This window comes from Nyctereutes procyonoides, unplaced genomic scaffold (genome assembly GCF_905146905.1).
Source record: "Nyctereutes procyonoides isolate TBG_1078 unplaced genomic scaffold, NYPRO_anot_genome, whole genome shotgun sequence".
NCBI lineage: Eukaryota > Metazoa > Chordata > Mammalia > Carnivora > Canidae > Nyctereutes > Nyctereutes procyonoides.
This window is the reverse complement of record NW_026575131.1, coordinates 42,134,791-42,195,903: the sequence shown is the minus strand read 5'-3', so window position 1 is coordinate 42,195,903 and position 61,113 is coordinate 42,134,791. Positions and strand designations below refer to the sequence as shown.

General features: G+C 48.9%; 4 protein-coding genes across 6 annotated transcripts; 1 reads left to right on the top strand and 3 right to left on the bottom strand.

Annotated features, from left to right (window-relative positions):
• Window positions 1-3,479: 3,479 nt before the first annotated feature.
• TMIE (transmembrane inner ear) lies at window positions 3,480-12,250 on the top strand. Its single transcript, XM_055343968.1, has 4 exons — window positions 3,480-3,721; window positions 7,008-7,125; window positions 10,497-10,646; window positions 10,975-12,250. Exons 1-4 carry the CDS (start codon window positions 3,626-3,628, stop codon window positions 11,073-11,075), a joined length of 465 nt encoding a protein of 154 aa, XP_055199943.1. The 5' UTR covers window positions 3,480-3,625; the 3' UTR covers window positions 11,076-12,250.
• Window positions 12,251-13,506: 1,256 nt separating this feature from the next.
• Window positions 13,507-18,553, bottom strand: PRSS50 (serine protease 50). Its single transcript, XM_055344294.1, has 6 exons — window positions 18,430-18,553; window positions 17,931-18,335; window positions 16,638-16,800; window positions 15,364-15,647; window positions 14,085-14,251; window positions 13,507-13,737 (listed from the first exon to the last, which is right to left on the bottom strand). Exons 1-6 carry the CDS (start codon window positions 18,551-18,553, stop codon window positions 13,507-13,509), a joined length of 1,374 nt encoding a protein of 457 aa, XP_055200269.1.
• Window positions 18,554-19,617: 1,064 nt separating this feature from the next.
• LOC129521295 (serine protease 46-like) lies at window positions 19,618-31,551 on the bottom strand. The gene is made up of 2 exons (XM_055342596.1): window positions 31,260-31,551; window positions 19,618-20,030 (listed from the first exon to the last, which is right to left on the bottom strand). The coding sequence occupies exons 1-2, from the start codon at window positions 31,335-31,337 to the stop codon at window positions 19,776-19,778; spliced, it is 333 nt and encodes a 110-aa protein (XP_055198571.1). The 5' UTR covers window positions 31,338-31,551; the 3' UTR covers window positions 19,618-19,775.
• A 6,065-nt stretch (window positions 31,552-37,616) lies between these two features.
• LOC129521293 (serine protease 45-like) lies at window positions 37,617-57,929 on the bottom strand. 3 transcript variants are annotated; one of them, XM_055342595.1, is made up of 6 exons: window positions 57,793-57,929; window positions 55,824-55,850; window positions 52,216-52,363; window positions 51,455-51,729; window positions 50,425-50,588; window positions 49,598-50,114 (listed from the first exon to the last, which is right to left on the bottom strand). In XM_055342595.1, exons 1-6 carry the CDS (start codon window positions 57,890-57,892, stop codon window positions 49,881-49,883), a joined length of 948 nt encoding a protein of 315 aa, XP_055198570.1. In that variant the 5' UTR covers window positions 57,893-57,929; the 3' UTR covers window positions 49,598-49,880. The 3 variants fall into 3 exon arrangements, 2 of the variants coding, with proteins under 2 accessions (XP_055198570.1, XP_055198569.1); XR_008666793.1 differs by lacking the exons at window positions 49,598-50,114; window positions 55,824-55,850; window positions 57,793-57,929 and adding exons at window positions 37,617-38,258; window positions 39,225-39,844 and having other exon boundaries at window positions 52,216-53,237; XM_055342594.1 differs by lacking the exons at window positions 55,824-55,850; window positions 57,793-57,929 and having other exon boundaries at window positions 52,216-53,235.
• Window positions 57,930-61,113: the final 3,184 nt, after the last annotated feature.

Sequence of the window (61,113 nt, the reverse complement as noted above, 5' to 3'; positions counted from 1 at the left end):
ACACATACACGATTCCACAGCCACAAGAATGTGTGGTGTGTAGACTTCCATGTGCCACACAGACCTATCTACGATGGAACACAGGGGTGGGTCTCCCATGTAGCACATTTCAGGAGGCAGCCTTGTGCACACCCACACGGACACAGACTTACGTACTGCACCACAGAACACACACTAAGATTCACACTCAGACACACAGAGAGGCAAGTGCAGAGTGCACACACACTCCTGTCTCCTGTGTATATCAGTGCTCTGGGACACAAGCACATGCTTATGTACATGCAGGTCTCACCAGGCCCGGCCCAGCCCCAGAGCTATTCTGGGCCAGGCCTGGGGCCAACAAGGTCAGAGATGACCAGCTCCCAGCAGGCCCCAGGCACTGTGTCCCAGGCCTAAGGCAGCCCAGCACCCCCCCCTTTCAGCCCAAGCTAAGTCCAAGATGTCCCGGATCCGGCCTACCTGGGACTGGAAGGATACTCACTCCCCACGCTCTGCCACCCCAGAGCTGTGCCTTGAGCCCTGGGATTTCTGGCTCCAGGAGTGAACTGTCCACAGGTGTCCCTGGCCACTATCAATCGACTCTGCCCAGGGCTTCCAACCCAGAGGCCCAGGAAACTGGACTAGGTCCCTACAGGAAACCCACAAGAGCTAACAATAGCACACAAAGGAAAGGACAAATAGGGTTTCACTGGCTAGCATTCAGGCCACCATGCATGGAGGGGACACTGTCTTCCAGGGGAGTCTGGTCCGAGGGTCTAGAGCTCTGCCCCCCCTCCAAATTTGATGGGCTCTACTGGTAGTAATGTGCAGGGGGATCTGGCACTTCATAAGAAATAGAGATATTACTGGACAGGGGGCAGAACCCTGGCTTGGGGGCCACACGCTGAGTCTGAGGGTCACTCCGTTCCTGTGTGATCTTACACAAGGCACAAGCCCTTTCTGGTCCTCAGTTCCCCATAAGTGCACAGAGGGGAGGAAGAAGAGCCTTCAAAGATGGAGAAGGCATCAGCTTTCAGGGTGTTTCTCTCCCCATGGTGTCTCACACTTTGGAGAATTTGGAAAATGTAAATGTTTGAACAATAAGGCATTGAATGAAGTGCTACTGGTTTTTAATACAGCATAATATCACACTGCGTCTCCCCACAATGGCCACAACAGTCATAACAACTAGCATTTTCTGAAGGCTTGTGATGCGCAGGTGCCATGATACTGTAGTTATAACCACTTTCCAGATGAGGAATTGAAGCCCACCGAGGTCTCACAGATGTCAGTATGTTCATGCCCCAGAAGACTTTGTTTTAAGCTTTAATAACTTCAGAAACTACAGAGTATAAAGGCCACAAATCTATAAGAAACATAATACAAAAGTTTCATACTTAAAGTTTCTTCATGCTCACTTAGTTTTGTGAATTTTGGATAATAACCTCAATCTTGCCAGGCAACTTTTGCCAGCTTTACAAAAGGCAAAAAAGGAAATTTAAGTAAGCTCCCAAATTGCATTTCTTGCAAATCTGTAGCTTTATACTTCTGAGGTTATAAGTGCTTGAAACTGTCCTGTTTCAGGACAGCCTGTTCTTTTACTTTTAAGTCAGTTTGACTTCAAAGCCTGTCTAACAGTATTTGACAGGGCATTTGGGGCACGTGGGGATCTGGGATTCTGGTGCTGGGTAAAAGCTCTGGGTGAAAAAGTATAGGATGGGGGCACTTGGGTAGCTTAGTGGTTGAGTGTCTGCCTTTGGCTCAGGTCGTGATCCTAGGGTCCTGGGATCGAGTCTTGCATCGGGTTCCCCATGGGGAGCCTGTTTTTCCCTCTGCCTATGTCTCTGCCTCTCTCTCTCTCTGTGTCTCTCGTGAATAAATACAATCTTTAAAAAAAAAAAAAGGTATAGGATAAATAGCATGCAGCAAGATCTCAACTATGTCCAAGAGCCTGCAGAGAAGCGCAAGGAGGCTGGCCACTGCATGATTTCCCTCTCAGGGAAAGTCAGCATGTGCTCAGCATTCCCATAAACCTTAGTTTAATATCACCCTCCCAACCCCCCTTGATGAGAGTCTTGCTCTCTCCATTCCATAGATGAGGAATTCAAAGCAGACAGGTGTAATGGCTTGCCCAAGGCCACGGTCAGGCCCGCTAACCTCAGCCCGGTCCAGCCAAGGCCTCTCTGACCCTGTGTCCCAAGGGTGCTCTCCCTGGCTGGTCAGTGAGGCTTTCCTTAGCCTGGCCTACAACAGATGGCATGAGGAAGTGGGAACTTCAGCCAAGTGACTTGAGCTCTAGTAGAATTCCTGTTTGCCTGGCTAGGACAGGCCTGGGGAGGATGGGATGACCGTGTTCACCCAGCCCCCAGACTTTACCACCCACTGTTGAGGATCCCTTGGCCCAGCTGTCCTTCACCAGTGGCTCTCCTGTTTTTCTGCCTGCCTTGTGATCGCCCAGCCCTGTCACCTGTGGGTGTCCACAGCTGGCCCTCTGCTCTCTGCTGTGGCTCACCCTGGTCCTTGCCCATCCCCTCCAGCCCCAGGCTCTGAATCTACAGGATCCCTGGTTCTGAGGGTGGGCCCAATGCCCAAAGCCCCTCGGTCTGCTCCACTGGTGTCCCTAGTGATGAAGAATGCAGGGCTCCAACACCTGGGCTGCTTGCTTCTCCAGCACTCAGCAGGCAGGAGATAAATAACAATGGAAGGAAGGAAGGGAGGGAGGAAAAGGGAGGAGGAAGGATGGACCAGAGGAGTCTCCCCACCCCAGATCTCCCTCCTCCTCCTCCTCTTCCTCCTCCAAAGCCCTCCTAGTCTCCACAGCTCCTCAGGTACACCCTCCCTCCATCCCTGGGTTATCAACGCTCCTCCTGGAGTGAGGATCAGAGTACATGTGGGCCAGGCTCTGTATGAGGTCAAACTCAGACTGGAGTAAAAATTGGGGCTCAGACTAGGGCAGAGGCTCAGAGCCAGAGTCAGAAAATGGTCCTCCCGCCCTTCCAGGTGGAGACTTCCCGGTCCCACGGGGCAGCAGATGCTGGCTTTTTCAGGAACCTTCCATAGCACCCGCAATTAGAGACTGGCCATACCAACCCCTGGTCCCCATCCCCCCCTCTAGCTCTGGTGTCCAGAGTGACCAGAGCCGTTTCTGGGCAGGAAGCCAGCCCAGAAAGCCCAGGACATCCCTGAGCGCCTGTCACTATGACGACCTGCCTGCCAACCCCCCTCCCCCCACCTCCACCCCTCCTCCACCACCACCAGCCCGGGTCCAGTAGGGTTTTTCAAATTCAGAACGTCAGACTGGGAAGGGCCTCCTAGATCAGCAGATCCTAGCCCCTCCCCTTGCCCCAGATGGAGAAACTGAGGCCCGAGTGGGGCCCGGGAAGGTGGGAACCGGCTGTTCGGGGACCTGCCCCCTGCGGGTCCTCCCTCCTCCCCGCCCCGGCTCCCACCCCTCGGCCCCACCCCCCACCCCCGGGTCGCGTTAGGGAGGGCGATCGGACTCCCCGGGAGGTGGGGGCGGCCGGGAACCAGACACCGACGATGAATAAGTGATGCCCCTGGCGGCCTGCGCGGCTCTCCGGGCAGTCACCCCGGCAGCCGGCAGCCGCGCCCGGCGCTCGGCGGGCCCCCACCTGCGGCCGCGAAGATGGCTGGGCTGCGGCGGGGCGCGGGGCCCCCCTGGGCGCTGGGCGGCGCGGCGCTGGGGCTCTGCCTCGCGGGGGTCGCCGCGCAGCTGGTGGAGGTGAGGCGGGCGGGGCGGGGCGGGCGGGGCGGGGCGGGGGGGCCGGGGCTTGGGGGGCGCCCTTCGACCCGGGGCTGGCGGTTGAGCGCTCCCGGCTGTGCGGACCCCAATCTCAGGGTCCCTGGTCTGACCGGAGGGCACTGCCCCTGATTTCAGGGACATGGATTCTGGGAGACTCACCCTGACCCCAAGGATTCCCAGTCCGACTGGGGGTACAGCTTTGCCGTCTTGCCTTAGGTCTAATGGGGGGAGCGAGGGAGGGGGCGGGAAGGCATAGTCCTTGGTGTCAGTGACCTCTAGTCTGATGGGGGACATCTAGTCCCTGGTATCAGGGTCCGCTGGAGGAAAAAGCTTCTGCTGCCAGAGATCCTGCGGGGTCCCCTGCCTAATGGGGGAGACGGAGCCTTGGGAATCTGGAGGGTCGGGGCAGGAAGATGAGACCCTTTATAGAGCAGCCGTGGGTTGAGTTCAACTCCCCGAAGAAGCACTTGGCCCTGGAGGGGAGGTGTGGGCAGGGCAGACCCCGGGGACTTGGGGGTCTTCCTTGGCCTTGGTGATGATGGAGAGCCAGCAAAGGTCTCTGAGCAAGGGGAGAGTTGTGGACGAGTCCTGGGGTGGAAGGAGGAGGATAAATTGGAAGAGGGCACGTAACTGGGGGAGCTGGGGGTGCTGCTCAGATAGCCCATCAAGAGAGGTGAGGAGGGTGGCTGGGGTGGTCGACCAGGGGCTTGGCTAGGGCCAGAAAGGGCTGTGAGGGGAAGAGTGGAGGCCATTGCAGCCTCCCTGGCCCTCCATAACTCATTCCTGCTGAGCCGCAAAGGGGACCCCAAGGGGCGGACCAGATCTGGAGCATGAGGCCAGAGGGAGAAGGCCCAAAAGGCAGGGCCAGGGAGGAGTGGGGGGTGGGGGGTGAGACCTGTGCAGGCAGGAGCAGAGAGAAGAGGGCAGAGAGACAGAAGAACAATAGACAGCTAGGCCCTTGGAGACAGGTGCCAGGGAACAGGTCGGGAGAGGGAGGACAGAGCCTTATCTTGAGGATCTCGGAGGACACAGCCCTGAACCTGAGGGTCCAAGGGACACGAAGACAGAACCCTGAACCCCAATACTAGCCTGTCCCTGCTGCTGACCAGGGGGTGTGATCACAAGGCTGGGCGGGAGTCAGATGTCAGCTCCAGTGGCCCTGTAAGGGGAGCCAGGCTGGCTGGAACCCCATGGAGTGTACCTGGGGTCCATTGGCTGCCCCAAGGCCTCAGGTGTAGAAATTGAGCTGGTCTGGGTGCGAAAGAAGGCTGAGGGTGGGGGTCATGTCAGTTCTGAGCCAAGGACTCTTCTCCTCAGCCCCCAGGAGAACATCTCCTTGCTTATCGAGGGAAATTGCATTTGGAGCCCATCTGCCTGCCATTTGCCTACAGCCTGAGCAAGGGCCTGGCTGAGCCCAGGGGATCCAGGGAAGCACCAGAAAGAGAGGGAAGGGCTGGAGTCCACAGCACCACCCACCGCAGCCGGCATCATTTCTCCATCTGAGAGGCTGGGGCTCCCGAGCTTTGGAGTTCAGACCCCCAGCACTGCTGACCACAGAGATGCCCCACTGTTAACTGTTACCCTCTATCCAAGATCCCTATCAGGGTGAGATTGTAAGATCAGTTCCATTCAGAACAGGGCTAGAACAAGAAGGTGTCAGAAGTGGGCTCTCAGCTGCCCAGGCTCAGAATCTGAGACCTCAGAGTCTTCCAGCCATACAGCCCAGCCGGACCAAACATCCTGAGCCTTAGGATCGGGGGCCCCACCACTGCCCAGACCCTGGTCCTGACTCTGCAGACTTAGGTCTGACCACACACGTACTCCAATCACAAGTGTGCTCTGTACTCACAAATATGTGCCCAGCCCTACAGGTGTCCCAACCCCCCACACATGTGCCCCAAACCCACAGATGTGCCTGACCCCACACACATGTTCCTCGACCCCACATACATGTGTCTGACCCTATCAAGGGGCATGTGTCAGGCCCCTGGGATGATGCTGAGGAGGGGTATCTCCTCAATTTTCCCACTCTGATTGGGTAGAGAGAGCTTCCCAGAAAGCCCTGGCACCACCCCACTCAGGTTACAGATGGAGACACTGAGACCTAGAAGAAAGAAGTCACCCATCCCAGTTTACCCTGGTTAAGAGAAAATACCCGGGGAATCGTGTTCGAATCCCAAGCGCACAGATTACCTGGGACGGGTTGCTGGTCCTCTCTGAGTGTCCCCAACACATGCTGCAGGGCGGTGTCCTTTCGATGAGGAAGCCCCTGACTTGTGGTAGGTGCCCAACCCATGCTCGTGGATCAGGAGAAAGACTGGGTAGGTGGTTGAGCTGTGCCTTGCCTTTCTTTCCCAGAGAGCAGAAGAGACTCCAGGTCTGTCCTTATTCGGTTAATCAGAAGACAGTCAATTCCACGGATGCCCCGGGGTCCTCTCTCCCTCTGAGAGCTAACCTCCCCCACCGCATCCCTCAGCCAAACTTGGTGACAGAGATAGGGTCATGTCCTTCTCAGCCCGTCAGGTTAGGGACGGGTCCTGCGCAGACCCACCAGGCCCATTTACACTAGACTCCCAGGGCTAGGTGGCATCTCCCTGCCGGGGTGGGAGGTGGCAGGCTGTGCGTATAACTTTTGGCCTCTAGGTGCCGCTGTCTCATTGCAGACTAATTACCCAGGCCTGTCCTGGGAGGACTCTGGCCTAGCCTCTGGTCAGAAGAGGTGACTCTGGCAGGATGGGCAACAGTTGAGGTCACCGGGTGCGAGTCCTGGCCAGGCAGCAGAGCCACGGGCCCTGAGTCCGGCTCCACACGCACACCCCACACACACGGAGGATGCTTGGGAGCAAAGTCCCCAGGACAGCACAGGCGTCGCCTTGTCTCTGGCCTTGGTCCTGAGACCCCATCTGCCTGTGGGGCCCAGGACTGGAAGATGAGGAGAGACGAGCAGGCTGCCCAGCAGGGACTTGAACCTGAGTGGGACAAGCCATCTACCTTTGGCCCTCCAGGTCTTGGTGTCCCCAACTATCCCCAGGCACCCTTGTACCCCAGGTCCCTGGCTCCATGTTTCTGGGGCTCTGCTTTCTTCTTGTGGCTCTAAATTGGAACTTGCCAAGGTCCAGGGCGGTGGCCGTGAATGTCTACGACACTTGATTCTAGGAGATTCTGGAACACTTGGGCTGAGTCCTCCCTCAAACCTGGGCCTCTCTCTGCCCAGCCCCAGCTCCTGGCTGCTGCCTGGCTCACTTCCCTCTCTCCCAACCTGCAGCCCAGCACGGCCCCGCCCAAGCCCAAGCCGCCCCCGCTGACCAAGGAGACGGTGGTGTTCTGGGACATGCGCCTCTGGCACGTGGTGGGCATCTTCTCGCTCTTCGTGCTGTCCATCAGTGAGTAGCTGCTCCCTTCCCTCCCCCGACACCCGGCAGGAGCACAGCAACACCCTGCACCACCCCCTTACCCCCCCAAACTACCCCCAGGGGCTCAGAACAGCAATTCCGGGCATTGCAAGCAGGCCAGTCGCCCGCAGGAGGCCCGCTGTGGTTTCTGGCACCTCCTGATCTACACAAAGTCCCTGTGGAGGGCTGACAGGCTGGTGGTGACCTGAAGTATTCAGCCCAACTGGGACACAGCCACATGGCAATTACGGTAATTACAGGGGACTCCACTGAACCAGGATGAGGACGTGTCATTTTTCCCTATCGCTGGCCTCCTGATGCTTTTCCTGCAGCTTGGCCAGCTTAAAGGGCCCACACCCAGAGGCCCCAGCAAGGCCATCCTTGGCCACAGCTCAGCGCAGAGGCTCCCCAGACGCCCGGCAGATGTGGCTCCCAGGCTGCAAACTGTGCCTTGTCAAATCCCGTTCCCCTGGAATGACTCACACCCACCTCGATTAAAAGCAGGAGCCCCCTTCCTCTCCTGGGACTGGGTGTTGCTTGATGCAAACTCACAACAGAAATGGGCCTGGCGTGCTCCCTTCAGCCCTTCCAGAGTAAGGGAGTTGGGGAAAGGGGGCAGAGAGATGCCGGTGGATGGAGGAGGCCGCCAGGGTACAACGTAGAGTCTGGTGAAAGCTCTCACCCACCAAAGGATGGGGGCAGAGGCAGGCAAGGCAGCAAAGAAAACCCACTCCCCTGCACAGACTTCACAGAGGTAAGGGTCCTCTTAGCTGCAGCTTTCGGGAGGTCTTGTGCAGTTTTGCCAGGTAGGCAGCTGGAGAAGCATTCCAGGCAGAGTGGGTGGTGTAGGCAGAGGTGGGAGGAAACGGCTTCCACGCAAGGTCTCCAGGAACCCCTACAGGACTCTCACGGAGTGCATCCCAGGTCAGGGGAGCCAAAATGGCATTTAAGTGCTAGCTGGAGCTGTCCCAGGATGAGGTCCCCTGGAGGGCAGTGCCCCAGCAGAGGGCCCACCCAGATGTAAGGACTCCAAGGGAGACAAGGACATCTGATTTACATGTGCTTCTCCTGGCACCAGAAAGGCCCTTGTTGTGGGAAAATATGCACATCCCACCATCACCGTATCATCATGGCTGGGGTAGGAGCAGGATCTGAGCAAGAGGCTGCATTTCATTCCTAGCCAGGACAAGAACCCATCAGGCTTCTCAGTGGAGGCCCTACAGCCAGCTGGTCGTGCCTGCCGCCCCACTCCAGGTGTCCAGAGAGGAAACCATGCCCCCCCCACCTCCCATCCCGTCACCAAAAGGCAGGGTTCAGGGAAGCATCTGCCTATAAGGAACAGAGTAGGGTGCAGGGCCAGGAAGCCTCTCTGGGGAACTCCAGGGAGCAGGAGTGAGGGCACTGAAGGGCCTCTAAACACAGAATGGCCTCTGCAGGCTCTGCTCAGCCCCGGATGGTGAAGGTGCCCAGGGCCACACAAAGTTAGCTTGGACCCAAAGAGGAGTTTGAACATGAAGAAAAAGACCGGCTCGCACTCCTCAATTCGATTCCCTAGTAAAGACTGAAAGTCCCAAAGCCCTCTGCGCAGCTGGTCACCACTCGCTGCCTTCCGTGCAGAGCCCTAGGGAGTGGGGACATCACAGCCCCACGTGCTGGGGAGGAAGCCTCTTTCCTGCTTCCCAGTGTGCTTGGGCCAAGGTGGTGCCACTGTCAGTGGCGTATCACCCCAAGACCTTGTGTGGAGGGGCTGGGGGTTGGATGGGGGTGCCTCTAGAGGTCCCTCCAGCCTGGGGACTCACATTCTAGCTCCCTGTCCGGGCCCTGGAACTCCATCCAAGACACATCGTTTTTGTTTTTGTTTTTTCTTCCTTCTTTGAAGAGAAGTGACCAGCCAGGCTGGGTGGGGCAGGCCTGGGGTGAGGGGTGGTGTCTGAACCCTGCTCCTAGGTGCCAATAGCTGAGCTCCCTTCGAAGCCCCGCCGGCCTCGGCCTCGCAGTGCCTGGGACCAGCCTTTGTGGAGAGCCTGAGTAAGCACAGCGCGAGGACGTGCCTGGCGGGTGGCTGGGAGAGGTGGCCCAAGCCAGCAGGGTCGGGGCCACAGACGTACACACAGGGGCCTGAGGAGGCCAGAACCTGGCTCTTCGAAGAAGAACAGCTCGTCATTTACCCCTCACAGCAGTGCAGAGTCAGACCTACCGCTGAGGTCTCGTGCAGCCCCCCAGAGGTCCTGGATGCTGTCAGCCACCCCCACCCATCCCTTGGGGAGTCCCGTTCCATCCTCAGGAGCAAAGGCTTTGAGATTGTCTTATGCATTCATGCATTCATACTTTCTTTCTTTTTTTTTTTTTTTTCATTCTGTGAATCTGGGCAAGACTTAGTGGGGCCACAAGATTTGGCTGAAGGGGTTACACAAACTGACCCCAAAGAGTGCTCCAGCCCTGGCTACACTGGCCTGATCCATCTTCCCTAAAATAGGCCTGGCTTGTCCTGTTTGGCCCTCATGCCCCCAGAAGTCTGCCAGGAAGTTATGTCTTGTCATCTGATTTATAATAGGAAGCAGCCCCGTCCCCTCCCCTGAGGCCGGGGCCAAGGTGGTCAGACTGTGGGGCCTTAGAAAAATAAACTCAGTCCAGCCGGGTCCTGGCAGCCCTGTCCTACCCTGCCTGACACTAGACAGGGCAGCTCCGTTCTCTGGCCCAGCTCGCGTGGGCACAGCTGCCCTCAGCCGGAAAACCGCCCTGGAATAACTGTCTGAGGTGAACGCCCCAGGGCAGGGTCTGTGCCCGCTGGTGGGCTCTCGCAGCCAGGAGAAGCCCAGGCTTGTCCTCAGGGAGGATGAGGAGGACACTGGCATGTCCTCCACTGTCTGAGCTCCTCTCAGGAGCTTGGGGAGGAAGAAGGAGGGAGCTCCAGGAGCCCTGGGTGGGAACACAGGACAGCCTTGGGGCAGCTGGAGCTTGAGTCACTGTCACTGCCACCGTCACCATGCAGGCCTCTGCCCTGCCCTCCAGGGGCCTCGGTCTAGCCAGAAAGCCAGACCAATGACATGACCTGGTGGCCTGTGCAAAATGAAAGTGTGAGACCCCTTGGTCAGAAACCGTTAGGAACAGTGACAGCAGAGCATTAAGCCAAGTGCAAGGCCCTTCTGAGAGTGGCCCCTGGTGCGACTGCCTGAGGTTGGCCCGGCTCAGGAGAGAGGGCTCGGAAACCCCAGAGCCCACAGGGGTCTTGAGCCTTCAGCCAGCATCTCCTGGGTGAGGCATCCGTGGGTAGGTGAGGACAGGTCCGAGATCTGGGTCTCATCCCTGGGGTGGGTGTCTGAGCTCCAGCCTTGGCCAAGCCCACCCCAACCCCCCTACAGTTATCACCCTGTGCTGTGTCTTCAACTGCCGCGTGCCACGGACCCGGAAGGAGATTGAAGCCCGGTACCTGCAGCGGAAGGCCGCCAAGATGTACACGGACAAGCTGGAGACGGTGCCACCCCTCAATGAGCTCACAGAGATCCCCGGAGGTGAGTGAACCAGGAGCCCCAGCACCCCTCGCACCCCCTGCCACCACCTGTCTCAGTTGGGCCAGCCAGTTAGCTCCTCAGTTCCACTGACCAAGGGTGGCCCTGCGCCTCCCCTCTGCCTGCATTAGATTCAGGACGGGGAGTCAGCCCTGTCCCTGGAGACCAGAGCCCAGAAATGGGCCCCAGCATGAGGCAGGTAATGCAAGGAGCTCTTCTGCAGGTAGGAGAGGCTTGGAAGGAAGGAGCAAAGGGCTGGAGGCGGGAGGATCTGATCTGGGCCCTAGGACCCTGCCTCACCCCTACTACCCACCTCTCCTTTACCCTACAGAGGATAAAAAGAAGAAAAAGAAGGACAGTGTGGACACAGTGGCCATCAAGGTAGAGGAGGATGAGAAGAATGAGGCCAAGAAGAAGAAAGGGGAGAAATGAGGAGGGCTTCCTAGAGGTGGCAACTGGAGCTGGCTGGCCCTGGTGCTCAAGTCCTGGTAGGGGTCCAGGCATCTTGGACTCCAAGGTCATCCATGGACCACAGAGGTTACAGAACACCCTCTTCTTGGCTCCGAGGAGGCTGCTGCAGCCCCATCCCTATGGCCCATCAGGGGCAGGGACAGGACTGCACCTGGTGTCCTGCCTTCCAGCCTGGACTCCGCTCCTTTCACCTCAGCCACATGGCCGCTCAGCAAAGGTCGTCTTGGGCCACTGCTCCCCCCTGCAGATCCAGAGTGGCTTCACATCCACCCAGACGCACGCCTCTGTCCCTTCTGCCGGGAACAGCAGTGGCTCTACGGGGGTGATGGGAAGTGGGCTCTCTTGGGAGGAGATGGCTGAACTGGATGGGCTAGAGTGTGAGGCCACACCCGGGCTGGCCGCGAGGAAGCTGTGGCTAGGGGAAGCTGTGGCAGCACGAGGCTCTCAGACTTCTCTAGATAGCAGCCCTAGTGGCCAGGGAACCACTCCAGGCCCAGCAGGGGTCCTGGCCGGGGCAGTGAATAGAGCTGCCCGGAGACAGGAGAACTTCAGCCCAGCAGATACCATGTGCCCATGTACCATGGGCAGCTGCACTGCACTGGAGCTGAGGTTGCCTGTAGGCAGAGCGTGAGGCCTGGGGGTTCAGGGCTGGGGCTGTAGGGGGTCAGTCAGGGATGCAGAAGGCTGAGGCCAACGGGCCAAAGGGAGAAGGGAAGAAGGCTGGTAGCTGGGCCCCATCTTGGGGGACCAGGGAATCCTGAAGAAGCCAAGGGAAGCGCTGATCTGTGCCAGAGGTCCCTTTGAGGTGGTGGGGGTTTTCGGGGCCCTAGGAGACCACCTCAGAGGGCAGTCAGGGGCTGAGGCAGCAACCAGCCTTCCACCTGTTGAGCAGAACAGCACACAGCTTCCTCTTCTACTGTCTCAACTACAGCGCCTCAGAGAATCACTACTGACCAGAGGGTACAGGCCCAACCACCACCCAAAGACTGAATCTTCGGGGAGGGGCCATGCAGAGGGATTTCCAGATAGTGCTCAGAATCTGGGCCTGGAAACTAAGGAGACACCAGAGTTTCCTGAGCCCGGGTGGGGGTGGGGGGAGCTGCTGGAAAATCTCACGCTGCCTCTGCCTTGGCAGCCTGCAGAGATTTGTAAATAAAGCTGAGTGCCTTCTCCTACCTGAGTGACCTGAGATAACCCTGCAGGATGCCCTGTCCCCAGATCATACATGTGGAGGGTGACACAGCAGTGAGAGGTGGCACAGGCCAAGCTGCAGCTCCCCCCAATTCTGACTTTTCTCCCAGCCTGAATTAGGATGAGCCAGAGGGAGAGGTGGTGGCCAAGAGGCAGAGGGGCAGCTGCAGCCAGCTTGGGTGTGGAGACTGGGAAGGAAGCCAACCTCTCTCCACTCCTGGCCCCACCACGCCACTTTGCCTTCCATGGTCTGAGCCCACTGCTGAGGACTCAAGAGGAGTCAAATCTGGATCCCGACCTGGAGCTGGATCACTATTCTACAAAGAGAGGGATCCAGGCAGACATTGGCCATGGAGCAGGTGAGGGGCCAGAGAAATTGCAGAAGCCCTGCTGTGGGCTCTGAGTGCTCACACCGCCAGGAAGGAGCCCTGACTCAGCCCTCACAGTCCAGCCTATGGGCTTCTTGTGCAGAAAGTTCAGGTCGTGGCAAAAGTCACACTACCCATACAGGCCGGAGCCCTCCTGTGTGGCTCTGGCAGCAGAAGCCCAGAGGGGCAGAGGCCACTGGAAGTCACACCAAGAAGCAGCTGGTAAAGCCTGGGGGGAGTCTCGGCCTGGGCTGCATCTGCCCTGCCAGCTGCTCACTGGCCTCTGACCTGTGGCCTCTACTAGTCTTTTAGGGACAGGCTCCGCTGCTGATGGATGATGTCTGATCCCAGTGGGCACCTGCCCCAGGCTCTAGGCAGGGGGGAAGGTCAAAGTTCACTACAGTGCTTCGGGGCAATGACAGGGTGGTTCCAGCTCCTGGCCAGGGGACAGACCAACATGGAGGAGAGCCTGATTCCCACTAAAGTATCACAGAAAACACACTCACCTCCCTGGCCTCACTGTCCTAGCAGCTCAGCTTCAGCCTGGATGCTACGTTCTAGACCCCAGGATCATCCCTATACACTCCCTCCAACTGCAGGTGGAAGTGGACTGGAGGCTCTGCACTTTCCAGTAGAGATGATCTGGATTCCCCCCTTCAACCCCCATCTGGCTCACCTCCAGCTCAAGCAGGCCCAGGAAGGAAGCAGCTGGGGAAGAGAAGCTTTTAATGAAGCACTTCACATCTGCCCTGCCCTGTGGGGCCAGGAGCAACACCTGCAGGATCCTGGGCACAGAGGGTGAGGACAGCAACCCCAGGGACACCATGAGGATGTCAGAGGGCCGAGAGCAGGCCAAGGGGCAGTGATAGCACCAGGAGCAGGGCCCTGGATGGGGCGGGAAGGTCCTGCCCACTGACACGTTCCCAGATCCAGCGCTGGTAGGAGGTGACCTGCAGGTAGATGGGCGGGGCCTCACTCTTCGAGCAGCCAGGGCCCCAGCTCACCAGGCCCACCAGGTACCACATGGTGTCCACAGAACAGGTCAAGGGCTCACCACTTATCTCCTGTGGGGAGAGGTGGGGAACAAAGAGGATCGGGGGGCTAGGTGTGGCCAGAGGGAGATACGCCCCAGCTCTAGGACAAACACAGTGACCTCACACCACATCTCTCCCACAGCCCCCACCCCACCCACCCAGGGGGTCACATAGCTGACAGGTGCCCTAGAGGTCCAGACCCAGGAGACCTCCCTCAGAGGGGTTCTCCATCCCACTTCTTCCTCCTCTCCAACCTTCATCTCCCATCTTTCCCTCTGGTCTCCCATCCCTCCCCTTTGAGCCTGGCCACCCTGCACCCCGACACCACTCCTGGCCGGGGCCCCTGGAGGTGAGAGGGCAAGGAGAGAGGTGCTCACGTAGCAAAACTGCTCCCTGTCAAAGTCCTCTGCGCAGACCATCTTAGAGTCCACGATCCGAACCATTTTGGGGACTTTGGAGATCTTGTGGTATACCTTGTCACACGCCTTGCTGTTCAGGATGGTGACCTCCTTCTCCTGAATGGTCTGGAACTGGGGCCATATGCCTGTGGGACAGGCCCTCACAGTTCAGGCTTCGCGCCTATCACTGCCACCCGCTGCTACCTGCCTGGTGGCTGTCCTTTGCCCCGGGCCCACTCCTCCAGCCTCTGATGAGCCGCTCCTAGAGATTTTGAAGCAGGATGCCCAGCCTGACCTCACCCCTACAGAAACCCATCCACAGGGTCTGTTCCTACTTTAGAGGCTTGCCTTCTGTCTCCATCTCAAAGGCCTGCCCAGCCCCTCACAGGTCCAAATCCCTCCTTTACTCAAGTCTTCCCCAAAGGCCTCTTCCACCCTAGCTAGCCTGGACCCCCCCTCTCTGGGCCCCAGGAACTGTGTCCTCCCATCCCTCCCTCCCTTGTCCTGTCTCCTCCTCCCTCTCACCAGTATGACTCTGTCTCTAGCCAGAGCCCCTGGGGGACAGACAGACTTCCAACCATCCTCAGCCATTCCCCAGATAGGCTATGGCAGGAGAGACAGCCATCCTCACCCCCAAGCTGAAGCCACCATTTTTTTAGGCAAGCTGGCTCCCTGAAGCCATAGGGAAGAGCACCTCTCTTATGAAAAACAGGGGCTCCCTGAATGCACTGGGCATTCCTAACACTCATAAGGAAACGCCCCCTGGATGGGCCCAGGATGACACTCCCACTCTCTGGGCCTTGCTCCATCCCTTGCGATGATAAAGGGATCAAGTGAGGTCCATTGGGGGCAGAGGGAAGCCACATGTGGACTCAGTGACTTTCAAACTCTAAGGGTGCACATTGCCCCTAGCCAACCATGTGGGATCTTTGGGGGAACTTTTTACAGCTCCTCTCACTTCCAGATGTTCTGCTTCAAGTCCTGGATGTCCTGGGATTACACACAGACAGTGAGTTATTACTCTGTGCCCCTCTGCCTTCCAGGAAGTCCTGGCCCGGGGCTGAGGGTTCATGGGCAATCTGGAACCCCTAAGGCCTGAATGGCCATGATGCACTCACTGCCAAGACCCCTAAGGGGAAGGTGAGGAGACTGCGACAGGAAGGTGTCTCAGAAACATCTGTCCATGGGAGAACCCAGCCTGCACCTGGGTCCTCTCTCACCCCACCTCCCCATCCAGTCTGGGGAGGCCCGGACTCACCGTTAACCCTGGGGAGTCCCCAGCCTGTCACAGTGCAGAGGGAGCCGTCCTTCACCTCAAAATCCAAGCCAGGGAGGCAGATGGGCCAGACGTACTTGTTGTACGTGACTGCCCATGCGAGCTTGAGGAGGGCAATGTCGTTGGCCCGGCCCACCCAGGACCAGTACTGACGGGACCGGTACTCTTTGTTTAAGATGACCTGGTATACCGGGATGTCAGATGTTGTCTGAGACACCTCATCAATCCTTGGACTCCCCACCCGCACTGAATAGGTAAAATCATGCCTAGGGGAAACACGAGGGGGGGTCTGTCATCAGCTCCAGGCACCGCACCCCATGCCTCCACTCCATTGTCACACTCGGAGCAAATACAGGCAGGCCACCCACCTGCTTCAAGCCCCCTGACCCCAGCCCTCTCGCAACAGATGTGAACAGGGCCCTGCTCACACACTATGTGGTCCAGCCTCTACAGCAACCCTGTACTTCATGGAGATGAAAACTGAGGCTCAGAGAAGCCTAGCAATCAGCTCCAAGGCTACACAGCCAGCAAGTGGCAGTGCTGGGACATGGATCCAGTGTTCTCTGGTTCCAAACTCTAGACTCTGTCTGGCACCCCGTGCAGCGCCCTGGAAGTGACAGAGGCCTGGCACCATCAATCAGCCCTCCAGCCTCCTTTCCCAGTATGGCCCTCAAGTCTCCAGGTCGGTGCTTAGACTTGGAGCAGGCTCTTCCAGGCAGCACAGATGTTGCCCTCAGGCCACTGCCCTGGCTCCTGAAGATAGGCATGCCCTCTCTCTTGGCCCCACATTGCCCAGACTCCCCTGTGAGCACCTGTCTTCTCATCTGCCTTCCCCAGCAACCCAAGAGGAGTCATGTGTCCCCTCTCTGCCCCCAGGGCCCAGGCCAGGGCCTGGCTTCAAGGGAATGTCAAGGGCTATGGGTCAGATGGAGGCAGGAATGAGTAACTGAAGCAAAGGGTGTGGAATGAAAGAATTAGGACCTCCTTTCTGGCTAGCAACAGAAAGGAGGCCCTGGCCAGGGGCTTCCAAGCCCCCGTCGCTTATCTGTGGCATGACTGTGAAGGACTGGGGAGCCAGGTGAGGGGAGCAGCACACACCCCCCACCCATCCTCGGACAAGGAATCTTTGGGACTCAGCCTCCCCTTGCTGAGAGCAGGAGTGAGGTGGGGGCCAGGATCTCGGGAAAGTGCAGAGGGCACAGCAGCTGCCGACGGACCAGCGCCCTTTCCACCCACCCACCTAGGCCCCGACTCACTGGATCAGGCAGTGGGCCACGGTCAGCACCCACTGGGAGGCAATGAGGGTCCCTGCGCAGATATGTGTGCCATTGGCCTGCACACTGACCATCCATGGCCACCGCCGAGCCATGGACTCCGGGTCCCTGAGGGTGGGGTCCTGCTCCTGGGAGGAGCCACAGGCTGAGGAGGAAGGTGAGAGCTTGATGCAGCATGGGACCCCGCAGCCCCATCCCAAGGCACCATCCCTTGCCTCCCCTCAGCCCCACCTCCTGCCTCTCCAGCTGTGGGCCACACTCAGGCAGTGATTCTCTTTTCCCACTGGATTTCTCTTTTTCCACATGAGGACTGCAGTCTGCAGCCTCCAAAGGGCCTCAGTGTCCCCCAGGGAGCACTCTCTCTGCTCCCAAAGCATGAGCCCCAGAGGTTCCCAGTCACCCGCCTGGTGCAGCCTTGGCCCCCCGAGCTCTGGCCAGATCCTTCAGAAACTCATCCGCGTTTCCATCTGGCCCTTTCTACTTCGGCCAAGGCAGTCCCCTCTGCCTCCTCTGGGAGCCCTCCTGTGATTCACTGATAGGACCCAAAAGGAGAGTGGGCCAGGGGCATGAACAGACACGCCCCCAGGACGACACCCCCGCCGCGCCAACACAGAAGCTGGTCCTCCGGGAAGTGTAGACTTGCAGCACACGGAGGCTCTGCTCCACACCACCTGCCAGGCAAAATTCACCCACCCGACACCAAGTGTTGGTGAGGGTTACCGCTCCAGCTTGCTCACTGCTGGCTTGGGTGAGGGGATGTTGGTGGGTACAGCCACTCTGGAAAAGTTCTCACCCTGAAGATCACGCATCCAATCTCACAGGAGCCCAGCCCTGCTGTTTCCTGGGCAGTTAGTGGGTTGTGAGATCAGCGTGCATGGGCTGGCACCCGTGTGTGTCCAGCCTAACAGAGGGGGACGTCTGCACACACTAGCTCATGGGCTCGGAGTTCCAGGATAGGAAGTAGTTCTGTGGATCCTCGCTCAACGTGCTGGAAAAGCCACTGCTGGAAAGACGGTGGCCTATGGGTGTGACCCCCAGAGCCACGGGAAGGCTTCCAGGAAGCTGTGCGGGAGATCCCCTAAATCCCTGGCTGGGAGCCTCCTGGGTCGGCTGAGGGAGGCGGAAACACGCAGCCCACCCCAGGCCCCGCGGACTCCCGTTGCCTCCGACCTCACCAGGCGGGACGCCTGCCTGGCCCACGGTAGACGCTCAGTAAAAACCCTTGCAAAAGGAACTCTCTTCTCCCTCCTGCCTGCCCCTTCCTCCGCCCCGCACCCTCCTCCCCGGCGAGGCCACGGTACTCACTGGGGAATACCTCTTCAGTAACAGTCACGGTCCGGGCCGGGGAGGCCGGGGAGGCCGGCGAGGTCGGCGAGGCCGGGGAGGCCGGGGAGGCCGGGGAGGCCGGCGAGGTCGGCGAGGTCGGCGAGGCCGGGGAGGCCGGGGAGGCCGGGGAGGCCGGGGAGGCCGGCGAGGTCGGCGAGGCCGGGGAGGCCGGCGAGGCCGGGGAGGCCGGGGAGGCCGGCGAGGTCGAGGGCTGCGGCGGGTCCGGGTCGGTGGGGACCTGGCGGGGGAGGCGAGGCCCGCCTGAGGGGCAGGTGGCCCTGGGGTCACAGGGGACGCCAGGGTCGTCGGAAGCGGGCTCGGACGGTGTCCCTGGCGCCGGGCCAGCCACGCAGCCTGCGGAAGGACGCACAGCGGAGTCGGACGAGGCCCGGGACGGGTCAGTGGAGGCCCCGGGAGGACTGCGGGCGGGGGAGGGGCGGGGGCTCACCCGCGGGCCTCGGCGGCAGCGGTGGCAGCAGCAGCAGCAGCAGCAGCAGCAGCAGCGGAAGGGCGAACGTCCCCGGGCCCCGGCGGCCCTGCCCGCGGGCGCGCGTCCTGCACGCAGGCTCCATCCGGGGCTGGGGGTGGCAGCGAGCGCGCTGCGGAGCTCCTCTCGCGACGGCGCCCCCCGTCTGCCGCCCGCGCCCGCGTCGGCTGTGCGGGGACGAGCGCGCTCCTGCCCCGGGCCCGCGCGGGCGCCCCCCAGTGGCCGCCCGCGGGGGCGCTCCCCGAGTCCGCCCGCCGGCTTCCCTTCAGCACCACACCTCTACCCCCTTGGCCAGGCCCTTCCCGGAGTCCCCTTCAACCTAGCCCAGCCAATCCCTGGACCTCCTCGCCCCCGCAGCCCGCTGCCCTGGGCTGGTTTCAGGCTTTCATCCTTCCCCTGGTGAGATGAGCCCCAACCCTGGGGCTGGCCTCCAGGATTTCCAAGTGGCCCACCTTCCCCCCAGCCTGCTAACTACAGGGGGGCTTGGCCCCAGGGCACTGAAACTAAGCAGCTGAAAAGGTCTTCCCGAAGGATTTTTGAAGATTGCATCATTTTAAGCAGCATCCCCACACCCCACCTCCACCTCCATTCAGCCAATATTCTTCTCTTAAGAGGTCTCTCTGTTTGGGAAAGACCATGTAGGTAAGGTTGAGTGATGGTGGCCAACCAACCTTTCTGGAGCAGAAGGCCACTTTAAGGTATGTTGGAATTGAGGGAACACTCTGACAGCTCAATGACATAGATAACACATGTAATAAGTAGAGTGGGAGAAATCCTACGAGCAGCTTTCCTTCAAAGCTTTTGGGAACTTCTAAGTGAACGTGAAATCAAGTCAGGACACTCTAACTTTTGCCAGGACCTGCTGTCTTGGGAGACACTCAGGCTGGCCATTCAGTGTTCCAGTCTCTGCAAAGACAGCAAATCATACCTACTACCCTTGGCACCGATAGGACAAGGGCTCTGAACCTGAGGCCCACTGGGTCTGAGCCACCCCCATGCTTCCTCCATTGGGGCAGCAGGGCTCTGGCACAAGTGAGCCCTTCAGGGAAGGCCCCCCTTGAGAAGACAGGCGTCCCGGGGCTAGGGAGGCTCAGAAGGGTTCTGGACACGGTCAAGAAGAAAGAGGACTTCTGTGGTGCAAAACTCAAGAGCATCTTCATTGAACAACTTAAAAACCAGTGGCTCTGGGACCCTCCCCCGAGGGCACTCTGTCCTGATGTCATGTGCTCCCTAGGTCTGCACATCTCCTGAGGGAGCCAGAGGGAGGAAGAAGTGGCCTCTGGGAGGACCTGCCCCAGAAACATCACTCAAAGGAGCCACAGGGAGCCCAAGGACACCAGCAGAATGTAACCAGTGCGGGCGACCGGGCTCAGGAAGGCAGGATCACCCCTACTGATGAACCTCATGTCGCTGATCTGCCTCTTGATCCAGTGGGTGAACTGGGAGGTGCTGGTATAGATGCTTGGGAGGTGGTGCCGGTTGCAGCTAAGGCTCCAGCTCACCACCCCCATCTGAATCCAAGTGTTGTTCACCTGGCACACAAGGGAGCTGCCAGAGTTGTCCTGTGGAGGGGAGGGGAGAGGAGGAGGAGAGGCATGAGAGAGGCAGCTAGAAGCCCTCACTGCAGTCTCTGGAGAAGGTCACACCTTCCCAGCCCACATCCTCAGCATGAGCTGCCTTAAGCTTGGGCCATCCCTGATAATGAGGCATAGCTCTGAACCTGCTCTGTGACATGGAAGCTCAGGATCACACTGGCCTCTCTTTTCATTCTCCTGCTAATTCTCTGACCAGAAGCCCCTGGTCCCCACCTCTGCCCTCCCCAAAATCTTAGCCGGCCTCCAAGGTGCTGCCCTTGACCATTCTTTTTTTCCTACACTCCTGCCTGCAGAGTGGCTATTTGAAATGCAAACCAGCCCCTTAGTTTTGTACAAAGCAGATGCATGTATAAGAATAATGTTTCTAACAGCATGCATCAAAAAGTAATAGCTGTTCTGTCTGCTGATGGTGGGTTTGTGATTTTTTTTAAACTTTATACTTTTCTGTATTCTTGAAAAGTTTTGTAAATCAGAAAAACAGCTCTATCTACATATATTTTTTAATGTAATTCAAACCAAGATTTAAAGAATATAATCTAATGAAGACTGCATGAGACATTTAAGGGAAAAAACAATAAAACTAGACCTAAGAATATAAAATAAGGACAACCAGGTAAATATATATTTTTGTTCTTAAGTGAGGTGACTTAAAATGTCAATGCTCAGCATTTGGCTTCCTATAGTATGGAAGACCAGATACCCTGCCTGACCTTGCTGTAGATCACTAAATATGTATGATGTTGAAAAACATCATTTTAAAGGTATGGCTGAGCTGGCAAGAAAATAAAGATGCCTCAGAGTCCAAAACCTAAGGGAGGGCTAAAACCCAGAGAGATCAGCAAAGCCCACATGACTTTGGTCCCCAAGCCATTTGCCAGACCCAGTGAAACTGAGCTTCTGTTTCCACAGTCTCGTTCATCGGTGCAGGAGTTAAAAGGCAAAACCCAGGGCCTGTGCAAGGAGGGAAGCCTAAAACCTCTTGCAAAAAGCAATACCTCCAAAAAAGGACCATGCCCTCTGAGTGAGGAGAAACTGGGAACACCTGCCCTCATATAAACTTGCAGATGGAATTCACACTACGTGAACAGTTCAAAAAACCCAAGCCAAGGATGTCATTCAAAGTGGACCTGGGTTAGTCATGTGCCCAGCTATCCAGCAAAAGCAAGTATAGATTCTGTCTGAAGGAACCCACTTTGGAGGCTATGCTTCAGAGAATTCTCACAGAGAACACCCTAAAGAACATTTCCTCACTTTTTAAAACATCACCCCACACATAAGGAAGTCAAGATACTGCGAGCAAATGCCAGCCAGCAGGAAAAAAACGAGAGCATAATTAGAGCCTTCATGGCTTGATACTCAGGGATTATTACACTTCTGAACTGGAAGGTTCAGAGTCTCTGGTAATGCTGCACTATTTCATAGGCTTGGGAAGGAGGATATGGCTGTTGGTTGTATTATTCTTTAATCTCCATATTCTTTTGTCTCTTCAATAGAGAGTAAAAACAATTTAAAAAGATAACAGTGTCAATCTTCCTTACATTAATCTCTAAAGTGCAAGCAATTCCAAACAAAATGCCAGACAGATTTTTTTTCAGGACCTTGACAATATGATTCTAAAATTGATATGGAAGGATAATAGTCCATGAATTCTATGACAGGCATGAGAAAGAAGAGCAAATTGGAGAGTCAGGCTGGGGGCAGATTTGACCTACCAAAGAGTTAGATATATTTCAAAGCTGTAGTTACAGAAACTGTGGTGCTGACATAAAAATAGGAAAATAGGGGATGCCTGGGTGGCTCAGTGGTTGAGCATCTACCTTTGGCTCAGGGTATGAACCTGGGGTTCCAGGGTATGATCCAGGGATTAAGTCCTGCATCAGGTACCCCACAGGGAGCCCACTTCTCCCTCTGCTGTGTCTCTGCCTCTCTGTGTGTCTCTCATGAATAAATAAATAAAATCTTTTTTAAAAAATAGGTAAATAGGCCAATTGTGCTTTGGAGAGCTAACCTGATGCCTGCACATGAGGAGATATGACACATGCCCCAGAAAGCTCTGGGAAAAAAGATCTCTGTTGTAATGGTGGGGAAACTGATGAAGAAATGTAAAGTTGGATCCTACCATAACAAAACTCCAGAGAAATTAAAGCCCTCAATATAGAAAGTTAAAAAGATAAGACTCATTAAAAACATGTAGGACCTGAGCACCTGGGTGGCTCAGTTGGTTAGGCGTCTGCCTTCAGCCAGGTCATGATATCATGGGTCCTGGTATCGAACCCTGTGTTAGACTCTCTCTTTTTTTTTTAAAGATTTTCTTTATTTATTCATGAGAGATAGAGAGATAGAGAGAGAGAGAGAGAGAGAGAGAGGCAGAGACACAGGCAGAGGGAGAAGCAGGCTCCATGCAGGCAGCCCGACGTGGGACTCGATCCTGGTCTCCAGGATCACACCCCGGGCTGCAGGGGGCACTAAACCGCTGAGCCACTGGGGCTGCCCTGTGTTAGACTCTCCACTCAGTGGGGAGTCTATTTCTCCCTCTGCCTCTCCCCCCACAACCTGGGCTTATGCTTGCTCTCTTGCTCTCTCTCTCTTCTCTCAAATACATAAATAAAATCTTTAAAAAAATATGTAGGACCATAACTTTGACTTGAGATGAAGCATATGTTTGAAAATAAGACTCAAAGTCCACAAAGGGGAGATGTGTTGAGCTTAATTACATCAAAATTATGACTATTCAGTGAAGGACACCAAATCTCACTGGACATAGATTATGAATTAAGATAGGGCATTTACTCCATCTAAAACCAGCTAGAGAAAAAAATAAAAAATAAAAAAAATAAAACCAGCTAGAGGTCAATATTTAGTATATGTAGGGACACCCTGAACATTAACAAGCAGAGAAACAGAGTTGAGAGACTTCTGGGGAAGATGGCAGAGTAAAAGTATCCTGGGCTCACCTCATCCCATAGATACACCTAGATAACACATCAGAGTAAATAAACCAGAAAATGACCTAAAGACCGGCAGAACAGACTCCCTACAGATAAATGCAGAGGAGAGGCCACATTGAAGAGGGTAGGAAGGGTGGAGATTCAGTCAGGAGCCAAACTAACCTGTATTACCATCTGTGGGAAGGGGGGATGCCATAGGTGCAAGGAGGAGAGAAGAGCAGACCCCACCCCAGGCCCAAGGGAAGCCACTGGGAAGACAAATACCTATATAACATCTGACTTTGAGAACCAGAGGGGCCTAACTTTGGCAGTTCTTACAATCAGTAGAGCGAAATACCTGGAACTTTAAAAATCAGTGGCTCAACTCTGGGAGAGCCAGGGGTGATAGGAAACTGAGTCCTTGCTCTTAAAGAGACAGCATAACAAACAGCTGTGGAGATACAGCACTAGAAGCAGCAGTTTATAAAAAACACCTAGGGTATATGAGGACATTTATTTACTAATCTCAGCATGTGTGCTAAAGGGGCAGGAATCTTTGGGAGACTTCTCCAGGAACGAAAGAGCTGGCAGATACTGTTTCCTTCCCTGCTGCCCCCCTCCCCAACCTAGATACATGGACACCTACAGGAACCAGCCCCTCCAGAACACTCTCCCCATAAAGCTATAAGCTGATTTTTCAGCAGAAGCTTTGCAGGCCAGAAGAAAGTGGCATGATATATTCAAAGTGCTGAAAGGAAAAAAAAAACTACAACCAAGAACACTATACAGCAAGGCTACCATTCAGAATAAAAGGAGAGATAAAGAGTTTCTCAAACAAACAAAAGTTAAGGAATTCATGACCACTAGACTGGCCCTACAAAAAATGTTAAAGGGGATGGTTTGAGTGGAAAAGAAAGACCATAAGCAGGAGTTAAGAAGAGTAGGAAGCACAAAAGCAGTAAAAATAACTATATCCATAAAAATCAGTCCAGGAACTCACAAAACAAAAGGATCTAAAGTATGACACCATATACCTAAAACATGGGGTAGTGGGGAGAGGAGTAAAGAATGGGTCCAAACTTAAGTGACCATCAACTTAATATAAACTGCTATATGTGGGAAATGTCACGTAACATATGTAATGGTAACCATGAATCAAAAACTGGCAATAGAATACCCAAAAAGTAAAGAGAGGCACTCCAAGTCTATCACTAAAGAAAGCCAGCAAACTGTGAGAGAAGAGAGCAAGAGAAGAAAGGAAAGGAGAAGAACCACAAAAACAACCATAAAACAAGTAAAAAATGTCAATGAGTACATAACTATTAATTATTACTTTGAATGTAAATAGACTAAATGCTCCAATCAAAAGACATGGTGATAGAACAGATAAAAAAGCAAGAGTCATCTATACACTGCCTACAAAAGACTACTTTCAGATTTAAAGACAGGTGCAGATTGAAAGTGAGGGGATAGACAAGTGTTGACCATCCAAATGGAAGTGAAAAGAAAGCCAGGGTAGAAAGAGAGTTGAGTGAGACTCAAGAGTCTTCACCCCAGTCTCCAGATCCCTGATAGTTTGGAGAAGTGAGGAACCTCCCCCATCTCCCACTCCCAGGGGCACTGAATGAGGGAGATGTGGTAGGGCTTGGCAAGGTGTAAATCAAATCAATTTTTAAATCTAGACTTGTAATCAGACAGGGTATGTAATAACTAAAAGTGACTAGAAACTGTATATTCTGCCCAAAATGATGTTTGAAAGAGGGAAGAAGCTTTGACATGGGGGGACTTGAAAGAATAAAGCCATTGAATGTGGATTCTCTAACAAATTGAGATTCCTCAACAAACAAACACAGGAAGGAATAAGTAGCACGATATTGTTCATGCAAGTTAAAAGACACATACAGCAACACTATGCATTTTTCAAAGATACAGACATCTGGGATCCCTGGGTGGCGCAGCGGTTTGGCGCCTGCCTTTGGCCCAGGGCGCGATCCTGGAGACCCGGGATCGAATCCCACATCGGGCTCCCGGTGCATGGAGCCTGCTTCTCCCTCTGCCTATGTCTCTGCCTCTCTCTCTCTCTCTCTCTCTCTCTCTCTGTGTGTGTGTGTGTGTAACTATCATAAATAAAAATAAAAAATAAAAAAAAAGATACAGACATCTTTAAAGATTTGAGTAGGTGCCTTTGTGGGGAGAGAATATGGAAGATGAAGGGGGAAATCAAGCTAATGATGATAATGTGAGAAGAGAAGATTAACTGGACTCTGGGATCCCAGAGAAAAAGAGAACTCAGAGAGAATAGTAGGGAGAGAGAAAGCTTGCAAATGTGGACATTCTCTTACCACAATGAAATAAAACTAGAGCCCATGACAAAATGTAAACTATCTTATCAAAGGTAAAGAAATTAACTTTCAAAAGTGTTAAAGTAAAAACAGAATTAAAATCTACCATTATTGTGTAGGCCGATAAGAATACCACATGTGGCAAAGCCCATGGGATACGGGCCTGAATTGCACATAGAAGAGTCCCGGGCTAAATATTTTCATCAAACAAGAGAGAATGAAGATAATTATTCATTATTGTCATCAATTATGTATTACCACATATTCAGCTCATGACACTTAAAAAGGAATTAATAAAGACAAAAAGGGGATAATCCACACATTAGAAAGCAGAAAATCATAGCCTTGAGAAATGAAATTAATAGCTTGTTCTCAAAAACCAACAGAATAGATAAGCACTTTACAAATCTTACCAAGAAAAACAGAGAGAAGAAAATGCAAATACTTCACAGTATGAGTAGAAAAGAGGCAAGAACCACATCCTGGGAAAATATACTTCTTCAGAATCTGAAGAATGTAACCTCCTCTTTATGGATTTAAATTCTGGATGAAACGAGTAATTTCTAAGAAAATGCAAATCATCTAAGTCCAATAACCACGAGTAAAACAACTGAAAATATTGCCCACGAACTATCCCTCAAATGAAAACAGGCCTGCGCGGTTTCATAGTCAACTTCTATTCAGCATTCAAGGAGCAGATAATTTATATCGTTTCAAATGTTCTAGAACATGGGCTAATACTTTTCAAGTGAAGTATAGTCTTGATTCTATACCTTGATATAAGGGGTACCTTCCTCAGCATGCTTTAAAAAGGAGCCCAGCCTCACTAGAGGAAGAAAACAAAATGCAAAGGCCAGTGGGTCATGTGCACAGGACTCTTCCATCTCAAGCCAGTACATTTCCCAGGCCCTGAACCAACATTGCCCTGTGCCTGTTCCAGGGCCCAGCACAGGGTGTCTGTTGGAAGAAAAAATAAATTAAACATGTTCTAAAAAAAGAGATTATAAATCTAAATCTGACAGATGAATGAAGCAGAATTACACTCTGAGCAGGGAAAGACGATCCTGGCATGCAGGCTAGGCAGACGTGAGGAATCTGTTCTCAGAGCTGACTCGGCACATCTGATCAGAGCATGGAGTCATCTTGAGAGCTGCAGAAAACACATTTTATGAAGCAAGGCATTCATTCCTGAACAAAATGCTATAGCAGATCAGGAAGGAATGGCTCTCTCCCTGACAGATGATATGCCAGATTAGCACCAGGCTTCATGATGAAGCGTGAGAAGCACATCCATGAAGGCCAGCTACAAGGCAAATTCCAGGCTTTTTGGGGGACATGTGCCTGCGGTATGAAAAAAGCAAATATCGTGAAAACAAAACAGGCAAAAAAATCATAACTAATTACAGCTCATATGAATGTAGGCCTGCAAAGCCCAAGAAAGTCAACTAAAAACTCTTAGATATAACAAGAGTTCAGCTTGCTGTCTTCAACAAGATATTTTCAACAAGAGGATGAGTCTGGGGGAAGAAAATGAAGAAAGTGAAAATGAAGGAAGGTCTGGTCCTGTTGAGGAAGCTGTAGCCACTGATTAACTCTAGGTGTTAATTCGGCTCTAAATATGTGTGTGGAAAATATAGGGTGATCAGAAGCAGCACCAAATTGAGACATGACAACTTGTAAACCACTGCAGCAGAAAAGTAGAGTGTGGAAAAAAAATCAACCCAAAACATAAGGCAGGGGAACAGAAAGAAATATTCTTCTCATCAAGTGGATAAAAGGATATTCCCCCAGATATGCGGACAAAAACAGCATCCAGCTTTAAGCTGTTTAACAAGAGACATGCCTAAAACAAAATGGCATAGCGTCTCCTGGAAGATAGAGTAATTGTTCTGGAATATAGTTCTTGCACTGCAGCAGACAAAATGAGAAGCACACGCATTGTAAAGAAGGAGGTAAATTTATCATTGTTTTCAAATAATACGGCTCTGGACCTGCAAAATTAAAGAGAATCAACTAGATCCACAAAGGATGCTTGTTACATATACACACACACTCACAGACACACACACACTCACACACACACAAACCAAATATATAATTCCAGTAGAAAGCACAATGAAAGGGCAGCCCTAATGGCCCAGTGGTTTAGCGCCCCCTTCAGCCCAGGGTGTGATCCTGGAGACAGGGGATTAAGTCCCACGACAGGCTCCCTGCATGGAGCCTGCTTCTCCCTCTGCCTATCTCTCATTCTCTCTCTCTCTCTCTCTCCTCTCTCTCTTTCTCTGTGTGTGTGTGTGTCATGAATAAATAAATAAAATCTTTAAAAGAAAATACAATGAAAGAAAACATACTGCTCACAACAGATATAAAACAGGCATATTCTTAAGCAGCAGCAGCTTGTAGTAACTATGTGGAGAAAGCTGTGATATCCTTGCTCTAGACAGAAAGAAATGGAACAAAATAGTCTATTTTCCCTAAATTAATCTATTAATTTCCATCAAAATCACCACATGATTTTCTTTTTGACATTATACTAAAATTGTTCAGTTGGAATGAACATGGGAGGACAGCCAGGCAAATTCTTTAAAAGGAGAATAATGAAGGAAGACTTGCCTTACCACATACAAGAAAGAAGAAGAAAGAAAGAAAGAAAGAAAGAAAGAAAGAAAGAAAGAAAGAAAGAAAGAAAGAAAGAAAGAAATACAATAATTTAAGAAGAATGGTGTTGGCAGAGGAATGAGACTGCAAGACTCAAAGACTGACCAAAATAAAATGGGAATGTAAAGTATAATAAAAGGGCATTTCTTTCTTTCTTTCTTTTTTTTTGTAAGATTTTATTTTTTTTATTTTATTTTATTTATTTATTTATGATAGGCACACAGTGAGAGAGAGAGAGGCAGAGACACAGGCAGAGGGAGAAGCAGGCTCCATACACCGGGAGCCCGACGTGGGATTCGATCCCGAGTCTCCAGGATCGCGCCCTGGGCCAAATGCAGGCGCTAAACCGCTGCGCCACCCAGGGATCCCTGGAGATTTTATTTTCAAGTAGACTCTACATTCAACGTGGGGCTCAAACTCACAACTCCAAGATCAAGAGTCACACATTCTGAGGACTGAGCCAGTCAGGCAGCTTCTAAAGGGGGCATTTCTAATTCACTACCAAAAAAATTAAAGTATTCAATGAAAGATTATTTACATAACTGGCTATATTTGGAGGAAAATAAAACAGATTCCTTCTCTCAACCTTCCAGATGAATCAAAATTAAAATATTTAAAGAAAAAGAATTAAGAACACGTGAGTGAAAAATTTTATAATCTTTGGGTGGGAAAGGTAGAAAAGCACAGCACAAAAAGCACTATCATCAAGGGAAATAATGAAAAATCAAATTTTTAAATAACTCTATGGAAAAAAGTCCACACCAAAAGAAGGCAAATGATGGACAGATCAGTAAAATATCATAAAACATTTTATAATGGGTTAAAACTTCCAGTTCTCAAAACTTTTAATAACTTTTCATTTTGAAATAATTTGAGACTCACAGAAAAGTTGCTGTAAGTAGAATATTTTTACTCAGATTTACTAATTGTTAATGTTTTACCATATTTGTTTTATATTCTCTCTCCATCTGTGTATGTGTATATGTGTGAATGTGTGTTTACATAAAAATACATATACTCATAAACCATTTTAAATTAAGCTGAAAAAGACATGATGTTCCTTTATCAATAATTACTACAGCATGCGATATCCAGAGTTTTACAAACCAATAAAAACCAAAGTAGTTTAGTAGAAAACCATGAGCAAAGGACACAGAAAAGTGTAAATGGTCCACTGAACAGTACAAGTCTCTTTATCTGGACTCCCTTTGTCCTTTTACAATTTATTTAGAAGTTGGGTTCTTTCCCTGAACTTGGGTAAAAGCTTGGGCAGAACAAGAAGTGTTGCTCACTGAGATTAATGTAATCAGTGTCGCCATGAGGACAGTCTCATAAACATATCTCAGTTCAGAAATCAGAATATCCATTCCCACACAGCAATCACAATGTCAGACTTCTAAAGTAAAACTTCTCCCCACTGCTGTCTAGGGCTTTTGGCAAGCAGGAGGGAAAAGAGGAGCCAGGACTGCTTTTCCTGTTCCTCTCATTCAGCAACCGCCCCAACCCCATCTTGCTAACCTGTTTTCTGAACCTACTACCAAGGTTAAAGCAGAAGAGTGAGGAGGCAAGAGAACCAGCACTTCCTGCTCTCTGGGTCTTGAGATTGATAGCTGACATCACGCTCCCTGGGTGATCTTGTTGAAACCCCTCCCAGGAGATCTGAGTGTGGGATAGACAATCCCCCATCCCACCCCCCAACCCACCCCTGGCATCCTTTGAATCCTAATGCACATTGTATTTTCATTACTTCATTGAAACTTCCTATTTAATAACTTGTTGTACAAGCAATTAACAGGATTGCTCAATTTCATGAAATTAAAGCAGAAATGAAAGTTTTAGTCTATCAGAGGAACATAATAAACATAATACCTAAATGCCAGTGATGACATAGAGAAAGGGGCACTCGTATACTGCTGGTATTAATATAAAAGGATAAGTATTTGAGAAAGCTAATTTGTCAATATCTCTTAAATTTTTATTTTATTTATTTATTTACTCATGAGACACAAAGAGAGAGAGAGAGAGAGAGAGAGATAGAGACACAGGCAGAGGGAGAAGCAGGCTCCATGCAGGGAGCCTGATGTGGGACTCAATCCTGGGTCTCCAGGATCAGGCCCTGGGCTGAAGGCGGTGCTAAACCACTGAGCCACGGGGGCTGCCCCTCTTTTAAAATTTTAAATGTGCATACAACTGATCTTGTAATTACACTTCTAAAAATTTACTTTAGAGAAATATTTGAATAAATGTGCAAAGATCTATGAACAAAGATTTCTGGCATGGTAGAAAAAATATTGAAATGAGTTCAGATGTCTATCAATAGGAGAATGGTTAAATAGATTATGACATAGCAATATGAAAGAATTGTTGTTCAGTATTCAAGGAGAATGGAATGTATTTACATAGATAGTCCAAGATGGTCCAAGATCTATTTCAAGTGAAAGTAAAAAATTTGTTGGAGAATAAAATTATAGGAGAGTCTTTCATTCATTAAAGATAAAAACTAGAAAAAAATCCTAAAACTTATTTGGGGTTTCATATCTGTATAGAAAGAAATGCTAGGGATAGAAACTAAACAACTTAGAGTGGAAATTTCTAGGTAGTTTGATTATAGGGAAGTCTCATTTTCCAATGTTTGCATTTATGTGCTACTTTTTTTAAAGAGACGCATGCATTTCCTTTCAAATCACACTATGTATATACTTTTTAAATAAAGTAGTGATAAGGGAATCACAGCAGTATAAAACTTAAGAGATGAAACCACGTTTAATTAAAAGATGATTTCATAGTTTTAAATACTTCAAACACAAAACTAGAAAGAGTAAATCTTTTTGCTCAAGAAGACAGAAAAATAAAACCAAATCAAGCCCAAGGGAAGCAGAAGAAAATTAAGAGAAATAGAAAACAATGAAATAAGTAAAAAACTTAACTATAAACCAGGCCACTAGGCAAACTGCAGCATATCCCATATAGCAGGTATCATTGTAGAGCCAATTTTATGATTACATGGCAAGCGGGTTGGAACTCATTAACAAAACAAACAAGCACACATGTATTTGGAAATGGGAAAAAATGCTTATAAATAAGCTATAGATCAAAATGAAATAAGAATGGGAATTAGAGAAAATATTTAGAACTAGATAACAGTAAAAATGCTACATACTAAAGTATGTGGTATTAGGCTAGAGCAGTATTTAGAGGGAAATCTGTAGACTTAAATACTTTTATTAGAAAAGAAAAAAGTCCAAAAATACATTGGAGGTCTTCCTTACCCACTCATCTATCGATGGACGTTTGGCTGCTTCCATATCTTGGCTGTTGTAAATAACGCAATAAGCATAGGGATGCATATATCTTTTCAGATTAGTCTTTTCATTTTCTTCAGGTAAATGCCCAGTGGTGTAATTACTGGATCATAGGGTAGTTCTATTTTTAACTTTTTGAGTAAATTCCATACTATTTTCCACAGTGGCCGCACCAGTTTGCATTCCCACCAACAGTGCAAGAGGGTTCCCCTTTTCTCAACATCCTCGCCAACACCTGTTGTTTCTGGTGTTGTTAATTTTAGCCATTCTGACAGGTGTAAGGTGATATCTCATTATGGTTTTGGTTTACATTTCCCGGATGATGAGTGATGTTGAGTATCTTTTCCTGTGTCTGTTGGCCAACTATATGCCTGCTTTGGAAGAAATGTCTTTTCAGGTCCTCTGTTCATTTTTTAATCAGATTGTTTGGGGTTGTGTTGTTGTTGTTGTTGTTGTCTTGATAATTGAGTTGTATGGGTTCTTTTTTATGGGTTCTTTACATATTTTGGGTATTAAGCCTTTATTAAAAATATCATTTGCAAATATCTTCTCCCATTCAGTAGGTTGCCTTTTCATTTTGTTGATGGTTTCCTTTGCTGTGCAGAAGCTTTTTAGTTTGATGTAGTCTCAACTGTTTTGTTTGTTTCTGTTTTGCTTTTGTTGGCCTTGCCTGAGGAGATAGATTAAAAAACATATTTCTAAGACTGATGTGCAAGAGTTTACTGCTATGTTTTCTTTTAGAAGTTTTACGGTTTGGGTCTTACATTTAGATCTTTAATCTATTTTGAGTTTTTTTTTGTGTATGGTGTGAGAAAGTGATTGAGTTTCATTCTTTTGCATGTAGTTGTTTGGTTTTCCCAACACTATTTATTGAAGAGATAGTGTTTTCCTCATGGCATATTCCTGCCTCCTTTGTCATAGATTAACCATAGAAGTATTGGTTTATTTGGGGGCTATCTATTTTGTTCCATTGATCTGTGTCTATTTTGTGCAAATACCATGCTATTTTGATTACACTAGCTTTGTACATAGCTTGAAATCTGGGATTGTAATACCTCCAGCTTTGTTATTTTTTCTCAAGATTGCTTTGACTATTCTGGGTCTTTTGTAGTTTTATACAAATTTTAGGATTATTTGTTCTAGTTTGGTGAAAATTACTATTGGTATTTTGATAGGGATTGAATTGAATCTGTAGATTGTGTTGGATAGCATAGACATTTTAATGATTAATTTTTCCAATCCATGAGCATGGTGTATCTTTCCATTTATTTGTGTTATCTTCAATTCCTTTCATCAATATCTTACAGTTTTCAGACTGCACATCTTTCACCTCCTTGGTTAAATCTATTCCTAGGAATTTTTTTCTTTTTTATGGAATCGTAAACGGAGTTGTTTTCTTTTTTTTTTTTTTTTTTTCGGAGTTTTCTTAATTTCTGCTACTTCATTATTAGTGTATAGAAATGCAACAGATTTCTGTATATTAATTTTGTATCCTGAAACTTCCTGAATTCCTTTATTAGTTCTATTAGTTTTTTTGATGGATTCTTTATGGTTTTCTATATAGAGTATCGTGTAACCTCAAAATCGTGACAATTTTACTTCTTCCTTATCAATTTGGATGCCTTTTGTTTCTTTTGTCTGATTGTTGTGGTTAAAAATTCAGTACTATGTTGAATAAAAGTGGCAAGAGTGAATGTCCTTGTCCGGTTCCTGACCTTAGAGGAAAAGCTTTCGGTTTTTCACCATTGAGTATGATGTGCTGTGGGTTTGTCATACATGGCCTCTATTATGCTAAGGTTTCTTCCCTCTATACACACTTTGCTGAGAGTTTTTAACATGAATGGATGTTGAATTTTGTCAAATTATTTTTATCCTTTTGTTAATCTGGTGTATCATGTTGATTGATTTGCAGATATTGAACCATCTTTGCATCCCTGGAACAAATCCCACGTAGTCATGGTGAATAATCCTTTTAATGTATTGTTGAATTAAGTTTGTTAATATTTTGTTGAGGCTTTTTGCTTGTAGTTTCATTAAGGATATTGGTCTGTAATTTTCTTTTTGTGTAGTGTCTCTGTCTGATTTTTGTATTAGGGTAGTGCTGGCCTCATAGAATAAATTTTGAAACATTCTTTCCTCTTCGATTTTTTTGGAATAGTTTGAGAAGAATAGGTAATTCACCTGTGAAGCTATTTGGTCCTAGACTTTTGTTCATTGGGAGTTTTCTGATTACTGATTCACTTTTATTACTAGTAATCAGCCTGTTCCAAATTTCAATTTCTTCCTGATTCATTCTTGGAAGATTTTATGTTTCTAGGAATTTATCCATTTCTTCTAGGTTGTCCAATTTTTTCATGTATTATTTTTCATAGTTGTGTCTTGTAATTCTTTGTATTTCTGTTGATTGAACTTCTCTTTCATTTCTGATTTTATTTATTTGAGCCCTCTCTCATTTCCTTGTTGAGTCTGGCTAAAGGTTTATCAGTTTTACTTTTCAAAGAACTAGCTCTTAGTATCATTGATTTTTTTCTATTTTTTTTTTCAGTCTCTATTTTATTTATATCACTCCAATATTTATTATTTCCTTCTACTCACTTTGGGCTTTGTTCTTCTTTTTTCTCATTCCTTCAGGTGTAAGATTAGATTGAGATTTTGTTTCTTGAGGTAGGCCTGCATCATTATAAACTTGTCTCGTAGAACTGCTCTTTAGTCAAAGCATTGCCAATTTTGTTTGTTTTATGTTGTTTTGTTTTTGGAAAAACTGGTTATTACTTTCAATATTATTTTATTGTTTATTCTGGTCTCTATATTATTTATTTCTGATTTTTCTTTATTTCCTTCCTCTACTAAATTTCAGCTAAGTCTCTCCTTTTTCTAGCTTCTTGTGATGTAATTTATTTATTCGAACTTTTTTCTTAACACAGTATTTATAACATAAATTTCGCTATAACATCTGCTTTTGCTGCATCCCATAGGTTTTAGAATATTGTGCTTTATTTTTCTTTTGTTGTGAGACATATTTTGACTTGCCATTTTATTATTTGACCCACTGCTTGTGCAGTAGTGTGTTAATATTTACATGTTAAATATTTAATATTCACATTGTAGATTTTCCAGTTTTTATTATTGATCTTTAGTTTTATACCATTGTGGTTGGAAAACATCCTTAGTATGATATTAGTCTTAAATTTGTAATATTTATTATCTCTTTTTATGTGATTTAATCAGAGGATTGTTCTATGTATACTTGAGAAAAATATGTGTTCTATTTTTCTTGGATGGAATGTTATATATATATATTTTAGAACCATGTATTTTGAAATATTCCTCAAGTAAAAAATGTTCTTGTTGAAAAAATAATAACTGTAGCTGATGGTATTCATTTAAAATAAAGCATTTCAGAAGGAAAGTGGGTGGGGAGACAGGTGAAGTAGATGACGGGGATTAAGAGTACACTTACCATGATGAGCACTGAGTAACGATGTATAGAATTGTTGAACCACTATATTATATACCTAAAACTAATATAGCACTGTATGTTAACTATACTGGAATTAAAATTAAAAACAACAAAAATGTTTTAAATTGAGATGCTTCTGCTGCATCTCAAAGATTTTAGACTATTGTATTTCCATTTTCATTTGTCTCAAGGTATTTTTAAATTTCCTCTTTGATTTCTTCATTGACCCATTGCTTATTTGGGAGTGTGTTGTTTAGCCTCCACGTTTCCATTTCTTCCAGTTTTTTTCTTGTAATTGATTTCCAGTTCCATACTGTTGTGGGTCAGAAAAGATGCTTGATATGATTTCAATCTTCTTAAATTCACTGAAACTTATTTTAGTGGCCTAACATGTGCTCTATTCTGGAGAATGTTCCATGTGCACTTCTGTATTTGAAAATAATATGTATTCTGCTGTTTTCTGGTTGGAATGTTATATATATATGTATATGTACACACACATACATACGCACATATATAATGCTATATATGTACGTATATTATATATACACACACACACACGTAAAACATTCAGCATATATATACTGTATATTAAGGTCTCTTGGGCTGTTCAAAGCCACTGTTTCCTTACTGATTTTCTGTCAGGAAAATCTATTCGGTAAGTGATGTACCTAAAGTACCCCATTATTATTGTATGTATCACTGTTACTTTCTCCCTTTATGTCTGTTCATATTTGCTTTGCACATTTTAGGTGCTCCTCTACTAGATGCATGGATATTTACAATGGTTACATCCTCTTGTTGGATTGGTCCCTTTATCATTATATAAGGCCTTTTTTATTACATTGGGTTTTTTTTTTTAATCTCTTTTGTCAAATAAGTATTGCTACCCCAGTTTTTTGTTTTGTTTTGTTTTGTTTGTTTTTGTTTTTTTTTCTTTTTGCCTCAGTTTGCATGGAATATCTTTTTTCATCCCTTCACTTTCAGTCTGTATGTGTCCTTAGGTCTGAAGTGAGTCTCTTATAGGCAGCATATAAATAGGTCTTGCTTTTTTTATACATTCAGTCAATCGGAGTGTTTAGTCCATCTACATTTAAAGTATTTACTGATAGTTATGTACTCATTGCCATTGTGGTGATTGTTATCTTGTTTTTATATCTCTTCTTTGTTCCTTTCTTCCTCTCTTGTTCTCTTCTCTTGCAATTTGATGACTTTCTTTAGTGTTATGCTTGGATTCCTTTCTCTTTGTGCATGCCTGTGTGTGTATCTATTATAGGTTTTTGATTTGTGGTCACCATTGAGGTTTGTAATATTCTATGTGTATAGCAATCTACTTTAGGTTAATGTCGCTTAAGTTTGAATATTTTCTAAACACTACATTTTCATTCCCCCCACTTCCACATTTTATGTATATGATGTCATATTTTACTCTAGGAAAGGGCAGCCCAGGTGGCTCAGCGGTTTAGCACCACCTTCAACCCGGGGCATGATCCTGGAGACCCCAGATGGAGTCCCACGTCGGGCTCTCTGCATGGAGCCTGCTTCTTACTCTACCTGTGTTTCTGCCTCTCTCTCTCTCTCTCTCTCTCTCTCTCTCTGTCTCTTGTGAATAAATAAATAAAATCTTTAAAAAAAAATCTAGTAAAGAGTTTTTGCAGTGGATGCCACTGGGACAATTGGAAGTCCATATGAGAAAACATAAAAATAGTCCTCTCCCTATCTAAACACCACTCACAAAATGAATGCATGTGGATTTAAGACCTAAATGTGAAAACCAAAAATTTTCAAACTTTAAGAAACAAAAATATAGGGAAGTCTTTATGACCTCAGGAAAAGGAAGGAGCTCTTAAATAAGACGCAAAAAACTTAAGCCAGAAAGGAAAATATGGATCTACATTTGACTACAATAAAACCTAAACTGCTGTTCAGCAAACAAAAGAATAAACATAATGATAAGATAAATTAAAAAAAGATAAATAAAAAATTGGGACAAGATATCTGCAATATACAATGGACACAGAACCAGTATCCAGAATATAAAAAGAAAAAGAAAAAGGCAAACAATAGAAAATGTGCAAAATATCTGAGTGAGTCAGTCATAGAAGAAGAATTACGAATAGAGACTGAGCATGTGAAAAGATGCATAATGGCACTAGTAACTAGGGACATGCACGCTCCAACCACAATGTGATTTCTGTTTCTCGTCTAACAGAACGGAAAACATTTTATAGTCTGCCAGTACCAAAAATGTTGGCAACAATATGGAACAACAGAATTCTCAGACATTGCTATAAGAATATGGATTAATACAATCAATTTGGAAAACAATTAGGCAGTAACTATTAAAGATGAAGGTATAGGGGTGCCTGGGTAAAGTCGGTTAAGCATTTGCCTTCGGCTCAGGTCATGGTCTCAGGGTCCTAGGATCGAGCCCCGTGTTGGGCTCCCTGCTCAGGGAGCCTCTGCCCCTCTCCCCTCCAACCCCCCCCCCATCCCAACACTGTTTTTTACATGCACTCTCTCTCAAATAAATAAATAAAATCTTCAAAAAAAGAAAAGATGAAGGTATGCACAGCCTATAACCCACTAGTTCCTTGCAGGACACATCCTGTTGAGAAGTTCAGGAACATGTGAACAGGGAGATGTGTATAGGACTATCCAGCAGTTTGTGATATGAAAAAACTGAAAAATTGGGGTGCCTAGGTGGCTAGGTTAGTCGAGCACCTGACTCTTGATTTCAACTCACATCATGATCTCAGGGTCATGAGATGGAGCTCTGCGTTGGGCTCCACACTCAATGGGAAGCCTGCTTGAGATTCTCTCCCTCTGCCCCTCCCCCACCACCCATACATGCACATGCTCTCTCTTTCAAATAAATGATTTTTTTAAAAAACCTGAAAACTACCTTAGCACTATAAATAGTAGAGTGTTTAAACTGTGGCATATTCACAAGAGGATATCATAGAGAGCTGTTAATGAATTAGAGCTGCACATATCAATACGTATAAATCTCAAAAACAATGTTCAACAGAAGATTCAAGAGTCAGGCCCATGTTTTCAGAATGATGCCACTTATGCAAAACTGATTCTGCCAGCACCTGGTCCACACTTGGGCATGTGACTGATGTTCAGAAGTGTTCAAAAGACCTGAGAAGTATTGCCATTAGTACCATTATTGTGGCCAAGTGCAAAGAAGATAGTTACTCTATTTTACAGACTTGGTAACTGAAGGCCAAGGAAAGGAGATTTTCATAAGGTCACCCAGTAACTTGTGAAAAGGAAGACATGACCCCTGAAAGCCCTCTCCCTGCCCTGGGCCATAGCACCCTGCACCTGACAGGAGTCCATGCCCCATTCTGAGCTGACACACAGCATGTCATTCCCAATGAACTGCTTCTGGTCCTTCAAGAAGAGGAACTGGTACTGATGACGGCAGATTTCACTGTTTATGATCTTGACAGCCACCTCCTGAAGACTGTAGGGGCTCTTTGGGGTTACTGAAGAGACTGAGAAAGAGAGAGAGAGAGAGAGAGAGAGAGAGAGAGAGAGATGCCTTGTCATTCCTTCAACTATTTGGCACATCTCCATCTTAAACTTGTCCAGATTCACTAGAGTAGGAGGCAGGGCCATTTTGGGGGGGAAAGTATTCCAAGGGGATCAGAGCAACATCTAAGCATGGAATGAGGACAAGGAGAGACTACTCTATTAATTCAGGTTTCATGAGGGTGGGGGCTGAGCACTGCTCCACAGCTATCCGGCAAGATGTCAAGACCCCAGAGCCCAGGGTGTGCCACCCACTGGAATACAGGATTACACAAACACTCCTAGACTCTAAGCCTCTAGTATGGCACCAACAGAGGCCAGATCTCCAGGAATTCCTGGTGCCTTGAGGTAGCAAGTATGTATGAATGCTGCCCAATGCCTTACTTTCTGAGATCATGTGCCACTTCCAGACAGAGAAACCCATTAATAGCCAAAAATTAATTCCCTGCCATGCTGCAAAGTGAGGCTTGGCACTGGATCTAATTTAACTTTGGCAACTGAGGTTCACGCAGGCCATGTGTCTTTTACACTAAAGTACGGTGTGTTCTCCTGAAGACTGTAGGGGGCCTTTGGGGGTCCTGAAGAGACATGGCCAGGATAGTGTGCAGCACATGTAAGTGCTCAGGAATGTTTGCTGAACAAGTGAATAAGGGAATGAACAAATGAGAGGTGCCTGGGTGGCTCGGTCGGTTGGGCGTCCAACTTTTGATTTTGGCTTGGGTCATGATCTCAGGGTCGTGGGATCAAGCCCTGCATCTGGCTCCAGGTTGGGCATGGAGGTTGCTTGGGATTTCTCTCTCTCTCTCTCTCTCTCTCTGCCTCTCCCCACCACCCCCCTTTTTTTAAAGGGGGAATGAACAAATAAGCCCATACTGGAGTTCTGTTCAGAAGAGGCTAGTGTCTTGGAACCTCCACCTGCCTTCACTCACCTTGAGGATTTTTATATCCCCACCCAATCACCCAGCACAAGGTTCCGATAGATGGCTCAAATCTTCTGCTGGGTAGGCAGACAGGCTGGATGAGCGGGGACCAGGATATGGGGGCTCTGAGCTTCAGAAGGGCAATGTCCTGGGATATGAGGTTGTGGAAATCCTCGTGAATCACAATGCGAGTGAGCAGGAGCTGAGTGCTGTTTTCTGGGAGGCGTTGGACTCCCACCCTCACGGAGTACATTTTGGGGTCTTTGGATCTGTAGGGTCATGGGGAGGAGGCAGATAATTAGCAGTGAGGTCATACGTGGTTAGAGAAACACAGACTGAGCACACTGTAACCCAGCTGGGCCCCTAGTCCCAGATCCCCGAATTTACTGCCTACCCCTATCCCCTAGGCCAGAAAGCAAAACTCTAGGTCTGGCTGGCTGCCCTGACTGACCTCTGTAGACAATGTGCAGCTGTGAGGATCCACTGGTGATGGATGATGGAGCCACTACAGATGTATACACCCAGAAGGAGGATGCTCACCTGCCATGGCCACTTGCCTACCTCTACCAGCTTCCCCTTCACCATTTTGCAAGCGATGTTGGTGTGACCACAGGTCTGGAACCAGGACTCTATGGAAAAAGGTAGAAAGGGGAGCATGCCAGCCCTGAGCAGATTCTCATCCAGTAAAAGGCAGCCCTCACACACCACAGCACACAGCAAACCATCCAAAGGCAAAGAGGGCCACATCCCAGTCATTGAGTGGGGAAGGGCTTTTTCCTACAGCAAGTGCTCCATTTTATAAAGCAATCCACCAAACAATGGGGACCCGCCAGCCCCTCCAGGGCTTATTAGGAGCTACCACTCCAGGATTTATGTCTACCCCACTCGTTTACACAAGCAGATAGGGGAGTGAAGGAGGAGACTCATCTGAGGAGTGAGTTGCCAGTCAAGGGGCAGGTGATGGGGCACAAGTGAGCATGATCATTTGTAGTCGCGGCGCCAGAAAGCAATGGATAGTGAGGTTGCATTGCACAACTCCAGGCCTGCCTCCACAGGTCTCACACACACACATACACACACACACAAACACCCGCCAAGTATGCTCTCTATGACCATATAGGGAAGTAAGTAGAGATGCTTGTCAATCACCTCCTTGCCCCTCCCTGTCCCCAACCACAGAAGCAGGAGAAGAAGGAGCTGCATGGACCTGGTTATGAGACTGAGAACATGAACTGGACCATCTTAGACTGGACAATTTAATAACTGAATGTCACTGAGGACAAGAAAGGGAGAAATTCTACAGCAAAGGTTGGAGACCAAGATTAAAGACAAAAAAAAAAAAAAAGGTTTTTATGTATGTAGCCTGCTGTCAAGTTTAGGCTGGCCAACGCACTGTTAACATGCAGTCATGGATCCTCACGGAGGCAAAGCTAGACATGTGTTTACACTGTCAGAAGCTGGAGTGGTTCCAGAAAGTCTGTTTCCCTCAGTGTGCATGCCAAGCAGAGCATCAGGGACTCAGGAGCAGTAACCAAGGCTTGTTCTTGCCTAGGGAGGGTCCCTAATGTTGGTGAAGGGGTCCACCACCTGTGTTGGTGAAGTAGACAAGGCTACTAATCTAGGGGGGTCCACACACATTAGCAGAAACATCCAGTAGGCTCTGTCTCATAGAAATCCCCCACAAATCATGCTACCATGAAGATGCCAGCACTAAGTCCAGCAGTTCAGTCTGTGGGGAGCCATGATGGGTTGGTTGGGGGCCTGAGGTGTTGCAGATCAACCTCGTCAGAGGCACAGCATCACTGGCCCACACATACGGAATGCTTAGTGGCTCAGACTCTACTGCGGATGACCTCTACCCACCTTGGAGCCTGAGAGTCACAGCACTCCCACTTACAAGCCACACTTCGATGTTGTGGCCAAAAGTCACCTGTGGTGACAGGAAGATGTGTCTCGGCTCATGATTTCTGTCTTTGTAAGGTCACAGCCCCCCATCTCCACTCCCACGTCATCCCAGGCACAGCAGTCAGTTCTGTGGAGCAGTCCACACATCCTCACCACTCTAAAACATTCCAGATGTCTAAGGGCATCCCCAAGTAGGAGACCACTCACTCTCTCATTCAATCTACAGGTTACTGGTCTGATGAGGGGAGTCACACAGTGAGGGAAAAAGAAAAGTCAGTCCCTGAGTGTTGGGGGATATGTCCCTACTCACAGACCCCATGCCAGCATGTTTCCTGCCAAGCGGTGGAACGATCAGGGGCAGGCGACCTGAGACAGGGCCACCACCACAAGATCCCAAGTGGTTGGTTAGTGTGGGGAGCCAGGAGGACTTCTGTCAGTCACACGGTGGTCCAAGTTTTTTACCCAAAGAGTCTACTGAAAACCGGTATGGACTCCTGGCTTCATAAGTCACTTAAGTCCCCTGGGCCTTGGTTTCCTCCTGTGAAAAGGGGATACAGTAAAGCCCAGCTCACAGGGTGTTGAGACCTTACGTAGATATGTAAATAGCTGTCACTCACACCTCACATTGCCGTCCCAAGTCCTAGTTCTCCTAGGTTGCACCTCCCAAACAAGCTCCTTTGGTCCACACAGCTGTTTGCTTGTTCCCCAATTCCTAACAAGGCTCTTCCCTTGCGTTCATGAGCACCCTCCCTACAAACTGGAACTGCTTCAATAGGGTCTGGGTCCTTAGGCTGGCACATCATGCTGGCTGGTGAGGATGTGTTCATCAGGATATGGTTAAATTTAGACAGGAGGACAGCACCCAGGCAAACAGACCCCTCCTGCCTCTCTCCCATGTCCCGAAAGCCCTACCTTCAAGATACAGGGAAGACCCAAGTCTGGCAGAAGGAAATGGAGAGGAGAGGCTTTGAAGATCTCCTGGCCCACATGCCATGGCCAGCAGGTGCCCAGCCCACACTTGTCCCTGTAATGGGATGTGGGGGTAGGGCAGGGCAGGGTGTCTCCACTGTGTGAGAATTCTAGAACTCATGGTTTGTTTATTCACAGTAGTGAGGAGTGGGTCTCTACTACCGGGCTGGGGACTCATCCAGCTGGAGCAGCAACAGGACACTGAGAAGGGACAGTGCGTTAGTGGCGAGGGCCCACCAGGGCCACAATGGGATGCTGCTGCCAGGCCCCTCCCTGGAATGATGCTCCGGTGCTCAGCCCTGAGCTTGTGACAGCAGCACCTGGTGTCTGGCCCACAACAATGCCTCCTGAGCTCAGCCTCGGCTTTGATGGTGCCCCTGTATGCCTGATCCTGAGCCCATTACAACACCTGTAAACCCCACTGTCTGCTCCAGGTTCTTTCATGAAACCTTTCCGAGGGCATCCTAGGTGTGAGAACTGAGACATGGAGAGGGATGGCTGCTGGGGGCGCCTAAACTGGAACTAGGGTTCAGGCTCTGCTCCTGGGGGAGAGAGAGGCCAGCTGTTCTGGGCTTGGGAATGTGACTTTCTGAGAATCAGCAGCTTGCAGGCCTGGGTCTCCATGAGTCAGGATAAATGCCATCTTGGGACGACCTCCCCAGCACCCCACTGAGGTGCCCTCCCCACGATCCCCATGCTCTTCACACTGCCCATCAGGACCATTCACTCCTGCTCCACCTGCCAGTGTTGCCCAGGATGTGGGGTAACAAGGTTGCTTGCACACCACTGAGGGGTAGGGGGAAGGACCAGGCCACCATGGTGGGGAACTTTGGGATCATTTAGTAGAACAGAGTATGTGTCTACCTCACAACCTGCAGGGTCTCCCCTGCTTGCATGCTCTAGACACAGTCACGCAACAGATGCAGCAGGAAAGTTCCAAGAGATGGTTCACAGCTCACGGCATTACTGCTGCATTGAGCCTCAACTGGAAGCTACCCAACAGCCCTCAAAGGCAGGATGGAGGCTCAGAACACTAGCCAGCAATGAGAGTGGACTGCTACACATAACGACATGGCCAATCTCATAAACATGCTGTTGAGTGAAAGAAGTCGGACACAGAAAGGTACACATTGTATGAAACTCAAAAGCAGGCAAAACAAACTGTGTCTAGAGATACCTGGCTGAAAATCAAGGAATGATTACCCCTACAATCAAATTTCTTCCAGGGGGAAACAGGGAGAAAGAGAGAGAGAAAGAAAAGGAAAAACAAAACAAAACAAAACAAAACAAAAAAAACAAAGGAAAGATAAATCCAGAGAAGTAAAGCTCTATCTCCTGCCTTTGTGGAAAATAATGCCTTGGGGGGACCAGTCAACGAAACACAATAGGATAAAATTCAATAAAAACCAAGCATATCCATCACCACCACCAACATGAATACAAAAACCCTCTACTTTTTTAAAAAAGATTTTATTTATTTATTCATGAGAGACACAGAGAGAGAGAGAGAGAGAGGCAGAGACACAGGCAGAGGGAGAAGCAGGCTCCATACAGGGAGTCTGACGTGGGACTCCATCCCGGGTCCGGGATCGTGCCCTGGACTGAAGGTGGCACTAAACCGCTGAGCCACCCGGGCTGCCCTAAAACCCTCTACTTTTAAAAGTCAAAGTTTCTTATATTGGGTAAAAAATTAAAAAAAAAAAAAAAAGTCTCTCACATGTTACTTACCAGAGAGCCAGCTGAAACAAAATGACACGAAGCAGTCAAAAGTAAAAAGACAGGCAAAAACACAGTAAGTATATGCAAGTGAAAACAGAAATAGCAGTGTTGATCTTCAGAGATGTGATTCAGGACAAAAGCTTTAAACAGAAAAAGTTATTTCACGTTGTTGGGAAAAGATAAAAATTATAATGACTATGTAACATCATAAAGTTTGTTATCCATCACATAACATCAAACCCATAAAGCAGGGATGCCTGGGTGGCTCAGCAGTTGAGTGCCTGCCTTCGGCCCAAGGTGTGTTCCTAGGGTCTCAGGACAAGTCCCACATCGGGCTCCCTGCATGGAGCCTGCTTCTCCCTCTCCCTATGTCTCTGCCTCTCTCTGTGTGTCTCTCATGAATAAATAAATAAATAAATCTTAAGGAAAAAAAAACCCATAAAGCAAAGTCGATTCGTGATCTGTGGGAAACTGAAACAATCCACTTTGGGGGACGCCTTCTCCCACTCTGTCTTTGGAGGATGGAATATCTATAAAAATCAACCACCCACTAGACCCTACTAAGAACACCACAATAACCTGCCCTTAAAAGCTGAACAATTTGGGCCACAGTTTTGTACCACGATGCAATGATACTAGGATTTAAAAACAAAAGAGTGATCAACACATCTGAAATTTTTAAAAACAAACTTTGTTAACTTATTTTGAGGAAGTAACATTCTATAAACTCTTTATTCTTTTTTAATTTTATTTATTCATGAGAGACACAGAGAAAGAGGCAGAGACATAGGCAGAGGAAAAAGCAGGCTCCCTGTAGGGAGCCCGATGTGGGACTCAATCCCAGGACCCAGGATCACCCTGAGCTGAAGGCAGATGCTCAACCACTGAGCCACACAGGCATCCTTCTAGGGAACTTCTAGGGAACTCTTGGGTTAAATAAGAAATATACCATGAAATTAGAAATACAGAAATGAATGATAATGAGGTCAGTAGATAGCAAATCCTGTGCAATGTGGCCGAAGTGAGACCCAGAGGAAATTTTATAGAATTAAGTGAAAATATTAGAAACCAAAGAAGTCTGTTAACTGACTCAGCATATGACTCCAGAAATTTGAAAAATGACAGTAAAATACATACCCCCAAAAGTAGAAGGCTTTAATGAATGAACAAAAAAGGTTTGATTACCAAAACCAAAAGCTAGTTTGTATCATATAGGAGTCCCCAAATAAGAGAAACTTCTATTCAAATAGGCTTAAAATTCTTCTCCTCTCTTCAGTGATTGCAGCTTCCTCCTGAGCTGGTCCCCTTGTCAAGAAATGGTTGCCAACTGTACCAGGTGATGTACAGAAGTGTTGAATCACTACATTGTACACCTGAAATCAGTATCACATGTATGTGAATTAACTGGAATTTAAATAAAAACTTGTAAAAACTGGTTGCCAGCAGCCCACATCCTTCTGCTTCCTCACCCACATTCAGAGAAAGAGTGCGCATGTCTCTCTAACCATGCCTTATGCTGGCTGAGTAACCCAACTGGAGCCAAGCAGCCGGGGCACTGCACTATGCTACCTCCATCAGATCAAGGAGCCACCCCTCTTGGGAGCTGGGAGTGTGACAGCTCCACCTTAAAAAATATGAACAGCATTGCACAGTGGGATGGCTGCAGACCAGGACCTGGAGTAAAATGAGGTAAGGACAGATACCAGAAAGCTAACCAGTAAGATATACCAGATGGATTTTTTAAAGATTTATTTATTTATTTGAGAGAGAGCAGCAGAGGGAGAATCTCAAGCAGACTCCCCACTGAGTGCAGACCCAACACAGGGCTCGATCCCCCAAGATCATGACCTGAGCCGAATCACATATCAAATGGTTAACTGACTGAACTACCCAGGCACCCCTACCAGATGGATTTTTAAAAACACCTATGAAATAGACAAAAATTTGGTAATTCTAATCTTTAATAATTAAGAAAGAGGAAAAAGTACATATTTAAGTAATATTAGAAGTAGGAAAGGGGGGCAGCCTGGGTGGCTCAGTGGTTTAAGTGCCTGCCTTCATCCCAGGGCATGATCCTGGAATCCTGGGATCGAGTCTCACATCGGGCTCCCTACATGGGGCCTGCCTCTCCCTCTGCCTGTGTCTCTACCTCTCTCTCTCTCTCTGTGTCTATCATGAATAAATAAATAAATAAAATATTAAAAAGAAAAAGAAATAGGAAAGGGAAAACAAACCAAAAAAATAGGAAAGAGGGGGAGCCTGAGTGGCTCAGTGGTTGAGCATCTGTCATGATCTCGGGGTCCTGGGATTGAGTCCCACATCAGGCTCCCCATGGGGAGCCTGCTTCTCCCTCTGCCCATGTCTCTGCCTCTCTGTGTCTCTCATGAATAAACAGTCTTAATAAAAAATAGGAAAGAGGCCATAGGTTCAATTTTATACATCAGTTTGAAATGTAAGATTCTAGGTTAAAGTTAATGATTTTTCTATATTAAAATTAAAGCAAAAAGAAGTGGGAAACCCAACTAGGCCAGTAACTATACAAGATATTTTTTAAGTAGTCAAAGATTTGTCTGTTCCTTAAGAAAGCTATCAGGTCCAGTGAGTTTTACGTGCACTATCTACCAAACCTCAGGAACAGATCATGCTGGCATTATATACACTGCTCTAGGGCATGGAAAAATACTAAAAGCTTCTCAACATGTTTTAAGAGGCTAACACAGCAAAGACACCAAATTTGAACAAATAGTGGAATAGAAAGGAAAAGTGAAGACCAATCCAACTTTGGGGCAGAAATTTTCAACCAAATGCCAACAAATGGAATCCACAGTGTATTAAGGGATTTATCTAAGAAATCTATTGAGATCTAGTAATGAATCTCACTATGTGAACAAATTAAGTAAGAAAACCCATATAATCATCTTAATAATCCATTACTGTGTCACTAGGACCCAAGACCATGCCAGGCACAGCAAAGACTCCCAGGAAATATCTGTGAAACATAGGAAGGCTGAGGTCAAAGTCAGCACATGGACCCCACCAGTATCGCCACTATTTCACACTGTGTTAGAAGTCATGGGCAATGAGATAACAAAAGAAATAAATGGTAGGATTTTCAAAAAAGGACAAGACATAGCTCTCACCATTTTAGGGTATTTGATTAGCCAAAAATAACCCAAAAGAATCAACTGAGAAACTGCCGAATTAAATAAATCAGTTTTGCAAGATGACCAGGAAACAAGATCACTATTTTTTTTAAATCAGCAGCTTTAAAATACCTAATATGCAAAATCAGGAAAAAAATTTAATGGGAAGAGATATCATCCACAATAAATGTAACCCAAATTTATCAAATACTTAGAAATAAACTCAATATTTTTCCAGACATCCATGAACAGAAGAGCCATATACCATAACCCTGGTTAGGAATTCAACGTTGTAAAATTAGTCTGCACATCTAACTTCAACTCCAATACCAAGAGTATCTTTAATAGAAACTGACAAACTGCTTGTAAAGTTTACATGGAAGACAAACTCTGTAGATTAGTCAGTATCTTTTTCTTTTTTAAAGATTTTGTTAGAGAGAGAACACAAGCAGGGGGAGCGGCAGACAGAGGGAGAAGCAGGCAGAGGAAGAAGCAGGACTCAATCCCAGGACTGTGGGATCATGACCTGAGCCCAAGGGAGACACCTAACTGAGCCACCCACAGATCCTGGGAATATCTTTTTTTTTAAAGGAGAGCTTAGCTTTTACTACCATTTAACAAAACATAACATAAAGCTGTTTGAAACAGTATAATACTAACTCAGGAACAAACAAATCAACGGGAACAATAACAGAGGTTTTGTAAACATAAAATGAATATATTAAGATTTCTTTATTATAAATGTAGATATTCAGATCAGCAGGAAAAAATAGTCTCCATAAGAAATAGTATCCATGTAATTGGCTCTCTAGTTGGAAACAGAATTGGATCCCCACACCTCACACCACATATGAACAGAAATTTCAAATGGATTACAGTCACACATAAAAAAATATTTATCAAAATAAAAAGAAAAACGGGAAGATACCTTAAAAATCTGGAGATGGAGAAGACCATCCTCAGCTAGGCACAAAACCCATAAAGAAAGTAAAGACTATCTGACTCCATGATAATTTTAAAGGTCTTTATGGCAATACTCCATAATTCCATCCATTCCCTATATTTCCAAAAGATACGGAAATATTTGTAAAATCATTGACAAAAACTTAGTATTCAGAAAAGATAAAACCTTCCATAAGAAAAACAAAGGCAACCCAATCCTAAAAATAGGCAAAGGTGGACAGCCCTGGGTGGCTCAGTGGTTTAGCACTGCCTTCGGCCCAGGGCCTGATCCTGGAGACTTGGGATCGAGTCCCACGTCGGGCTCCCTGCATTGGAGCCTGCTTCTCCCACTGCCTGTGTCTCTGCCTCTCTCTCTGTGTCTCTCATGAATAAATAAATAAAATCTTTAAAAAAAATAGGAAAAGTACATAAAGAGGATTTACTAGGACACATAGAAAGATACTTTTCCAATCAAGAAAATGCAAATTGGGATCCCTGGGTGGCGCAGCAGTTTGGCGCCTGCCTTTGGCCCAGGGCGCGATCCTGGAGACCCGGGATCGAATCCCACGTCGGGCTCCCGGTGCATGGAGCCTGCTTCTCCCTCTGCCTGTGTCTCTGCCTCTCTCTCTCTGTGACTATCATAAATAAATAAAAATTAAAAAAAATAAAAATAAAAAGAAAATGCAAATTAAGATAACAATGATATAACTTTCTATCATTAAATGGGCACATTTTAAAAGATTAATAATATCCATTTTTAGCAAAAGGGGAAACACTTTCCTATACTGTAGGTATGAACGTAAAGTGGCTTAGCATTTGGGAGGAATACTATTCATCCAAAATTATTAAATTTGTGTGTTGATGACTGCCCTGACCTCAGGCCACTCCTAGAAAGACATGTCCTTCCCCCAGCCCCACCCCACCCCACCCCACCACACACACACACACACACACACACACACACACACACACACATATATACAGGACTGGCATTCATGGCAGCACTGTCTCAGGCTGAAGAGTCAGAAACAGCCTAAAACCTGGTGCTGGTTACATTACCTATGTTGCAGCTGCACGGAACCCATGCAGTGATGGAAAATAATGAATAGCGCTAGGTATTGACGTAGAAAGTGTGTCAAGGTATGTAATTTTTTTAATGTGGATTATTAACAATACATCTAAGATCCCATTTATTTAAAAAAAATCATAAAGACATTTTATTTAAGGATGCCAAGAGATTACTCCTGGGGAAGGGAGCAGCACTGGTGGTCAGGTGGGAAGGGGGGAAACCTTTACATGTATTTCTGAATATTTTCAGTAAATCACACCAAGGATGTATTCCCATATTGCCTATAATTTTTTTTTTAATTTTAAAAGAAAAGACATAGATGATGAACAGGTAATACTTTTGCAAGCAGGTTTTAGTGTCATTAAAAAAAACAAACAAGAAAGCAAGCTAAGTTTGGAGCACTTTAGGTGGGTCCTTCCTACTGTCAGGCTACAAGGCATATTTTAGCAGCTCCCTTATAGCAGGCCCCCTTTACAGATAAGGAAACAGAGGCCTCAGCCCTGGCCCTTTCCCTATGTCCCCACACCAGTGACACAGCAAAAACCATCAGCCTCCACTGTGGGGAGCCTGCCAGCAGAATTAATTCCAGGAGGCCCTGCCTTCCCACCCACCCCCAACCCCCGCAGGGTCAATCAGAAAAGAAAACAAAGCCAGCTCACATATGCACAAATTTAATCCCGGCTATCCTGGTCCCCAATCCAGAGCCCTTCTAGGCCACACTTCCTTTCTCCTGGTCACCCACGGCCCAGTCATCCCCCACATCCCTCCCCACTGAGATGCAAAAGCAGGGCCCCATCTCCCAGGGGCCACTCTTTCCCCACCTTGACTCCTATTGAATACAGACACATGACCTTGATCTAACCTTGATCTGAACCCACACAGCAGAGGCAAAGCAGGAAGAAGAGGAGAGAGGGGAGATCAGGGACCCATCTGGGGCTGCAGCAGCCAGAACAGGAGTAGGAGCCAGGTAGAGGTTTGGAGGCATGAGAGAGGCCCATTGTTCATTTGCTGCTTGATCCACTTGCTGTATTTGGTGATGCGGGCATATACACCTGGATTCTCTGCTTTGGCACAGGCCTTTTCCCAGGACAACACCCCAGCCAGAATCCATCTGCCCTCGACTTCACAAGCCAATGGGCCCCCAGAATCCCCCTAGGTAAAGAGAAGAGGAGAATGGGAGTTCTGGGCCCTACTGGGACCCAGGACCCCCGAGGACCCAGAATGCCCACCCTCTGACTTCTGTTCGGAGGATTCTTTCACTCCTTGAGGATCTCACTGCATCCTTCACCCCTCAGTTATAGACCCATTCCAGAATATCAGGCAAGATCGAAGTCACAGGGGAAGGAAGAGGGGAGCAGAGCACTGCCTGGTAATGGTGACAAAGAGGGAAGCCTGGCAAACCCCACTCCGCCCTGGGGGTCACTCCCAACAGAAGAACTGCCAGAACCTCCCAGAAACTCACCGAGCACAAGTTTTCTCCGTAATTGGTGGCACAGATCATGTCCCCCAGGACAAGGGGGACAATGTGGGGGATGAAGGACTTCTTGCGGTAAATCTGGTCACACCTCTTATTGTCCATGATAAACACCTCAGCCTCCTGCAGCTCTGGGGTCAGTGTGGAGTTAACTGTGGAGGAGCCCGGTGGGGTGAGAAAGGACTCTCCACTGCACTCAGCCCTGGCCTCTTCCCACGGCCCTGTCACCTTCATTTCTGAGACTCAGCCAACCCACACCCCTTCGCACCCCCAGGGGCCCTTCACCTGTCTGGCCCCCTGTGCTGTCCCACGAGCCCCTCACCCTCTAAGGCTCTCTTCTAGGATCCCTTTCTCTGGGAAGCTTTGGCTTCTGCACCCTGCAGGCCACAACCCAAGTCTCAGTGCAACCACTTACAAACCACTTATGACCATGTCCTGCTTCTCTCCAGCCTCTGAGCTTTGCACCAGTCGTGCCCTCAGTCACCCAGTTAACACTTGCTCCTCCTTCAGGCATCTCTGATAGATCCCATGGCCACAGCTCATCACAGACCCCTTCCAGCTTGATCTCGAGATCACCCGAAAAAGCCTCTGCCTCTTCCCTTGTCAGCCTGGGCCCCCACCCCCATGCAGGTATGAAGTGCCCTGAAGGTGAGGCCCGTGTTCCCAACTCAAAGGGTTTGGTATGGGGCAGACACTCCACGCTCATCAAGTCAATGAACGAGTGGGCAAGTCAATTTATGATTCCCTGACTCTGAGCTTCTGTAAGAGGCAGAAGATCATGCCTAGCCCAGGCACTGCTAGACCGGATTGAGGTGGCCACAAGAAGCACAGTGGTGTCAACCATGAAAACAGTTTCCACATGAGGAGAGTTCTAGCGCATCCCAAGAACCAGGGCCCAGAGGTAATGGTCATGAGCCTCCCGAGAGGCACCTTGGAGGGCTCTGGCAGGCAAGGCCCCCAAAAGTGCAGCAGTACCCCTTCTGTGGTTCCACACCCCACCCCCGCCCATCTTGCTCACCTGAGAAGCGCTGTTTAGCCTGGCCCCAGCCAGTCACCCAGCACTGTGTCCCAACCTTCAGATTGTAGCTGGGCTCTGGGAGGCAGATGGGCTGCACGTACTTGCTGAGTGCCACAGGCCTGTGGAGCTGCAGAAGGGCAACATCCCCCATGATGAAGGTCCGGCCCCAGAACTTGGGGTGCATAACGATGTCCTTCACAGGGATCATGGTGACCCTCAGGGAGTCTGCGGGCTTCAGCTTGTTGGTACCAAGAATCACTGAGTACTCTTTGGTGCTGCAGGAGACACATGGCCCCAGGTAGTAGGTGTCAGGTTCCCAGGCCACACCGCGCTCCCATCGCCACCACTGAAGAACCTCCCGCTTAGCAGAAGCCCTGCCTGGTTTGCTCTGTTTGCTTCACCTTGTTCATCCAGCCTGGAGGCCCTCAGGGCCAGGGACATGACCACTGCCCCCTCATTCCCTGTTCACATTGATTTGAGGTGGCCTCATCTGCATGTGGTGTATGCAAGTGGGCAGGTGCTGATATACGTGTACATCCTCGTGTGCGTGAGGGATGGTGGCGGGGGAAAGGGGGGGTTTTCCTGTTGCCTTGCTCAAGCACAGTATTTGCTGCTTGGGTCTCCTGTGAGACCCTGAGCTGGCCTCTTCCCCATTCTGGATATCCCTTCCTACTCCCCTTCACCTCCCGACTTCCACACTGTTTCACAGAAGAAATGTGGGGGATAGGTCTCCAGGCCATGGACACGGGGGCCATACTCACCCTTGGATGCAGTGGGCAGCAGTCACTACCCAGTTGAGGTCAATGAGGGCCCCTCCACATACGTGCTCATTTTCCAGCCGGAGGCTCACCTCCCAGGGCCAATGGCGGATCACGTCCAAATCCCCTGACCACCAGGGTTTGCCGCAAACTTCAAGAACAATGTCCAGGGGGACACGGTGACCACACATTGGAGGATGAGAACAACTGAGACCAAGATGTCCCCCCCAGCCTGAGACAATGCACACAAAGCTGTAAACTCGGGGGCTTGTCCACATTTCAAAGATGGGGAGACAGAGCCAGAGAAGGGAGAGCAGAGGCCTGCCCAGAGGCGCAGGGCTGGACAACTGACGACAGAGATACAAGGCTTCAAGATAGAGACACAGAGACATTACAGGGTAGAGAGAGCGAGATACTGAGATGACAGGGAGTGATTAGCAGGGAACCCCAAAACAAGAGAGCAGAGAAGGAGCCCTAGGACAAGCAATGCATTCTCTGGTGTCTGGCCTAAGTCCCGAGGCCATGTTCCTGAAAGGCCATAAAACTTGCTGCATCTTGTACATGCAAAAGGTCTGTCCCCACACTACTCAAAACTGAGGAGAGTTCCAGACTCATGTGTCAGAAATCTTTACACAGGCCATTCAAGAAAGAACCCCAGCATGGAGCCCACGGAGGCCCCGCCACCCCAGTTTCCAGTCTCCACCTGCATGTACTTCTGAAGCAGTCAAGTTGTACAACTGTGTGAATGAACACAGATGCAAAAATTTCTAAATAAAATATTACTCAACATTATATTTTGAAAAAATAATGCACCACAATCATGTGGAGATTGTCCCAGGGGGGCCAAGGTGGTCCCACAATGGAAAAGCCCTCAGTGTATCTGCCACATAAACAGTTCTTTTTCGCTAAAGGAAAAGATCATATGCTTTTCTCAACAGACACAGAAAAAAGACATTTGAAAAATTCAACATGTATTTATGACTAAAAAAAACAAACTAGAAACAAAAAAAATATCTCTTAGTTTGGAACAGAAAGGAAATCCTTAACTTTATAAAAATTAGAGACCACAAACCTACAGCAAACACCACATAACATTAAGGAACAGGCAAAAAGATTCTATATGGTCAGAAGCCAAGAATAATGGTACTTTTGTGGGAGAAGAGCAGCGAAAGTAAGAGAGATCGTAAGGGAGCTTTTGGGGGCTGGTGTTACTCTACTTTCTGACTAAGGCAGTGACTATACAGGTGGGTTCACTGTGAGACAATTTCTTGATCTGGACACTTAAAGTTTGTGTACTTTTGTGTGTATATATAGTACTTCAAAAACTTACTGTTTAAATCAATAACACTTCTCTACTCCAGCACAATCAGCTAGAAACTATATTCAAAATAAGATATATTTTCAATAACAAAAAAATCATAAATACCAAGGAATTAACTTATCTAACACTATGCTAGATTTCTGTGGTGATACATATAAAACTCTAATAAAGAAAAAAACCAAAAACCTCTAATAAAGAACCTGGAAAATGACCAACAGAGACACCCCTTGCTTTTAAACTAAACATTTCAGATGTACTTTTCCCCCAAATTAATCTATAAAGTCATGTTCCAAATTAGGATTTTAGGAAGCTTTATAAACTTATTCTAAAACTGAAATAGAAAAAAAAAAAAAAGGTCCATGACTAGTTCAGTCTCTGAAAAAGCAGAACATGAAAGGACACTTGTCCTAGTAGGTATCAAGATACACATCAAAACAGTAACAACAAAAACAGTGTGGTATTGACAAGGACAGACAAATGGAGCAATGGAAAAGAATAGAGAGCTTGAGTTTGTTCTGGGAACACAGGAACTTAATGTAAATAAAGGAGCCACTACCATCAGTGGGTGAAGGATGGATGTTGAATAGATGGTGCTGGGAAAACTGACTCACTAAAGAAGAAATAAGAAAACCAAAACTGGATTCCTCCCTAGAAGCACTTGGAGACCTAAATAGGAAAGTGAAACTCTAAAGTTAACAGTAGACCATATGACATGGGGTGGCAAAGGGCTCCTTAAACAAAATCTCAAAATACAAACCATAAAGCATCAAACAGATTAATCCGATTATTATCAAAATCAAGGATTTTTTTTAAATCCTGGGAACAAAATTAACTGGCAGAAGACAGATTAGAAGGCAATATTTGCAATATTGAAAATCAATACAGGGTGGATCAGTGGTTGACCATCCGCCTTTGGCTCAGCTTGTGATCCCGGGGTCATGGGATCAAGTCCTGCATCAGGCTCCCCACGGGGAGCCTGCTTCTCCCTCTACCTATGTCTGTGCTTCTCTCTCTGTGTCTCTCTGAATAAATAAATAAAATCTTAAAAAAAAAAGAAAATAAAATCAATATAGGACTTGTATTAGGAATATACAAGGAACTCTAGGAAATCAACAAGAAAAAAAGAACAACAGATAATATACAAAGGAGAAGGACGGGCAATTTATTAGAAGAAAGTCAAGAGGCCAAAAGCACGTTGAGACATGCTGAAACCCATTAGTAATGAGAAAAATGTCAAACCAAGAAACCATTTTTAATCTATTAGATTGGCAAAAAGATATAAAAGCTGCATCGTGCTATAGTTGGTAGGTCTGTAGCAATATATACACCCTTATGAATGGCTGGTAGGAATGCAAAGAGCTGACCAAATTTGATTATGGGCAGTAGATAAAAAAGCACAGTATCAATGTACATTTTTGAGGTCGAGAAGTGGTTGATAAGTGAAGTTGATCAGTTGATACTATGGTTATCTAAGGGGATAGTCTTAGAAAAAAACATGCCTAGGTATTTAGGGATAAGGAGTCAAGCTATATGTTACCTTCAACTGATTCTGAAAAAATGATGTATGTTTTCCTTGACCTATCTGTATTTTTGCAGTGTTTTGTAAGTTTAAAATTATTTCCAAGTAAAAAAAAATGTTTAATAAAACCGGTGAAAAGAGAAGGAAACAGAAAGAGACCTAGAGTATCCATCATTTATGTAAGTTAAAAACACATGCACACAAAACCACAGTATATATTTTGACAAGAACACACACAAGCAGAGATGCTCACTGAACATATAAGAAAGGTTGAGAGGAGGGGAAGAGGGGGAATAGCAGTGAGACTTGGACATAAGCAGGAACAACTAACGTAATGAATCAAACAATTCACAACCAATCAGGGAGGACCTATGACTATGTAAGCTCACAAACAAGCGAGCAACCTCACCCACCATCCCTGATGTCTAAGGATAAAGGCCCTTTAGAGAGCAGAGGTGGCTCAGTCAGTTAAGTGTCTGCCTTCGGCTCAGGTCATCATCCAAGGGCCCTGGGATGGAACCCCGCATTGAGCTCCCCACTCAACGGGGGAGCCTGCTTCTCCCCCTCCCTCTACTGCTGCCCCTACTTGTGCTCTCTCACTCCCTCTGTCAAATAAATAAAATCTTGAAAAAAGGAAGAAAGAAAGAAAGCGGACCCATGAGACTAAATTCTGCTTCCTAAACACCCAGAAACACTACCTATGTGACCCTTTTCAGAACACAGCCTCCAAGGAGCTGAAGTTTTTCTGAAGCAGTAGCTCACCCTACCCACCTGGTGTGGAAGTGTTTTCTTTATAACCTGGAGAAGAAAAGGGGAACAGAGAGGAAGCAAGAGATCATGAATTAGTTAATTTGTCCATTCGCCAAATATTCCTGAATCTCCCACTCTATTCCCAGCCTGGAGCCCAACGAGGGCGGGGGGGGGGGGGGGACGACACGACAGAGTGTATCAAATAGATACCATGCTGTCCGGCAGGATAGACAGAAGTAAACACACAACCACTATGTGAGGTCAGTGCAGGGACAAGGCCACAGGTTTCAGGGGAGCCCGGAAGAAGTGGGGGACAAGGAGGTTTCTGTGGAAGTAGGGCTATTGTGCCAGGTGTTAAAGATGAAAAGAAGGTAAAAACAGAAAAGTGACAATGACATTCGTTGTAAAAGAAAGAAACACCATGGTGTATGCCAGAGCCTCCAGAGAATAACGGACAAGGCTGATGATGGCAAGAAAGGATACCGTGGAGGAAAAGCCAGGGGTCAATCACCAGGGGCCTCAGGAGTGACGCCCAGAAGCAAAGGGAGCCTCTGGGAGGAGGAGGGAGGCCAGTGGAAGGGTAACAGAGTCAGGCTTGAATTTTGAAGCGTGAGGAGGAAGGTGACAAGTCTGGAGGCAGTGAGGGCTCACCAGAGTCTCCACGGGACCCACGCAAGAAAAGAGGTGGTCTAAATGAAGAAGCGGCAGGGAGAACAGACACGGGGAGCTGGATGCGGGATCCAGGCTCCAGGCGTGGCTACGTCTGGGATGACCCCCAGTTCCTGGTGTTAGAGAAGGGTGCCTACTATCCACCTACTCAAGGACAGAGTAAGAGCACCCAGTTTATAGGAAGATGAGGCCTCGGCCTTGGACCTCAAGAAGCAAACGTGTTTCCAGGTCACGCAGCAGACGGCTGCACTCGCAGATGCTTGTTCTGTGAGGCAGTATCACAGGAACAGCAGCTCACTGCCCCGGGGGGGGGGGGGGTGAAGAGGGAACCCAGACAGCCCTGCAGGGAACAGCGCTGAGCAGGGCGAGGGTGGCCTGGGAAGCCCACGGGAGCGAGGGGGTTATCCTAAGCAGAGGAGAATCAGGAGGCGCGGCCTGAGAAGCCAGGGGGCTGGAAAACAATGAAAACGGAGGGAGTGGGAGAAAGTCCGGAACAGCAAGGCCAGAGACAGGGCAGGAGTGGGCTAAGGATTAAGGGCGAAGTGGGGAGGCCTGGAAGGACGCCTGACCGGGAGAAGGAACCTGCAAACGGGGAGAGGACGGAGACGGGCGGCAACGTGGCTGGGGGAGCAGGGCGCACGCAGGGCCTGCAGCCCACAGCAGGGAGGCGGGCCAGCGCCGACCTCCAACAGGAGGGAGGGCTCTGACTGCTGCAGAGACCGGGTCGCTGGGGGGAGGACAGCGTCGGCGGGGTTCAGGGGCCTCTTGGGCTGGAGCTGTCAAGGGGGGCAGCCCTGAGGGCCCGCGTCTTCGTCTTCGCGGTGAATGAAGCAGCTGCGGGCGGAGCGGGGCGGGGCGGGGTGGGGGAGGGGGGGCGGGGCGAGAAGAGGGAAGGCGGGATGGGGTCAGCGCAGGGAGGCCGCGTGCGGCCGGGGCTGGCTGGCCTGCAGCGCATGCGCGGGCGGGAGGCCGGAGCAGGCCTCGGAGGGCGGCTCGGGTCTCAGCCGCGACGGCCGCGTGGGCCCGGGAGGACGCAGTGGATGCAGGGGTGCACCTGAGGGAGGAGGCCCGTTGGGCAGGGGTCTGACACCATCCTAGGGGGTGGCCGCGGAGGGCAGGTGACCCGGTGTGGGGGGTGGGTGTTTAGAGTCCCAGGCCACTAAAGAGCTCCAGGCCCGGAGGTCAGGGGTCAAGTGCCGGGGCAGGGCGGCGGGGCGGCGTTAGGGGGCAGAGGGGACCGCATGGGGGCGGGGGAAGGGAACATGGCGGACACGCGGCGACCCACGACGGACACGCGGCGGCTGAGGAGGCGCCGCCTCACCCGAGTGCAGCAGCAGCAGCAGCAGCAGCAGACGGCGGCTCAGGCTCCAGGGCCCAGAGGCTGCAGGCCCAGCGCTGCGGCTGGGGAGCGCGGCGGCCATGAGGCCCGGCGGTGCCCCCTGACGCGGCAGACGCGGCGCCGCGAGCCCACGCGACGGCGAGCGTGACGCTGTCAGGGCGCCTGCAGCACGTGATGCGGTTCCGGGCACGTGACGACGCCCCGACGGCCCCGCCCCCGCAGGCCTGCCCGCCCGATGGGCGCCGGGGCTCAGTGGGGAGCCTGCTTCTCCTTCTGCAGTTGCTCCTCCCTGTGCTTTGCATGCTCCGCGTCTCTCTTTCTCTCTCTCTCAAACAAATAAAATCTTGCAGCACCTGGGTGGCGCAGTGGTTGACCATCTACCTTTGACTCAAGATGCTGGGATGGAGTCCCAAATCAGGCTCCCTGAGGGGAGGAGCCTGGTCCTCCCTCTGCCTATGTCTCTGCCTCTCTCTGTCTCTCACGAATAAATAAGATCTTTTAAAAAAAAAAAGATTAATTCTAAAAACAAAAACAAAAAACATTGTGGAGTGGGGGCAGCAGCAGCAAGTGGAAGAAATGAAGAAGTATTTCTCATGCTTTAACTTCATTCCTTGTCACCAGTTCCGGTCTCTTGTGATCCTTTCCTCTGAGCTGCAGAGGCTGGTTAAGCTGAAGAGCTCAGGGCAGACGTGTGGAGTAGCAGAAGCAGGACCCGGCTAGGTAAAACCATGCAGAGGGCTCCCATATGAGCTGACAGGGACTCACCACTCCCCTGAGGGCTTAATAAAAATCATGAGTAGATCTTTTGCTACATGAGAGACTAATTCTCTAGAGAGTATGTTATATGCAACCCCACAATTTTCAGGAGACCAGAACTTAGAAAGAACAGAAACACATTCCGTTTATTCAGTTGATGTCAGAAATCTGTACATTGCATCACTGCCTCCACACAACTTGGGGTGAGCCTGGATGTGGCCACTAGCTACTGAGGAAGGGGGCCCCCATCACGGGGCTGCCATCACAGAGGGCCCGTGTGCCACAGGCTGACCACGCACAGGGAGATCCTTGCTGGGTACAGGGGAACTCCTCCCAGCCCCAGACACACCCGAGGCAGATGTGGAAACCCCAGGCCTCCCACCTCAGCAGGGACATGGTGACACTTCCTCTCCCTCTCTCTGCACCACCAGCAAGCTGACTGCTCTGACAGTCTCAGGTGACTGCCTGAGCCCACACCCAGCTCCGGTGCTGTCTCACTGCTCCTGAGGTCTCTTCTGTGGTCGGGGCTCTCCAAGATGGCAAGGACGCACCGGGGTCCGCCTCGCAGGCTGGCTGGCTCTCAGGCTGGCATGCTTGCACTCCCTCCTTCCAGGCAGGCAGAGCACAGCCAAGGTGTGGGTGTGGCTGAGGCAGGTGACTGGGCCATCAGGCTGGGGCACTTTCTGGGCTCTAGTCTTGCTGCCATCTTCTACTGTGTGGTCCTCTACAGGGTCAGTGGATGCCAACCAGAATTGCAGGAAGGGGCATTTGAGTAAGAGTGGGAAGTCAGAGAGGCCCAGTGTGAGACTGGGCCAACGGGAGGGGAGTGGGCCAGGGTGATCATGGGGCCACCAGGATGCCCAGCGGCAGCAACAGGCACAGAAGTGGGAAGAAGCCTGCTGAGCCCAAAGAGCAAGCCTGATTCAAGTGACTGCTGATCCAGTCTTTGTACAAACTAACATCTGTATAAACTATAGGAGAATTTTTGTGACCACAGCCAATGCCCCAGCTCACAATCCCCACCTGGACCCATGTTTCTCTAAATTCACAGACCATGGGCCCCCCAGAATCTCCCTGGAGAAAGAAAAAAAAAAAAAAAGCAAACACAGGAATGGAAGAGAATCAACATTAGAACTGGCTGATCACACTGCAAGTCTTGGGGAGACAGGCACACATAGGGTTTCCCCAGGACCCCTCCTCCCCAAGCACCCACCAGCCCTAGGTTTCTGAGAATATTTGAGAATTGAACACTAAGTGAAAAGTTTAAGAACCTCTGAGAAAGTCTCCTCCTTGCCAGGTGCTTATGGATGCACACATGATATACAGCCAGTAGGCCCTAGTGCAGCAGCGTGTTGAAATCCTCTTGGAATACCCCTGTTCCTCCATTGCCCCAAGGTCTTCCCCAAGCCTCCCATGCCCTAGCAACCAAAGGGGTGCCCCTGGCACAGTGAGCAGCTTCCACAGCCCTACTCCAGCTCTAAGGTTGGTGTCTTTTCTGATGGCTCAGTCCTGGGCCTCAATGGATGTGAACTATTTTGAATATCAACTGTGCCTGGGAGGATCCCATACTCCTTATCTCTAACCTGAAACTTCTCCTGGCCTTAAACCCACATATCCAACACCACACATTCATCAGTTCCCCGTCTCCAGACTGTCCCAGATAGCCTAAGGCCCCCATCTCAGAACATTGCATGTCCTCTCCCAGACCTGCTCTGGTGCCCCCACTCTGTACCACCCAGCTCAGACAGAAACAGAGAGCCCTCCTGACCTGCCCCTCACCCCCACCCTCCCAGCAGTCAGTGACTCAACCTCAGGTACACCCTCTTTACCCCCTAACCACCCCAGGTCCTACTCAGAACTCAGCAGCATTGCCTAGACGATGGAAACAAACACCTAGCCTGCAGTCCTGCCTGGGCGGCATCAAGAAGCTCAGCCCAGCGCTCTAGGCCACACATACTCCCACTCCAGGCCTCTTCCCTGGCCCTGTTGACCACCTCACTGCTCCAGACCTGGAAGACGTGCCCTGAACGTGACCGGTTCCCTCGCACCTCAGAGCTGCTGTAAGTGAGGCTCCCTCTCCCTACAAGGCTCCTCTCCTCTTTCCAAGAAATCCAAATACTCATCCTCTGAGACCCAGCTCAAATGCCCCCTCCTCCAGAAAGCACCCAGTGCAGGAGTCTTGCAGGCACGCACAGGGGGACCCCAAGCGAACACCTTCAGACCTCACCTCATGTATGATGGGTATAATGTCTTTGTGGCAGGGTTATGACTGGGGGGTTAACAGAGCTAATGGGGACAGATGCTCCCACTGGTCACATGCTAAGTGCCACATGGGAGGAACCCAATGAAAGGAACTCAGAGTGTTAGCATTACCCACTCCCTGACTTCCCCCCACTTTGGCAGCGTCCCCAGGCAGCAAGGGCTGCTCCCTTTTGAAGGAACAGGCCAGGCCAGCTCAGGGGAGCAATGAGTGATTCCCCCCACGAGTGAGGGGAGGTGGTGGCAGATGAGCCAGGCCCTGGTACTCGGGAATGAGGAGACTTTGAG

Excerpts from the sequence above, each read along its gene's own strand:
- LOC129521295 (XM_055342596.1), bottom strand. The coding sequence starts at position 31,337 with ATGCATCCCTATGCTTATTGCGTTATTTACAACAGCCAAGATATGGAA. Across the intron at positions 20,031-31,259 it reads GTCCATCGATAGATGAGTGG|GACAACTCTGGCAGCTCCCT; the intron begins GTAAGGAAGACC and ends TCCCCTCCACAG.
- LOC129521293 (XM_055342594.1), bottom strand. The coding sequence starts at position 52,604 with ATGTCTCTGTGTCTCTATCTTGAAGCCTTGTATCTCTGTCGTCAGTTG. Across the intron at positions 51,730-52,215 it reads GCTGCCCACTGCATCCAAGG|CACCAAAGAGTACTCAGTGA; the intron begins GTGAGTATGGCC and ends TGTCTCCTGCAG. Across the intron at positions 50,115-50,424 it reads ACGGAGAAAACTTGTGCTCG|GGGGATTCTGGGGGCCCATT; the intron begins GTGAGTTTCTGG and ends CTCTTTACCTAG.
- TMIE (XM_055343968.1), top strand. The coding sequence starts at position 3,626 with ATGGCTGGGCTGCGGCGGGGCGCGGGGCCCCCCTGGGCGCTGGGCGGC. Across the intron at positions 7,126-10,496 it reads GCTCTTCGTGCTGTCCATCA|TTATCACCCTGTGCTGTGTC; the intron begins GTGAGTAGCTGC and ends ACCCCCCTACAG. Across the intron at positions 10,647-10,974 it reads GCTCACAGAGATCCCCGGAG|AGGATAAAAAGAAGAAAAAG; the intron begins GTGAGTGAACCA and ends TTTACCCTACAG.
- PRSS50 (XM_055344294.1), bottom strand. The coding sequence starts at position 18,553 with ATGGAGCCTGCGTGCAGGACGCGCGCCCGCGGGCAGGGCCGCCGGGGC. Across the intron at positions 16,801-17,930 it reads TGGCCTCGCCGGGGAGGAGG|CCTGTGGCTCCTCCCAGGAG; the intron begins GTGCGGGGCGGA and ends CTTCCTCCTCAG. Across the intron at positions 13,738-14,084 it reads ACAGGGAGCAGTTTTGCTAC|GAGATAAGTGGTGAGCCCTT; the intron begins GTGAGCACCTCT and ends CTCTCCCCACAG.